At 47.7% G+C, this 72,089-nt stretch overlaps 1 long non-coding RNA gene across 1 annotated transcript; it reads left to right on the top strand.

The window, feature by feature from the left end:
- The first annotated feature begins 30,825 nt into the window (after positions 1 to 30,825).
- LOC104656017 lies at positions 30,826 to 34,354 on the top strand. Its single transcript, XR_747061.1, has 2 exons — positions 30,826 to 31,057; positions 34,146 to 34,354. It is a non-coding gene; the product is annotated as an uncharacterized LOC104656017 (long non-coding RNA).
- The last annotated feature ends 37,735 nt before the right edge of the window (positions 34,355 to 72,089 follow it).

The following is a 72,089-nucleotide window of genomic DNA, read 5'->3' as shown; positions in this document are numbered from 1 at the left end:
CTAGTCCCATGCATCTGCCTCGCTGAAAGGGGTTGAGAAGTGAGGAGGGAAGATGGAGTGTTTGGTGAGCACCAATGTCTCTTTTTCTGCCAGGGTCTTTTTTTCTCTGTTTTAAAATACTTTTTATTTTGAGATAATTGTGCATTCACATACAGCTAGTTATAGAAAATACAACAGAGAAATCCCGTACACACTCCACCCAGTACTTAAAGTAGAGTACTATATGATCCTATACTATGGTACAATATCAGAAAAATGCCACATCCAGGATACTGATTCTGATACAGACAAGACACGGGGAGTGTCCACCACCACATGGACCACTTTCTTTGGCCTTTTATAGCCACATCCACTTCCTTCCTATCATCACTCCTCCTTAGCCTCTGGCAACCACTCATCTGCTCTCAATTTCTGTAATTTTGTCACTTCAAGAATGTTCTATAGGCCAGGTGCCATGGCTCACACCTGTAATCCCAACACTTTGGGAGGCCAAGGTAGGCAGATCACTTGAGCCCAGGAGTTCGAGACCAGCCTGGGCTACATAGTGAGACCCCGTCTGTACAAAAAAATAAACAAAAACATTAGCCAGGCATGGTGGTGCATGTCTGTAGTCCTAGCTATTCGGGAGGCTGAGGTGGGAGGATCACTTGAGCCTGAGAGGTCGAGCCTGCAATGAGTTTTGATAGCATCACCTCACTCCAGCCTGGGCAACAAGACTAAGAATATTCTGTAAATGGAATCATAGAGTTTGCAGCCTTTGGAGATAGGCTTTCTTCTCCCAGCGCAATGCTCTGGAGAGCCATCCAGGCTGCTGCATGTGTCAATAGCCTGTTCCCCGTTGCTGGTGAGCAGTGTTCCATGGTGTGGATGTCCCAGAAGTTGCCCATTCACTCCCTGAAGGACATCTGGGTGTGTCCAGTGTTGGCGATTAGGAAAAAAGCTCTTCTAAGCATTCTTGTACAGGTTCTTGGGTAAACACAAGCTTTCACATCTCTGGACAAAATGCTCAGGAGTGTAACTGCAGGGCCGAATGGTGTTGCATGTTTAATTTTTCCAGAGTGTTTTTAGAGTGGCTGTGCCTTTCACCTTCTTACCAGCAATATGTGATCAGAGGCCTTTCTCAAATCTCAGGCAAGTCTGAGTATTTGTTTGCTAGCAAAGGCCAGCAACAGACAAATGACCCTTGATGGCAAACCCCAAAATGACAGACTGTGTCTGGTGGGATGGCCGAGTATGTGTGTTCATAATTTCATCTTGTACACAGATACTAGAGCATTTTCTCTTGGCAAAATTATCTGCATTGTACAGGGAGTTCCAGAAGCAACCCCAAGATTTCTGGACAGTCAACCATGAGAACCCATTTGAGACATCTCCCTGGGGAGGAAAGAGACGGATTAGGTGGAGGCCTATTTAAAATGAAACACAGCCCTCAAATTATTTTCTAAGTGGCCTTCCTAAATTATGGGCTTATTTCTCTAGGACAGGAAATTGAGATTTCTCCCATGGTCCTCCACCACAGTGAGGGAGTGACTTGTTCGTAATCTCATTTGAGAAACCCTAGGCACAGACCAGAAGTCACACAGTGGTGTCATTCATGTGCCCACTTAGATCAGCTGGTGGTTGCCAGTCATGGTATGCTGAGAAGTAGACTTGGCCAGAAACAGTGCCATAATTGATTAGTAATGTCTACATGGAGAGCGTAAGGGGAGAGTAGCTGCATACTTAGAAATTTATCTAGTCTAAGATACACATTTTCCGACTTTTTAACATCTCTGAAGTCAGGGTGCATTGTATAATCGATGGCTTCTTATAAATCATTACAGTGTATTTCTTGTGGTTCACAAAATAATAGTGCATTGGACAACTGGTGAAGTAGATAATGTGGTATATGACATTTTTTGATTGTTTAGAGGGCTATTGTTAGGAAAGAATGGGCTTGTCTTCAGGATGCCTTGGCCTGGGGAGGCTCAGTGTGCTTAGTGTCATCCATCTGTCTGCCCCTCTCTTTCTCTGTCTCTCTGTCTTCATTTTCTGTCTCTTTCTCTCCTCTCCTTCTCCCTCTCTCTCCCTTCCCCAAAGGGTCCCTGTGTGTCTGTGAGGTTTGACTCTTGCACTTTCCACACAACCCCACTGTTCTTTCTGCTCCGCCAGCCTGCCTCACAGGGCTGTTGGGAGGCACGGGCCTCAGCCCCCAGACCGTTCCATTACCACCTCCCAGGACCCTACACACCGCCTCTCTCCGCTCCAGCTCCACCCTCACTCATAGATTCTTTCCATGTTCTCAAGTCCAAACTCTCTGGACCTTGAGTGAATCAGATGACCTTTTGAGGTTAGAGATTGCTGCACAGACTGGGAATGTTTCTTGTCTGGGTTCACTGCTAATCCCTGATGTAGTCAGCTGTGACCAGGGTAAGGTGGTGAGTGAGTGGGTGGGAATATGGGCCCTGAGGCACAGCACACCCTCCTAGGAAGCAAAGTCACAGGCCATGCTAGAGATCATATATACATATATATTATCTATTACAATATAATATTATATTATATGTAATATGTTATATATACTTATATAATTATGAATAACATGAATACATAATTATGTAATAAATTAAATAGATTATTATATATTAAAAATATATAAATGTATAATAATCATATATGTATCATATAATCATATACGTATCATATGAATATATCGTTATATATTCATATATAACATATGTATAAATATATGACATATTTCACAGAATATATAATATAATATATTACATATATTATTACATATTAGAATATATAACATATTGCATAATTATATAATACAGATTTAATTATATATAATATATAATACATGTATATTTATATATGTATACGTCTATGGATGAATGTTATGGACTGAATGTTCGTGTCTCCCAAAATGTTCTTGAAATCCTAACCCCCAATGTGATGATGTTGGATGGTGGGATCTTTGGAAGGTGGTTAAGTCATGAGGCAGACCTCCTGAATGGGGTTATGCCTTTATAAGAAGAGACACGGAGAGACGATCTTTCTCTCTGCCATGTGAGGACACAGTGAGAAGGCAACCCTCTGTGAATAAGGATGAGAGTCTTCATCAAGAACCTGACCATGCTGGCACCCCAATCTTCGAATTCCCTCCAGGATTCTAAGAAATAAATGTTTATTGTTAAGCCACCCATTCCATCATATTTGTTATAGCAGCCTGAACTAAGACTGTGAGACCATCCACACTTGCACACACATGCACACACATCTATAGCTATATCTTCATGTGTGTCTTCCTTCCTTCCTCTTCTCCCTCCCTCCGTTTCTTTCTTTTCCCTGCCTCCTATACAGAGCTGTCTTGCCATGCTGTGCAAAGCCCCGTCTCGCTGGTGAGCTTGTTTATTCCTTTTACCTCCATCCCCCACTCCCTCTCTTCACTGACAATCATTCTAATATATTCAATGTAAACCTTTATATTTGTAGGGTTCAGCTAAAAGGCCTGGGGTCTGGGACACACATGAAGATATAGGTATAGATGTGAATCTCAGATCTGATATTGATTAGCTGTGGGACTTGGAGCCTCAGTTTATGTCACAACGAACCTTAGAGGGTGGCTGTGGTAAGATGCATGCAAAACATTTAGAACACTTCCCTGCACATAGTAAGCACTCAAGAAGTGTCCGTTACAGAGTGCATTCTTGCAAAAGATATATTTGGTTCTGCATACCTGAATATTTAGATTACATAAGGGGTATCCAGTTACGTATCTCATTCTAGTCCTTGTTTCATATTTGAATATATGAATGGTTATGAAAGTTTCTTGGCATTGACTATTCTTTTCTCTTTTTTTGAGACTGAATTTCACTCTTGTTGCCCAGGCTGGAATGCAATGGCACGATCTTGGCTCACTGCAGCATCTGTCTCCCAGGTTCAAGCCATTCTCCTGTCTCAGCCTCCCAAGTAGCTGGGATTACAGGCGCCCACCACCATGCCTGGCTAATGTTTGTCTTTTTAGTAGAGACGGGTTTCACCACGTTGGCCAGGCTGGTCTCGAACTCCTGACCTTAGGTGATCCACCCGCCTCAGCCTCCCAAAGTGCTGGGATTACAGGCATGAACTGCCGTGCCCAGCCGGCATTAAGTTCTCTTTACCGAAGTGTTTCTTAATTAGTGCATTCTTGCTTTTCATCAATTTCTCATTTATCAATTAATGATTATTATTCCATATTTTTTGAACATCTAAGTTGTTCCCAATGCTTCATTAGAAAAACAGTGATTCATTCATTACACACATTTGTGTGTAATCTCCGTTTTTTTCCCCTTAGATGATGTTACCAGATGTGAACTTACACACTGTAAGGCATCTGGCTATGTATCCCCACTTGCCCTCTGGGCAAGATGCACTAATTTAAACTCCTTAAAGCCAAATATAGGTTGTTTGTTTCCTCTTTCCTCTGTACTATGCCCAATCTATGTGCATTTTCATTTTAAACTATAAAATTGTTGTCTCTGAGGTTTGACTGCATCACAGTCCCATTGAAGGGAGTGTGAGTCTCATCCGGAAAAGCAAATGCTAACATCGGATAAGAAGAAAAGGTCTGGAGAAAGAGATTACTTTTCCTATAGCAGGAGGTAGGCAAATAACACAGTTAAGAAAAAGAGCTGTTAGGTTCCTGACATCACAGGGCACCTCTGCTCAGCACAGGCACAAGAGCTGGGGATGGAAAGGAGGCTTCTGGGGCAGGGTCGGGGATGAGGAGGGCTCTGCCTGATATTTCCTGGAAACAAGTGGCCTCCTGGTTACACATGAAGTTCATTTTGATTGTAAGTAGGGGTTTGCCTTGCCTAATGGTAGGGTTGGGTAGCTATGTGGTGATGGGAGTCATGCCTTACTTGGGAGGATCTGGGCTACAGATTCCGGATTCGAATGGAATGCTTGGCCGTTTCATCTTCATCTCCCATCATTCAGTTGTATTTATTGAGCTGAGAATGTGGGGAAACTAACTCTGATTTTTAAAATAATTTGAGAGTGTGGCTAGAGAACAGTGTCTATTACTCCCACTGGTAAGGATCCCTTGACCCTTGACAATATATTAGTTGGAATTTGCTGCAGGGTTTTGCAAGGGAGAGTCAAAATATACCGGGTGGCTTGCCTGAGATGAACTGGAAAGTTCAAAAACTTAGGAAGGGGCCATGTGATGAGGGGTCCTGAATGTCAGCTAAAGATTTAGATCTCCCTTTTGGACAGCCATCGAAGAGATTGGATATGTTTAAGATTGGTTTCTGGCTGAAATTGTGTATCAGTTAAGAATACTGTCAGCTGCAGTAACTCATTCATGGCTAACAGAGGGTAGACATGGGGAGCTGCTTTTCTCGTGGGACAAGAAGGCTGGATGTGGCAGTAGGCTAAGCCACATCAAGGCTCTGCCGTGGCATCTTGGTGATTTTCTTAACCTCCATCCCAAGATGTTGCAGCAGATCTAAATATCTCATTTTCACACCCCCTTTCTCCCCCCCAATCCCTTTATAGAAAAGACCATCTTGATTTATTAAAGAAATGCCGTCGTCCCTGTTGCAGATAATCTCAGGGTAGAGTCTGTGGGTTGAAGTTGAAGGTCACTGGGCTTGCTGTGAAGAGATGAGGTCTACTGTAGAGCTCATTCCTGCCTCACCTGCAGGTATCAGGAAGGCAAGGAGGTGGCTGAGCAGTTGGCCACTTGGCTCTGAGTCCATCTTCTAATTCTTCATCTTACCTCCTGCCACAGAATATTACTGGATAAGCAACCTGGAGTAGTAGACAGGCTCAGTCTCAGAGGCTCAGATCTGGGTTCAAATCTCAGACTCACCACCTTAGCTGCAGAAGTTGGGCAAGTCTGAGCATGCTTGCGAGCCTGTTTCCTTATCTATCAAATGACAGTGAGAATGCACAGCAAAGGATTATTGTGAGAATTAGAGAGAACGGATGAAATGTCCTCAGCACTGTTCCTGGCTCAGTGGGGCTCAATGAAAGGTCATCTCTTAATGTGATTACCACTAGAAGGGGAAGAGCAGATGAGCTGGTGATTCCTCGCTGAGGAAATGGATGAAAAAGAAAATGAAAAAGTGATGGAACTTGTCTTAGCCTTTGTTTCCACTTTGAATTATGATAAGAGGATTTCATACAGAAGAGTCTATGCTGTGAGTTTCTAGGACTGGTTTCCATGTGAAGACAGATGTTGAGGATTAAGCCACTGCAGCACCCACTATGCAGATGTAAAAGCCACATTATGGGCATTGCAGGCAATTGCACTCGTTGCAATCTTTAATCTGAAAAAAGGACTTTGCTTCTTATCTGCCATCTGCTTGATGATGAACAGATGTGTTGGAAAGCAGGCTAATAAAGATGCAGCCTCCTCTGATGATTACTGACAACCCACCACAAATTCTGCCTCCTTAATGTGGGAGAAGGGACTAGGGACTTGGCATTGTGGAGAAATCAGCAGATGCTGAAACTATCCTGAGCCTGGAAACCAGTGCACCCGGCATCTTGGAGTAGTCAAAGCAAGCAGCTCCAGCTGTCCTCCATGGGATGCTTTTATGGAATGAATTTCTGGGACAACTGCAGGGTCATCAGCAGTGGAGGGAGATAAATGGATACATGGGGGAAGGGCTAATTTTAAAAGCAAAACTACATTCAAACATCTGGGTTCCATTTGATGAATGATGGCAATGGAAGGGCTCCTACATTCCACCTCGTTCAAACTCACATATGACAGATGAGAAAACTGCAGCCCAGAAAGGGGAAATAAATTGCCTACGTATGCAGCAAGTTGGTGACAGTACCATTGAAATATTTCACCTATCCATCCATCTACCTGCACATCCATCCACCTATCCACCCATCCGTCTACCTATTCATCCCTCCATCCACCCATCCACCTATACATCCGTCCATCCACCTATCCACTCACCCACCCACCCACCCATCCACTCGCCCACCCACCCACCCACCCATCCACCCATCCACCTATACATCCGTCCATCCACCTATCCACTCATCCACCCACCCACCCATCCACTCGCCCACCCACCCACCCACCCATCCACCCATCCCTCCATCCACCCATCCACCTATACATCCGTCCATCCACCTATCCACTCATCCACCCACCCACCCACCCATCCACCCATCCACCCATCCACCTATACATCCGTCCATCCACCTATCCACTCACCCACCCACCCACCCACCCACACATCCACCCATCCACCCATCCACCTATACATCCGTCCATCCACCTATCCACTCATCCACCCACCCACCCATCCACTCGCCCACCCACCCACCCACCCACCCATCCACCTATACATCCGTCCATCCACCTATCCACTCACCCACCCACCCACCCATCCACTCACCCACCCACCCACCCACCCACCCATCCACCCATCCACCTATACATCCGTCCATCCACCTATCCACTCATCCACCCACCCACCCATCCACTCGCCCACCCACCCACCCACCCATCCACCTATACATCCGTCCATCCACCTATCCACTCATCCACCCACCCACCCATCCACTCGCCCACCCACCCACCCACCCATCCACACATCCACCCACCCACCCATCCACCTATACATCCGTCCATCCACCTATCCACCCATCCACCCACCCACCCATCCACTCGCCCACCCACCCACCCACCCACCCATCCACTCGCCCACCCACCCACCCACCCATCCACCCATCCACCTATACATCCGTCCATCCACCTATCCACTCATCCACCCACCCACCCATCCACTCGCCCACCCACCCACCCATCCACCTATACATCCGTCCATCCACCTATCCACCCATCCACCCACCCACCCATCCACTCGCCCACCCACCCACCCACCCATCCACCTATACATCCGTCCATCCACCTATCCACCCATCCACCCACCCACCCATCCACTCGCCCACCCACCCACCCACCCATCCACCCATCCCTCCATCCACCCATCCACCCATCCACCCATCCACCTATACATCCGTCCATCCACCTATCCACTCATCCACCCACCCACCCATCCACTCGCCCACCCACCCACCCACCCATCCACCCATCCACCTATACATCCGTCCATCCACCTATCCACTCATCCACCCACCCACCCATCCACTCGCCCACCCACCCACCCACCCATCCACCCGTCCATCCACCTATCCACCCATCCACCCACCCACCCATCCACCCATCCACCCACCCACCCATCCACCTATACATCCGTCCATCCACCTATCCACTCATCCACCCACCCACCCATCCACCCATCCACCCACCCACCCACCCATCCACCCATCCACCTATACATCCGTCCATCCACCTATCCCCTCACCCACCCACCCACCCATCCACTCGCCCACCCACCCACCCACCCACTCGCCCACCCACCCACCCACCCATCCACCCATCCATCCACCCATCCACCCATCCACCCATCCACTCGCCCACCCACCCACCCACCCATCCACCCACCCATCCACCCATCCACCCATCCACTCGCCCACCCACCCACCCACCCATCCACCCATCCACTCGCCCACCCACCCACCCACCCATCCACCCATCCACCCATCCATCCACCCATCCACCCATCCACCCATCCACCTATACATCCGTCCATCCACCTATCCACTCACCCACCCACCCACCCATCCACTCGCCCACCCACCCACCCACCCATCCACCCATCCACCCATCCACTCGCCCACCCACCCATCCACCCATCCACCCACCCAGCCACCCATCCACCCATCCACCTATACATCCGTCCATCCACCTATCCACTCATCCACCCACCCACCCATCCACCCATCCACCACCCACCCATCCACCTATACATCCGTCCATCCACCTATCCACTCACCCACCCACCCACCCATCCACTCGCCCACCCACCCACCCACCCATCCACCCATCCACCTATACATCCGTCCATCCACCTATCCACTCACCCACCCACCCACCCATCCACTCACCCACCCACCCACCCACCCACCCATCCACCCATCCACCCATCCACCTATACATCCGTCCATCCACCTATCCACTCATCCACCCACCCACCCATCCACTCGCCCACCCACCCACCCACCCATCCACCTATACATCCGTCCATCCACCTATCCACTCATCCACCCACCCACCCATCCACTCGCCCACCCACCCACCCACCCATCCACACATCCACCCACCCACCCATCCACCTATACATCCGTCCATCCACCTATCCACCCATCCACCCACCCACCCATCCACCCGCCCACCCACCCACCCACCCACCCATCCACTCGCCCACCCACCCACCCACCCATCCACCCATCCACCCATCCACCTATACATCCGTCCATCCACCTATCCACTCATCCACCCACCCACCCATCCACTCGCCCACCCACCCACCCATCCACCTATACATCCGTCCATCCACCTATCCACCCATCCACCCACCCACCCATCCACTCGCCCACCCACCCACCCACCCATCCACCTATACATCCGTCCATCCACCTATCCACCCATCCACCCACCCACCCATCCACCCGCCCACCCACCCACCCACCCATCCACCCATCCCTCCATCCCTCCATCCACCCATCCACCCATCCACCCATCCACCTATACATCCGTCCATCCACCTATCCACTCATCCACCCACCCACCCATCCACTCGCCCACCCACCCACCCACCCATCCACCCATCCACCTATACATCCGTCCATCCACCTATCCACTCATCCACCCACCCACCCATCCACTCGCCCACCCACCCACCCACCCATCCACCCACCCACCTATCCACCCGTCCATCCACCTATCCACCCATCCACCCACCCACCCATCCACCCATCCACCCACCCACCCATCCACCTATACATCCGTCCATCCACCTATCCACTCATCCACCCACCCACCCATCCACCCATCCACCCACCCACCCACCCATCCACCCATCCACCTATACATCCGTCCATCCACCTATCCCCTCACCCACCCACCCACCCATCCACTCGCCCACCCACCCACCCACCCACTCGCCCACCCACCCACCCACCCATCCACCCATCCATCCACCCATCCACCCATCCACCCATCCACTCGCCCACCCACCCACCCACCCATCCACCCACCCATCCACCCATCCACTCGCCCACCCACCCACCCACCCATCCACCCATCCACTCGCCCACCCACCCACCCACCCATCCACCCATCCACCCATCCATCCACCCATCCACCCATCCACCCATCCACCTATACATCCGTCCATCCACCTATCCACTCACCCACCCACCCACCCATCCACTCGCCCACCCACCCACCCACCCATCCACCCATCCACCCATCCACTCGCCCACCCACCCACCCACCCATCCACCCATCCACCCACCCATCCACCCATCCACCCATCCACCTATACATCCGTCCATCCACCTATCCACTCATCCACCCACCCACCCATCCACCCATCCACCCACCCACCCATCCACCTATACATCCGTCCATCCACCTATCCACTCACCCACCCACCCACCCATCCACTCGCCCGCCCACCCACCCACCCATCCACCCATCCACCTATACATCCGTCCATCCACCTATCCACTCATCCACCCACCCACCCATCCACTCGCCCACCCACCCACCCACCCATCCACCCATCCACCTATACATCCGTCCATCCACCTATCCACCCATCCACCCACCCACCCATCCACTCACCCACCCACCCACCCACCCACCCACCCACCCATCCACCCATCCACCCATCCACCTATACATCCGTCCATCCACCTATCCACTCATCCACCCACCCACCCATCCACTCACCCACCCACCCACCCACCCATCCACCCATCCACCTATACATCCGTCCATCCACCTATCCACTCATCCACCCACCCACCCATCCACTCGCCCACCCACCCACCCATCCACCTATACATCCGTCCATCCACCTATCCACTCATCCACCCACCCACCCATCCACTCACCCACCCACCCATCCACCCATCCATCCCAGATATGTGCATAACATCTCTGATGTGACAGGCACTGCAGTAGGTGCTGAGCATGGGGCTACAACATAAAGGTCTGATCCTTATCCTCAGAGACTTGTGTTCCAGTGGAGAAGATTATTACAGCAAATCACACACCTAATTTCAATTGAGATTACTGCTATGAGCAAAAATTCAGAATAGTAAGAGTCTGGAGGGTCTGGAAGGACCCTGAGGAGGTAAGCTTTAAACTGAGAACTGAAGGATGAGTAGAGCAAGCCAGACAAAGAAAAGAGTCTGTGTAAAGGGGAGTGTTTCAGGCTGACAGAAGACTCCACAAAGGTGCATGAAGCCTTGAGAAAACGAAGGAAGCCTAGAGATGCTGGGGAGGCAGACAGCATGAGAACCCAGGCTTGTAATCCCCAGGCTGGGCATTCTTGCCACTTTATTCCTTAGGTCCCATCCCGTGACTTTGTGGCTTATGGAATCAGTCTGTCTCATTTTCGTGTTTGAAAAGGATTGGTGATGAAAATACTTAACTTATTTGCTCAAGAAAATGTTCATTCTATACTGGACTAGGATTTTGGGGGGTGAGGGTAGGTAGAGGAGAAGACTATATGATTTATAAATAATAAAATACTAACTAATGTAGCACACACAGTAAAGACAATTTATTATTTTTCACAATGAGAAGTCTGAAGTTCAGCAGCCCATGATGGAATTAATTCATGTGATGTCAGGACCCTGGGAAGCATGTCTGCAGTTCTCCTGATCATTCCAGCATAGTTGCAAGGTGGCAGATGTTTCTTTGGCATCTTATCCTCCTATGACTACCTCTAAAGGCAGGTAGATAGAAAAGTGACCTCTGTCCTTTTACTAGGAAGAAAAATTCTCTTTCAGGAGACCTATAGCATGCTTTCCCTTATGGCTCATTGGCTCAAATTGGGTCACATGCTCACCACTGGCTGCAAGAGAGGTTGGGAAAGTGGTTATCTGGAAGGCAAGGAAGGAGGATTTGTAAATGGCTACTGGGCCACCAACCGACACTGTCTATGGCAAACCTCTAGCTGTCAAGGCAGTAAACCCATCAAAAGGAATGAGACCTGTTTCCATTCCCAACAATGTAGTCCTGGTGACTAGTCACACAGTTCGTGTTTGTCAGTATTTTAATGTGTGATGTGGCACAGAAAAAGCATTTGACAAAATACAACACTTGGTCATTAAGAACTAGAAGGAAATTTCCTCAACTTGGTAAAGAGCAACTGAATAGTCAAATAGAAAAAAAATGATATCTTATCCCTATCTCACACCATATACATAAATTAATTTAAAATTTATCAAAGAGCTAAATGTAAGAATTAAAACTGAAATTTCTAGAAGAAAAACATAAGGAATGTATTTCCACAAATTTGGGGCAGGCAAAGATTTCTTAGACCTGACAGAGCACCAAACAGAAAAAATTTTGATGAATTGATATTTATCAAAATTTAAAAGTTTTCTCTTTAAAAATATTATTAAAAGCTTTAAAAAGGCCGGGTGCTCTCATGCCTGTAATACTAGCACTTTGGGAGGCTGAGGTGGGCAGATCACGAGGTCAAGAGATCGAGACTATCCTGGCCAACATGGTGAAACTCCATCTTTACTAAAAATACAAAATTAGCTGGGCATGGTGGTGGGCACCTGTAGTTCCAGCTACTTGGGAGGCTGAGGCAGGAGAATCACTTGAACCTGGGAGGCAGAGTTTGCAGTGAGCTGAGATAGTGCCACTGCACTCCAGCCTGGCGACAGAGTAAGACTCCATCAAAAAAAAAAAAAAAAAAACTTTAAAAATACTACTAAAAGTTAAAGAGCAAGTCCCTCAGTCTGCAAGAAGTATTTACAAAACACATGTCTGGAGAGAGAATTGTATCCAAAATACATGAAGAACTGTTAAAACTCAATGTTAGGAAGATACGCAATCCAACTTTACAAATGGTCAATACTTCTGGACAGACCCTTCACAAAGAAGATACATCAACGTCTGTTAGGCATACAATAAGATGCCCAATATCACCTGTAATCCCAGAACTTTGGGAGGCTGAGGCAGGTGGATCACTTGAGATCAGGATTTGAGACCAGCCTGGCCAACATGGTGAAATCCTGTCTCTCCTAAAAATAAAAAAATTAGCCAGGCATGGTGGTGGGTGCCTGTAATCCCAGCTACTCAGAAGGCTGAGGCAGGAGAATTTCTTGAACCAGGAGGTGGAGGTTTCAGTATGTCAAGATCGCAGCATTGTACCTCAGCCTGGGTGACAGAGTGAGACCCTGTTTCAAAAAAAAAAAAAAGATGCTCGACGTCACTAGTCATCAGGAAATGCACATTAAAATGACAGTATAGTAACACTATTCACCTGCCAGATGGCTAAAATTTAAAAATAACTAAAACTACCAAGTGTTAGAGAGGATGAAGAGCAACTGCAACCCTCATACAGGGTCTGTGGGAGTGTAAAATGGCACAGCCCTTTTGAAAAGCAGTTTAGCAATTTCTTACAAAGTTAAATGTACAATTACTGAATGACCTAGCAATTTTGCTCTTAGGTATCTTTCCCAAGATAAATTAAAACATTTGTTCACAAAAAGATGTATATGCAAATGGTCAGAGCAGTTTCATTTACTGTAGCCAAAAGCAGCATACAACCCAAAGGCCCACCAGCAGGTTAATGGATACTCAAGTTGTGGTAGATCTATACCACGGGACACTACCCAGCAATAAAAAGGAGCACATTCCTGATATACGAAACACTGTCTATGACGTTTAAAACATTATTCTTTGTGAAGGAAGTCAGATACAAAAGGGTACATACTGCGTGATTCCATTTCTATGACGTTCTAGGACAGGTTGAGCTAATCTGTAGCTATAGAAATTGATCTGTGGTTGCTTGGAGAGGAAGATTGATTGGGAAGGGGCATAAAGGAATTTTCATGGTGATATAAATGAACTAAGTAAAAGACATCTTTGTTGGAGTTATGGTCACATGGCACATATATTTTTCAAAATTTAAGATGAGCACTTATCATTGTAAATCAATTTTACCTCAATAAGATTGATTTTTTAAAAATCTGTCCAATAGCAGAAAAGGGTGTACGTGTTACTTCTGGCTAATGCAAATGTCTGCTTCTACGTGTTACTTCTGGTTAATGCAAATGTCTGCTTCTACTGCTTAAAAAGGGGGCAGTATTTTCATCTTGTGGAAGGCATAGAGAGAGCTGAGATCTTTCCAGGGACAACTCCGGCCTCACAGTTGGGTGTCAGGCCAGAACTTTGAATTGGTTTTTTATTGGGAAAATGTCTGCATCATGCAATCAGGGTTTGCTGCAGCCTCAGGCTCACTCTGAACTTTACCAAGGCAAGATTTCTTCTGGCTACACACACATATTCACACTCACACCACAAACACACACACATATACAGCCACCCCACAGACATATTCACAACCTGCACACACATATATGTACATTCATTCCCAACACACACATACACACATTCACACCCACACCACAGACACACACCACACACACTACTCCCTGCATACACATATTCACACCCACACCCCTATTGAAAGATAAACTTGGGCACATCAATATTCTAATGAGTGTAAATGAGCAAACAGCGATTCATGGAACAGGCAACTCCAGCTCGCAGGCGGCTCAGGGCTCCACCGAGGGGTGAAGAGGAGGCTTTTATAAGGTGCTCCCCAAGCAGGACAAGGACAGACTGGATTCTTTTACTGGACAGTCCCTGAGAGAGGTGAGTTGGCAGTTTCTGATGAGGAAGCTTAAGTTGTTTCCCCTGGGCTAGTACCATTCACTTCGCATTGGTGTTCAGTTTGCCAGGAACACACATTCACACCGCATGCACACACATATGCGCACACATCACACTCACACCACATGTACCACACACACCCCACATGCATATATATACACATCACACATACAGTCACACACATACATATACACATCACACACACATTACACACACATCCACACAAACCATGCACTCACACACCACATGCATATATATATACACATCACACACGTACACACATCACACATTCACATGCATCACATACCACACACATATATATACATCACACACATGCATATATATATACACACACATCACACACGCATATATATACACTCACACATATATATACACACACACATATATATACATACAGACACCACACACATTCACACATATACCAGAAACACCCATACACAGAACATGGAGCCTCCAGAAATGCAGCATGGGCAGAGTCGGGCCTGGTGGGACAAAGAGCCACCTATTCTCCAGGCGCCTGCACTGGGGTGAGCATCAGGCACTACTGGGGTGTTGGCCTTGCTGAATAAGTCCCTGGGGTAGGCACTGGAGCACCTGCTGATGCTGCAGTACTGCCTAACCAGAACTGCCCCCTGCCTGAGACACAGAGCTGCTTTCCCATGGCAGTCAACAGGCTGAACCAGGGAGGTGAAGCCATTGTCCATGTACACAGGTGTAGGGTGAACCATGCCCTTGGTTCCAGCTCCCCACCCTCAGCCTGCTGCTGCTGAACTGAGAGCGCCCACGTGGGTGGGATGACAGGCTCCGCCCCTTCATGTGGCCTCAGCCACGTGGCTGGCTTTGGCCAATGGGATGTTAGCAACCACAGGGGGCGGGGCTCACGGTTTCTTTGCCGAGCCATGAGCATGTGCTGGACTAAGGCTGCAGCCAAAGACGGCCACCCAGGTCAGTGAGGCCAAGAGCAGTGGAGCTGCCCAGCAGACTCGAGCTCACCTTGGGCACATGCGCCCTCTGTGCATATTATTCTTCTGTTACCAAGGTGTTGTGCTGGTGATTATGCAGTACTGTTCCATCAAGCATAACCGGTAAACGCCTGACAAGTGTTTCGGTCACAGCCTGTGCCCACGTCGGACTCCAGCATCCTTGTGCCTCCCACTCAATTTGTACTGTAGTTCTCATAATTATTAGCATTCTCATTGAAGCCCAGGGTTTAAATTCTTGGAGAACGTAGAAGCGATTGTTGGGTAAGTGGGCTTTAGCTTTTGAACCTGGCAGGGTGAGTGGGAGGGATGTGATCTCAACAGTTTGTGGAAGTCGGAATACAGTCCATGCCATGTGGTGGAAGCCTGCCCACGCGCTCCTGGTCTGCTTCTCATCTTGTTAGATGGAGGCTCTCAGTCAGCCCCTTTCCTTCCTGCTCAACCATGGCCACGTGCCTGGCAAAAGCCCTCTCTCATTTTCCTCTACCCCGCTAGGAAATAATGCAGTTACGGATCCTAACACCAATACCAACAGCGAAGTACACAGAACACGCTCTCTGACAGTGGCCACTCTAAGTCTTACACGTATATATTGTCCCATTTAATCTTTCCTGCATACGGTGGGGTCTTACCATGCCCATTTTAGACACGGGAAAACTGAGGGCCGGTTCTTACAACCCCGACCGAAGTGACCTCACCATTGGTTTCTGGAAGAACTGCAGACTGGGGAAGTGCTGTTTCCACAACTAAGCATCTGAAAATGTTACTGCGAGGATTGCTGATAACATGGACATTCGTGGCATTTTTGTCACTCATTCAACAATCTGATTTGATGGTAATCATTATTCATGAGGCCATATGACAAAGTGTTTCAGCCTCAAAATGCATGAAACAAAAACTGGTAGAGCTAACAGGAGAAAGAGTAAAATCCGTAACTACAGTTGGAGATTCCAATACTCCTATCCCAATAATTGATGAAACAATATACAAAAATGATCATGACATGTAGAAAACTTGAACAACACTATAAACCAACCTGATCTAACTGACAGTTACAGAACACGCTGCCCAACAAAAAGAGAGTGCACATTCTTTTCACATGCACGTGGAATGCTGACCAAGGTGGACCGTGTTCTAGGCCACCACAGCCCATGGCCTGTTTTTTATTGTACAGACCATGACCTAAAAGTGATTTTTATATTTTTAAAGGGTTGCACAAAATACAGCAAAACTAAAGAAAGAAGAGCATGCAGCAGCGACACTGTGGCTGGCAAAGCCTAAAATATTTGCTCTCTGGCCCTTTCCAGAAAAAACTTCTCTGCCCCTGTTCTAGGTCAGAAAATGAGCCTCGATAAATTAAAAAAGAAATCTTTTAATGTTTCTAAAATTTAAAATTTAAATTTAAACTTGACCACATTTAAATTTAAATTTAAATCTGACCACAGTTAAATTAAACTAGAAACTATCAACATGAAGGTATATTGAAAACAAATCCCCAAATGTCTGGAAATAAACAGACCAATGAAATAGACCAGAGTCCATCAACAGGTGCTTTTTGGGGGATTTATTACACAGTGAAGAAGGCACTCCGATACATTGTGAAGAGTATCTAGCATTCAGTAGTGTTGGGACAATTGGAAAAAGTGTGAAAGTAAAAAAACTAAACTCTAAAAATGTTAGGAATAAATGTGGAAGAACACATTTGCAACTTTCAAGACAGAAAAACTTTCCTTATCAGATAAATGCAAAAGTAATAAAGGAAATAAATGACAAATTGAACTATGTAAAAACAATACAATAATTAACACCATAAACAAATGGAAAATTCAGGTAACCAATTGGGAAAAATATTTGCAAAATATGAAACAGAGAAAGGAATAATATCCAAGATAGTCAGAGCCCTCTTAAAAATCAGGTGTAAAAAGATATAGACACGCACATAGATGTATAAAGAGAAAAATGATCGAAGGATAAGCTTTGGGAGGCTGAGACAGGAGGATGGCTGAGGTAGGAGAATTGCTTGAAGCCAGGAGTTAGAGACTAGCATGGGCATCAAAGTGAGACCTCCATCTCTACCAAAAAAAAAAAAACAAACAAACAAAAATAGCTGGGCATGGTGGTGCACAGCTGTGGTTCCAGCTACTTGGGAGGCTGAGGTGAGAGGATCCCTTGAGCCCAGGAGGTTGAGGCTTCAGTGAGCTATGATGGCATTCCTGTATCCAGTCTCTGAGACAGAGCACGACCCAGTCTTTCAAACAAACGAACGAACAAACAAAACAACCCCAAGATATTGTTTTTCTTTTATCAGTAATAATAAAAGAATTGATCATAGCCAGCATTGGGGATAGGCTGGAGAGCAGGATGACTCTATTGGTGGCCCCAAAATTGGTATGTTATTTTTGGAATCAATTTGACAATACCTATTCTAATTGAAAACTCATAAACCCTTCAACACAGACATCCATTTTGGAAAAGAAATACCCACATGTGCGCAAAGAGGCAGATCTGAGATATTCACTGGAAACATGTTTATGATAGTATCATGAGTAACGCATGAACATGTGACCACTCCCTGCTGCTCATTTGGATCTCTAGGCGTCTTTGCAAACCCCACTGAGCTTGGGTGCTTAAATGCCAATTTGTGACAATTGGAAATACCGAAATGACTATCAATATAAAAATGGTGGCTGGGCACGGTGGCTCAAGCCTATAATCCCAGCACTTTGGAAGGCCAAGGTGGGCAGATCACGAGGTCAGGAGATCGAGACCATCTTGGCTAACATGGTGAAACCCCATCTCTAGTAAAAATACAAAAAAAACTAGCCGGGCGTGGTGGCGGGCGCCTGTAGTCCCAGCTACTCAGGAGGCTGAGGCAGGAGAATGGCGTGAACCCAGGAGGCAGCTTGTAGTAAGCCGAGGTCGGGGCCACTGCACTCCAGCCTGGGTGACAGAGCGAGACTCTGTCTCAAAAAAAAAAAAAAAAAAAAAAAAGGTAAAACAAACAATGATGTTTCTATACTGAATATTGTGCATTGGTTTAAAAAATGAGGTTGTGAAGTATTGTAGACATAGAAAGATCTCTAAGACATTGCTGGGAGAAAAAGTAAGCTTCCGAATAATGTGTTCAATATTATGCCATTTATGTGTAAGAATACAAGGTGGTAACTATTATATGTACACACATTTATGTGTGTGTGGATTCATAGAACGTCATCTTGAGGGGTACATAGCAAATTGGCCAGCAGTTTGCTCTTGGTGTAGAGCTATAGGTGGTTTTCATCATTTCTCTGAGCTCTTGTCTATTTTTCAAGATAGAGATTACTTTTGAAATTTAAAAAAAGTTAAAAATCAGCATGTGAGTGATAATGAGTTTTACAACATATTTATCTACTCTATAAGGGAAAGCAGTCTTCCTGCCGTTAAATCCAGGCGAGTTCAATATGCTTTTCAGTTTCCAAAGCTATGCCCATTTATAATTTTATTTTATCCTCGTAAATCCATCCTGAGCTGAGGGAGCTAATCGGCCTTCATGTGTGGGTGCCTGAAGATGTTTTAGGCATTTTTATTTTATTCTCAACTCTTATTCGAGGAGGGAAGAGTTGGCCTTTTCACCTAACATCTGATATGTCCCTCTCTCACTCCTTAATACTCTGTCTCCCAGGAGTGGCCTCGTGCCAGATCCTCTAGAATCCAAGGCCCCTTGGTGATGCATCCACCCAGGGCAAGAGAAGACCCTCACCAAGGTATAGGTAAGGGGGCCATGTCGCCAGGCCAGCACCCGCCCCCCCAAATTCTGATCTCTGAGAGTCTTTGCAAACCTCACCAAGCTTAGAAGCTTAAATCTCAATTTGTGACAAAGCTTACAGAAACCACACTAAATAGAAAGTCTTCATTTTTCTGAGCATATTGGAGATCTAAGAGGCCAAGGAGAGGAGCCTTGGAGGAATTTCTGAAGAGAAGGCAGAGGAAGAAGCAGCGGGCCAGGGAAGGGGGAACCAGGGTCTGGGATGTCACCTTCCTGATTCAAAGTCTGAGAGAGTGCCTAAGGGAAAAGTGCCTTCTAAGGGCAGCGTTGGAGGCAAATGCTGCTTTCTTTTCTCAGCACAGCCGCCCCAGAGCCCTCGGAGTCCTGGTTCCAGTGTCCTGCAGTAGGTTTCCCCAATGCTGGATCATGAAGCAGTGCTGAGTGGGGACGTCGATTTAGTCAGCTGCAGCCAAATTATGAAAAGTAAATACATTTAGAAAAACGAAATAGACCAGCACTCCCAAACTAATATGCATCACCTTGCTGCCATGGGAGCTTGTTAAAACACAGGTTGACACCGTGCAGGTCTCCAGTGGGGCCCTGGATTCTGCATTTCCAACTCAGACGACTCTGAGGCCACTGGCCCAGGGACCACACTTTGAGTACCAAAGGACAAGGTGTTAAGCTGGACCAGACTGGTACAAAATGTTTCAGCATGCGATGCACATCAGATCACGTCTAGTTTTTCGAGCATTTACTTCAAACGGGTGTGTGTACATGTGTGGGTACTGTGTTGACATGCATACTCTTGTAACAGAATGTGGTTCAAAACACTGAACTAGAACTAGAAGTAGGACTCGAGTCAAAGGAAGAACACTCAGGTGGCGTCTGACTATGCATCATTTTGACTAGATTTTAAACATGAAGACGTCACCATCAGGAACGTAGTTCTTATCTAGTCCCACGTTGCTTCCAATATGAACATTTGAACCTGTGCCATTTCCTGTGGCGAGGGCTTACACAGAGGGGTGAGAAGGGCATATCTATTTTGAATTCTCATTTCAAAACCTCCCAATATCATCGAAATCAACTGGCACAAACAGAGCGCCTGGGAGTTTCTTTCATAGAAATGGCCAAATGCGTCTATCAATGGAGCACACGCGAGCCCGGCGGAAGAGCCTGCCAATGGCCGCTCCATCAACTCTGGCAGATGTGTACATTACCCCTTTTGATCTCAGAGGATGCTGTATTTAGATGACATAATATGCTTTTGGTTATCTTTCTCGAAGGTAGAAGGGACGTAAGCAGATATCCACTTTTGCAAGATAAAATTAGCACCTCTTTGCTGGAAGATAAACATTTCGGCAGGAAAGCCCTGATTAAAGTACAAAGCAGCCGGGGGGTATTAGGCTGCACCCCTTTGAGCGAAATTCCTATTTATAATAAAAGGAAATAACATTGGTATGACATAGGGTAACAAAGAGAAGCCACCTACCACAGCCTCAAAGAAATAGCGTCGTTATTGCAGGCTTTCTGGAAAGTTCCACTATGATTTGGTTCCACAAAGGCCAACACTGGGGTTTAGGGGAGGAAAGGGGAGAGGGAGGCATTCCGTTGGTCTAGACCCTTTCTGCTCCCACGCTCCAGGGCTGCAGGAACAGTTGTGTGGTTTGCTGACTACGCAGGGCAGCATGGCAGTGGCAGGGAGTGGGGGCAGCTCTGAAGCTATTCAACCCAATGGAGAGCCTGGTCTGCCTGCAGAGGGGCACTGTTTTGATCATTCTGGGAAAGGCACCTGGTGGACTCTCCAAGGCAGTCGTTCTATTCCTCTAAAATAACTCTGCCCACTCCCATTTCTGTGCTGCGTCCACAGAGACCCATGTTCCCCAGAATGACGTTCCCTCTCAGTAGCTGCTCATGGAACAGTGGAAGGGAAAATCCCTGGTCCCAGTTGCAGACAGGAAGACGATCTAGCAGTGCACGTTGTTCCAGACTCTTCGTCTTTCTCCACTGGATGGCCGTCTTTCAAAATCAGAGCAGGCTAGCACCAGGAAGCTGCCTAAACTGTGTTTGCTGAAACTTGCAGAAATTCCCAGCAGCCTTGTAGCTCCTCACTTCTTCCTTTCTGCAGGAGGCATGTAGGGAAATCCACTTCATTCGACAGATATTTATGGCTGTTTGCTGCGTACCAGGCACGGCCAAAGCTGGAGGTCCGTGGTGGTGAGGCAGTGGGGAGCCCTGTCCTCACTGCCTAGCAGAGATGACAGACCAGGTGTGGAGAGGGCCATGGGAAGGGGATTTCACAACACAACAGCCCTTGAGACTCTGGGACTCGGCCTCTGCATGCATCCAAGGGATGAATCAGAGGCATCCAGATAATGAGGGGAGACGGACAGAGGCTCAGAGGCAGGCGGCTTGAGGGTAGACCTGCTTGGCTGGGTTCCACAGATGGGAGAAGGCTGGCATGGGAGCCAGGACACAGCATTTGGAGCCCTGTAAAACACATGGGTACCACACATCCCAGTTTGCCTGTTGCACATCCCACGTCTGTGACTACTGTTCCACTGTGATTATTGACAACATCCCCCTTGACTCTCAGAAGTGTCCAGGTTGGAGCAACGAACCATACAGACACTCTAGGAAGGATTTTAATAAGCAAGAAGATGACATGTTTGTGCTTGCTGGTGAAAGAGCACTCAGGCTGCCCTGCAAGAATGGCTCAGAGTCGGGGGACAGGTGGATGGGAAAAAAATGGCCACTGACCAGGGTAACTGCTTTGAGGAAAAATCAGCAATCAGAGCTTTGGGAGGTTCCTAGACACTGGCTGTGAACTGACACTAATTCTAGGAGACCTACAATGGCACTGGGTTCACCAATAGAAGCAGGGGCTTATGGAAGCTAACTGGTCCGTGGAGTTCTAGCTTAGATCTCTCCTAAAGTGGGCCCAGCGGGTCGCTGAACCTGTGCTGTGGTTATTCCCCCAGTGCTAGGGGGCATAATTGGAATAGACATACCCATTAGCTGGCAGATGGTGGGGAGAGAAAAGAGGCTTGTCGGGCAAATTCTGGTTACAGTTGATGACAGCGATTCTGATTCCAGGCTGCTGTTCATTTATGCACGGTCCTGGGTTACCTGAGAGGAAGGACTGTCCAGAAGGGGCTGCCTCCCACTTTCAGAATCCCCTTTGGGTCTGGGCTCACTGGTGAACCTGCACAGGCCTCATGTTAACCGCTTGTTTCTCCTCCTTGGGAGCTCCCCCAGCACCCAGCTAAATAGGGCTCCAAAATTATAAAGATGCATGGGTTATAAAGATGCATGGATTATAAAGATGTGTGGGTTATAAAGATGCGTGGCTTATAAAGATGTGTGGGTTATAAAGATGCATGGATTATAAAGATGCATGGGTTATAAAGATGCATGGATTATAAAGATGCACGGGTTATAAAGATGCGTGGATTATAAAGATGTGTGGATTATAAAGATGCATGGATTATAAAGATGCATGGGTTATAAAGATGCGTGGATTATAAAGATGTGTGGATTATAAAGATGCATGGATTATAAAGATGCATGGGTTATAAAGATGCGTGGGTTATAATGAAGCTTGAACTTGTTGACATCTTCCATAACAGTGAGGGTTGACATGGCCTAGAGCTCCTGCTGCTGTTTTATGGGTTGCACCTCTGAAGAGGGCAAGGACTTGGCCTGAGCCCACCCTTCCTGCTTTAGAGGGCCTTCCCCACCCTCCATTCAGGTCCCCAAAGCTCCTCATCAATCCTGGTTTTGCAGCCATTTATACCTTGATGTGCATTTCTGTTCTGGCATTTCCATTCCTCTTGGGGGAGGGTGTATTTTAGGGATCACATTTTGTGGTGAAACATTTCAGTGAGTCAGGCAGAGACAAGAGACGCTTTTGGGGTGTGCCTGTGATAACATGGATTTCCCTTGCTGTCCTTCTCTGAGCATCATTGAGCCCTTGGCTGTCAGTTCTCCAGGCTGCCCTGGGCCACGGTGGCTGCACCTGCTTCTCTAGGGAGGATCCCAAGGACTTACCTCCCTACATCTGACGTCCCCTCCTTGACCCTGAGTCTCTTTTGATGACAGACACGTTCAGTGAAACCAATTCCCTGTTCAGCCTTCCTATCATCACCTGTGTGGCTCTTCCAAATGCAGCCTCTGTTTAGCTCATCTGGAAAAACAGTCCCTCCACCCCCACCCCATGTTCCCTCTTCCAAATGAAAATATATATTTTTTTTCGTTTTTGAGAAATAGATTTGATATTTGATATATCAAAGAGAGGAGGAAAAGTTTCAATGGAATTTCTACTTTACAGTCAGGACAGATTTTATTTTTAATCACATCTTTGTGAGCTTTATTTAGGGGCTTGGCATAATCCATCTGGGGCTACTTCAAGGATTCTTTTTGCTTAAAACCTCCAAGATCTTCCCTCCTTAGGGGGAATATTCCCTGCAGGCTTGTAAGTGTCACCTGATCCACTTCAGCACTTAATCCAGCCCACAGCAGATTCAGACAAGCACTGAAAAGACAGTGGTGGGCCCCCATGCTCTGTGAAATTCAACAGAAACACAATACTAAACCTCCAAAAATGTAAGAAAAGCCAGCAAAGAGCAGAGGATCATGACTGCATTTTGCAGTCATCATATTTCATGTGTTGATTTGCTTTATTGGCTCATCTTCTGTTCCTTACCCCTTCCTTTGTTTTCTGTTTTTATGTCTTTTCAAAAAGCCACTTTCTTTGTAAGATAACAGTAGTCCCCCTTTATCCTCAGGGATATGTTCAAGACCCCCAGTGGATGCTTGCAACTGTGGATAGTATGGAACCCTGTGTATACTAGGGTTTTCCTGTACGTACCCACGATAAAGTTTAATTGATAACTGAGGCACAATACAAGAGTAAGAACAATGAGTAATAATAAAATAGAACAATAACAATATACCACCATAAAAGTTATGTGACTGAATCTCTCTCTCTCTCTCTCTCTCTCTCTCAATGTCTTATTGTACTGTGCTCACCTATTTTCAGACCCCATTGACTGAGGGTAACTGAAACCGCCTTGGAAAGCAAAACTGCAGATGGGGGGGACTACTGTAATTTATTTTTCTTGGCTTTTAATTTTTTTCTTGTTTAAATTAAAATGCAACTTACATGCAGGAATAGGGTACAGAGTACACAAACCTTAAATGTATAGCTTGAAGATGGTCACATATGTGGACACCCAGAGGGTCCCCCCCGCAAACCCTGTACAGAATACTATCCCAGAGATGGCCACACTTCCAATTTTGACTCTCAGTGTATTTGGAAAAACACCAGATTCCTAAATCGTGTTCTTGACATGGATGCCCTGACCTGCTGGTATTGGTTAACTCTGTCCTCTGGACAATCTGCCATGGTCTGAAGCCTTCCTGTGACCTTCTGGGATCCCAGACAGTGGGGCTCATTTGAAGGCACCCCATTTTCCAGCCTTCCCAGACTGGCTTCTGTCTTTTGGGATAAATTCAAAGTGTCACTTAGTCCTCCCAGTTTCTTCTTCAGCAACCTTGGCTCTCACGACTGCTAAGGCAGGACTTCAACGCCAGGCCCCTGCTTAACCGTTCTTGGCCAAACAGTACAATATGATTGATAGGGACCTCAATATGATAGGGACCTCAAGATAGGAACCTCTACCTGCCCACGTCAATCTTGAATTATAACTGGAGTCTGGCTGGGCAGGGTGGCTTAGACCTGTAATCCCAGCACTTTCAGAAGCCAAGGTGGGAGGATTGCTTGAGACCAGGAGGAAAAAGCCAGGTGTGGTGGGACATGCCTGTGGTCCCAGCTACTGGGGAGGCTGAGGTGGGAGGATTTCTTGAGCTCAGGAGTTCAAGGCTGCAATGAACTGTGATCATCATGTCACTGCTTGGAGAGTCTGGATGACAGAGTGAGACCCCGTCTGAAAAGGAAAAAAGAAAAAGCGAAAAAAGAGAAGTCTGAAGGTGAGAGTCTGAAGACGGACGTCCCAACTTCCTAACTCCGCTACAGTCGAGACTTTGGGTATGTCTCTTACTCCCTGCAAACTTCAGATCAGTGATGGCAGATTTGCAGTGTTTGCCACCGCCTTCCTCCTGGCAGACATCACCAGTCCCTCCTTTAGCTCCCTCCTGCCCAGGCTTGAAGAAGCATCTCAATCACCAGTTTTCAGCCTCAGCTGCACGTTGGGATCACATGGGAGCTTTGAGGAAATCCCAGTACTGGGGTCCTGCTCCCAAATATTCTGATTCAATTAGCTGGGGGTGCAACCTACGTAGGAGGTTTTTAAAAACCCACCCCTGGTAATTCTAAAGTATAGTAAAAGTTAAGATCTGTTGTTCCAAATCCTTCTCAAACAAGGCTTCAGGAAGCCACTAGCCTAAACAGACGAAATCCATGTCCTTTCTGTTCTAAACCCCGGCTACCCCGTGTGGTTCCGGGACCAGCGACTCTGGGCTCCCTAGTGCTAGTTAGTGATGAGACCCTCAGCCCCATCCAGACTTGCTGAATCTGAACCTGCCCTTTAGTCAGATCCCCAGGGGTTCCGGGCATGGCGCTGGGCTGGAGGAATTCCAAAGCCCCTCACAGCCTGTGATTTCAGCTCCATGAACCTCCCTCAACTGCGAATGCACAGGGGTTTTAAGAGCTGATGTTGCTCAGGGACTGACTGTTTTTATTTTAATATGGCCATTTGGCATTTCCCTTTATTTGTTTAAGGTTTGTTGTTAATTAATTAGCAGACATGTTTTCTCTGTATTATCTGTAAACAATTCTCTTAATTCTAATCTCATCCATAAAGCTATTCTCCCCAAAGAGCTTGTGACAATTAGAAAAATCTTCATGAACTCCACCTCCCAGTAAAAGTTCGTGCAGATTCAAGTGAGAGGCAAAGGCCCATCCGTAGGGTCATTTCCCCTGAACTTTGACCTGTAGGGTGTTGCCTGAGTGTAGGTTCTTCATGTACCCGAGGGGAGGCTCCTTAATAAGTGACACTGAGGTCTATCAAGGATCATCCGATGTGGATAGCCTTCGACTCTCATCATGACTGGGAATGTGTGCCAATGAAATAACTCAAAACATGGTAAAAAGCTCTACGGGTGAAATATTTCTGTAACAGAGATCAATTTAACAACGTGAATGCCCAAGAACAGGGAGGAAGACGGTTTTGTGTTAGAATATTGTTCACCACTTTAAAATGCTTACGTAAAGCTGCACCAAGGTTCCAACTACGTCTACATGGAAATTCACAGAAAAAGTTGAGGAAGAAAACACATGAGACATTAATAAAAGATGTATTACAGAAAAGAACTCAACCACAATCCTGCCACTCTGTTTTTCAAGTTTTTTATGTTTGTAAAACATTAGTATTTTCATTATGAATGTGTAGATACTTTAAATATAAGAATATATTTAGGCCGGGCGCGGTGGCTCACGCCTGTAATCCCAGCACTTTGGGAGGCCGAGACGGGCGGATCACGAGGTCAGGAGATCGAGACCATCCTGGCTAACACGGTGAAACCCGTCTCTACTAAAAATACAAAAAACTAGCCGGGCGAGGTGGCGGGCGCCTGTAGTCCCAGCTACTCGGGAGGCTGAGGCAGGAGAATGGCGTAAACCTGGGAGGCGGAGCTTGCAGTGAGCTGAGATCCGGCCACTGCACTCCAGCCTGGGCGACAGAGCGAGACTCCGTCTCAAAAAAATAAATAAATAAAAATTAAAAAAAAATAAAGAATATATTTAAAGTGCCATATATTTAAAGAATATATTCCCTGGTGCCACTGGGAACGGCATGTTTGTTGATAGTACAGTAATTTTTCAGTGATTGAAGATTTTATTTAGCAATTAAAGGAAGAAGGTAGGAAGAAAACCTATGCACAATACTGTTTCCTGATGGCAGAATTTCCTCCATACATCACCCTGCCGAATCACCGCGTCCTGTGATTTGTTTTTTTCTAGCTTTTCTTATTATGGGGTGGCCACCCCATTTTTAAGAGTTATTGCTCTCCACACAATCAAGTATTTTCTTTTTGTTGCCTGAGTTAAACAGGGATCTGATAATCCGTAATTTATTGAGAATTGCAAGCCAGCACTTTGCCCATGTCTGCTGTGCTTTTGCGGACAGGGAAACTAGATCCAGAGAGGGCAAGCTACTTGCCTGAGCAAACACAGCTCGCAGGGGGCAGACGCAGGATTTGAACCAGCTCTCAAGCCCCCACTTGTGTTGCCCAGCCCCCGTGGCAGAGCAGGCGTCCGGCTGTTGGGAGGGCCTCGAGGCCTTGAGTGGAGTGGCTTCAGGGCTGTTTATTGTTCCTGCGGCTCATGGTACAACCATCAACTTGATGTTTGAAGGGTGAGGGCGGAGGCACTTTGAAAAGAGCGGAGGAAAGCATCCAGGGGGTCTGCCTTTTAACAGACACAATAGAAACCAGAGGGCAGCCAGGGTGGCTGAAAGGCTGGTGGGTGGCCAGCAAGCCAGCCGGGTGTTCTGTGCCACTCTCAGATGACATTGTATATAGGACACAGACTTGGCGGCGAGGCTTGGAGCTGTCTGTGGGGCACTGCACATGGCCTCCCTGGGAGGGCTGGTGGACCTGGTAATGCATCCCCTTCCTGTGGGCATCTGCGGATCATCTTCTGCTGGCTGGGGACAGGTCAGCCGGCCTGAGTCCTGGCTGCTGGGGACCGCACGATACTGCCCTCAGCTACCTTGCCATCCGGGCATTTGAGAACATGGACAGAGTTCTCAGATGGATTCCTGGAGCAAACCCTGCAGTCATGACCTGATCAGTGAGGGGAATGAATTTTGGTCTGGTGGGCGACCAGACCAGACCACACGCACTGCACTTCATGTTTGCTGGGCATGTCCAATGGGACATGCACTTTTCAGGCCCTATTTTATGCAATCCCAATAAAAAAATCCTTGAGGTAGGGACCATTGCTCTCCCCAGTTTACAGAAGCGCAAACTAAGGCCCAGAATGGTTCATTCACCCAGGTGGCCGTCTAGGGTGTGACCCTGGGCAGTGTGACCTGGGCGCTCACTGCTGTTGTTTTTCTCCCGTTTTTCCAGCTCTTCCAGTGGACAGCCTGGCTTGGGCTCCTGACTCTAACACTTTGTCACTCTCCAGCAGCCTGGTCTTCAGCGATGGGCTGGCCGCTGTCTGCCTCAGTTTCCTCATCTACAAAATGAAACTAATAATAGTCCCACCTCCTGGGTTGTTGTGGGGGTCAAATGAGTCCTTCCACATATGATGATGTAACAGGAGTAGAAAACTCCTGGCATCTGGCAATAACTCAATAAAGGTGGTTATTAATACAATTATTATCATTTACTGTCGAGCCTCATCTGTTATGTTCTCCCCCTTATGAAACTGCATCTTCCTTTCCCTCCATCTCCTCTGATGTGAAATGTCGATAATGACAGTCAGCATCAGTGTCACTGAGTGGACGGGACACAGGACACAGAAAGCCATTGTTTCAAATCTAAGTCTCTGCAAAAACGTCTGGACCAGCGCATTTTTATTCTAAATATTCATTCTGTCTTTAGATGCACTTCCTGGCCCTTATCTGGAGCATGATTCTTTCTGACAATAATCATGTAGCCAACATATTTAAAATTCAACATATTAGACAGCCTGGCAGTTGACACAACGAGGGATCTTTTTGTAAGTGCTGGTATTTAGTGGTGACACTGGGGGAAAACACTAAGTGAAGCTTAGCGGTTCTCTTGTTATAAAAGAAAAGGAAATTGCCTTCCATTTAGGCTGAAGCAATTTTCAGACAGTGGGAAGGGGTCAGCTCAGTTGTGAGTTGTTTTTCAGATCGTATTGGCTTAGGAGCTGTTACATTCAAGTTGTGACTTCAGAACAAAAGAAATTGAACTTGCGTTTTGCTAAGTTTAAGTTGGTGACGCCTGGTTCCAACAGGTCCCAAGGAGAAGTGGTGTTTGCATTTGGCCCCCATGACCTCTGTGTTCCTCAATGGGGGCTGTGGTCCATGGTGGGAGACTCAGGGGCCAGGGCAGGAGCAGAGAGCATCCAGATGACCGTGCGCGCTGCCATCCAACTGGGCTTTCTCATTAACCCGTGGTCACACCGTCCAATTCATCAAAGAAAACTGAAGCAAGGGGCAGAACCGGCACATGCGTGGGTGCAGGTGAACCCCTGGCTTTGCTAATCGGGGTTCTCTTCCCATCTCAATCTGAGCAGAAAAACTAAGAGGGAAGCTGGGATTTTCCAGCCAAGCCCGCCTCGCAGGCCCACGCGTGGTCACTCCTAAGCGTCTGGTGTAAACAAGAGTCATTGTCTATTTGGTGGTGGGATTTCTCCTCTGAAAGCTTGCTGTGGTATCACCAGGGAAGCTGGAGGGGATTTGAGCCTCTCCGAAATCGAGTTGCAGATGCTGCCTTGAACTGAGCACTGCTGTTTCTTTGGGGGGAAAGGCGTTCTTCCTTGAGCGGCGGATCTATTCCTTCATCAGAATTATCAAGGTTCTGGTCAGCCAGTTCCTCTCCAAAACCACAGCCATTTTCAGGAGACAAAAACAGCCTGGGTTTGTAAGGGACCACTGAATGGCTTTATGGCATGCTTGGGAATTACGGAAGTCAAATCAAACAACATGAAATTGTGCCCTTCTTTTGTGTGCATTCATTAGAAGGACTTGGAAAATCAAATAATCAGGTATCGGTATTTGTCTTTTGTACAGAAACAATATTGTGAAAAGGCCCTTCGATGAATTCGTAAATTAAGGCAAGGAGATGCTTACTTAAAATGTCGAAAGCCCCCACAGATCTAATACTCCAAACCAAAAATTATATGCAGCACTGATAGTAGATTTTTTCGTCCTATCTAAATATGAAAAAGTATTATATGTTATATTGGCATTTAGGCGAAATCTTTCCCTTATAAGGTGTTTGACATAAATAGCTGTATTATGTAACTCTTCGATAGAAGGCATACACATATCTCTTAAAGGTTCCAGCTGCTATTGTTATCACTGGAGGCATAAAATTGGAATCCCAACTTCCAATATCAAATTTTAGCACAAACCCTATAAAATGTATCTTGTCAGAATGTGCCAGAACCGCTAAGCTCTTTTCGGCTGAACAAATTGCAGCTGGTGTCCTGAAAGGTCGAGAATCAACTTGCTGTATCCTCAGGGTTTAGGCAGCAAATTGGTCCCAGTTTTCACCCTGCTGCAGGGCCGGCTGGGGAGGGCAGGGGTTTAGATTAGCCGTGGCCTAGGCCGTTTGACGGGGTGACACGAGCCTGCGGGGCTGAGTCCAAGGCCTGGAGATAGGACCAACCGTCAGGAATGCGAGGAATGTTTTCCTTCGGACTCTATCGAGGCACACAGACAGACCATGGGGATTCTGTCTGCAGTGACAGCCTTAACATTTGCCAGAGCCCTGGACGGCTGCAGAAATGGCACTGCCCACCCTGCAAGTGAGAAGGTAACGTTTATTTTTGTATTTTTTTCTCTGTCTCCCATATACAGACTGTAGAAAGACCACCAAGTGTGGACCATTTTTTTTTTCCACCATGATGTACAATTCACATTTGTTAATAAAAAAAAAAGTGCCCGAGGTCATCCACCTAGACTTTTTTTTTTCTTAAACAGGAAACGGGTTTCAGATGTTTATATGTTGAAGAGTAAGGCTACTAATCTGTTTAGCCATTTAGCAGGCCCTGGCTAACTCTCTCGTACCTTTTAATGTTCAGACCCCATAGAATGACATTAATTTTTATCTCTCTTGTTATTTAGAATTAAAAAATAAAAACAAAAAACAAAAAAAGCACTTTCAAGAGTCACCTGCTTTTGGGGGACAGCTCCAGTGGAGGTTAAAATAATGATTCTGGTGGTTTCATTCAGTTGTGTTCTTAGCTGTTCTGTGCTGTGCGGTGGGTTTTGAGTATTCAACACTCCCACGATTCTTTAAAATAGAGCGTGGTCTCGTGTATTTTCATGTGTCTGTATCCACGAGTGGACATCTGTTGAAGCAACATATTTAGATGAACAGCTAAGGTTCATAAACGCACACACTTGTTCTGTCTATAGCAAGGGTGAGAATTGGTCTCCAATACTTTTCTTTCAATTTTCTTTGGGTTAGTGTGATGTTTTCCACGTTTCTTTTTAATGCTTGGCTGTGCCAGGTGACACAGAAAAAGCATTTCCCAGGGAGCCGATGATCGCTTCAAAGGGCTTCAACTTGATGCTTGGAAATAAAAAATTTTATTTTATTTCTGCCATTTTTTTATTCATCGCAGGGCCAGTAATTTTAAATAGTTGTTGCTGGTGCAAACGCTTCCCTGTTTAGTGTGGCAAATCAATGCTATTTTTACTCTCTTGGGGAGGTTTACATATTTATAGTCCAGGGAGAAAAGAGCACAAACGAGAAGTTTGGATGCTTTTTAAGTGAATTTGTTAGTATTCAAATCATTGGTGTAAAAGACTATTTTAAATGTAGAGTTCAAAGCAGAAGGAATAATATATTATTTGCTAAAACTGGATCAAATGGTTCCCCCTTTTTAACCCACCTGTGTTTGACCAAATGCTTTATGTTTACCCATCTTGCAAGGGTGCAAAAAAAAAAACTATTCTTGGAGAATTTCGTCAGGGAGAGAAAACCAGCTAAGATGAAATGAGCTCTTAAAATTTCAGCATCAGTATTTTCAGGATCAGTAAAAAAGTTACTTTCAGGATTAGCAAAATGTTATTTGCAAAAATTAAACATAGACAAAGAATCATCTTTTACTTCACTACAAGAATCCTCCCCTCACTCTCGTGTGTGTGTGTGCGTGTGTGTGTGTGTGTGTGTGTAGAAAGAGTTCTATGAGGCAAAAAATACATTTTCTTGTTTTTTCATCAGAGTACCAGAAGTGGCTGGAGAAAAGATTAGTACAAGTGTAAAAATGGATATGTTAATAAATGTCCAAACTCCTTTAAATGGAGATGAGATGGATATGATAAAACAAATTTTAAAATGTGTGTGTTTTTTTAATCAAACAAAAAGGCCATTTTTAGTGTCTTGGGGCATGTTTTAATTCGGCATTCAAATTATGCCAGGCATAGGTCTCAGGGACTCCCTGTGGAAACCCAGTGACAAAACAATACCACCATCACCTGCGCTGAAAAGTGGGCAAAAATAATAGAGTGGTTATCTCGAGAAAGCGGCTCCTGGAAAATGCATCCCTTAAAATGGAAGCACCCAGCAGAGGCTGATCTGTGGGGCTGGGGAGAAATGGAGCAATCGCCATCACTCCAGGCTCGTCTGAGAACCCCAAATTCCATTAAGAAAAGAATCTGCTGAGCAAGACCCTTCTGAAAGCCCCAGGGTGCTAAAGGAGCAGAAGGAAAGCCCGGCTTAGCATCCACATGGCCACCAAAGCCCGGAGGACAGGGGCTGCTGGGAGGAACTGATCTGATGAGAGGATCCATGAGAGAGCAGGGCAACTGCACTAAGTGGCCATTTCTCCAACATGGACAGGGCACCGGGGAGCTTGGCTAACATGGTCACTCAGCTTTCCTTTGTGGAATCACAGGAGAGGAGGCTGCTTTGGGCCAGCATTTACAAAAACTGTCTTTTTGGCCCCTGGACCCTGATGAATAGAAAAACTCTCCAGTCTGCAAACCCGCTGCAATCGCTGCATCAGCTCAGAGCCGAGATGCTTCCCAAATGAACACCTGGATGGTGTAAATCACCCTGACGGTAAACACTTCAGGCCAGGACGCAGGCTGCAGGCGGGGTGGGATGGCATCCTCCCACCCGGCCGGGGTCCATAAACCAGGCACTGGCCCTACGCTAATAAATGCTCCTTTCACAGCAAAAGACCCCTCCTCCCAGGCTGGGATCATAGTCCCTGTAGAGAGGGTGCACGGATAACCGACAGCATTTCTCCCACCCTCACCACCGTCTGACTTACCCTGGGCTGGTATCAGGGAGTGTTGTCAGGCATTTATGCCGTTATGAATGGCTTTACGATACCTCGAGAGGGGAACTAGGGTCACGGGCTTCATGGTGGCTATTTTCTGAAGGTGGCGTGAGAAGATAAAACCAAAATTCCAGGTCTGCTTTTTAAATAGCGTGCTAGTAAAATCAGAATAGTAATGACGGGAACCAAAAGATGGATCTGAAATGTTCCTAAGATTCGTGGGATCTACAGTGGCATTCCCTCTTGTAAAACACATTGAACTGAAATATTAAAATAACTCTCCCTCTTCTTGCTGCTGTCTTAAAATCCTTGACCGCTAATGGATGACCATTTGGTGTAAACAATTCTTATAAAAATCCCCGAATAGGGGAAAAGCAGAGGGTAGACAGTAGAATATATCTAGAAAAAGAACACCTCCTTGGGAATTTCTTTGCATTCGGATGCTCTACTTTAAAAAATAAAATCTCTCCGTATAATTATCCAGTTAGGAGGAGTCTTTTAAATGATATCTTTTGTCTTAAGCCAGACAGATGTGAGGACACACAATGTAAATGTTATACAGCAGCTTTGGGAGAGGCTTTTTATGGGTCTGTTTCTTTCCACTCACAGCACAGACTCGAGAAATGTAGGGAACTCGAGAGCAGCCACTCGGCCCCAGGATCAACCCAGAACCGAAGAAAAACAACCGAGAGAAATTATTCTTCAGCCTGAAATGAAACCGGGATCAAATGGTTGCTGATCAGAGCACATATTTAAATTGGAAAAGTCAAATTGAGCATTATTAAATAAAGCTTGTTTAATATGTCTGAAACAGAAAATGTCTTTGGAAGAGCATTTTAAACCTGATATTAAAATCTGGCCGAGCGCATGTCCCGAGGCTTCATTGGTGAGCACAGGCATTTGGGTCCTTTTGAGAAGTGCGGTCTTCTCCCTTCACGAGGTATTTTTTCCCCCAATGTCTAAAATGAAAGTAGAAAGGTTTTAGGTAGCTATTTAAAACTGTTCATGCAACATAATAAATATAAGACAACTGACCCGCGTTTTAATGTTTATTCATAAGACGAAGTGCAGCCCGGCTGTTGCAGTGACGCGGGCGGCTTGCTGGAGCCGAGAACACCCACGTGTGGGGGCGATGTTTTCCCACCGCCGTGCAGTGGGTTAGCAACTGACCCGTGCTCCCACCAAACCTAAAACCACTCTCTAATGGGCTTTACAGTATTTACATTTTGAATTTTATTTATAGGACACCAGATGTCTATGTTCAAAAGAAAAAAAAAATCATTTGGAATATAAAATCCCCCCCCTTCCCCACATTCGTTAGCTGAGGAGATATTTGCCTTCCCCCCTGCAATGCGTCAATGCCTTGCAAGCCAGTTCTGAGCTGCGGTTTATGGTCTTCTTGGAGGTTAGGGAGGCGGGAGACTGAGCATTTATTCCTATTTTCTGTGTGACCACGGGCGTGCCTTTATTTCTGGGACATGTTTTCTCCTGAGACTCTTTGCATCTCTCAGCGACCAGCCTCTTACTCATTAAACTCTTCTGACACAGAGGAATGGAGCTGGGCAGAAGCTCAAAGCCGGACCTTAAGAAAACTGCTTAAGATCTTACCCGAGCTGCAGTGTCCGGCTGTGAGAGCTGGGGCAAGCAGATAACTGTATCTTTCTTCCTTCATCCCTGAAAGTGGTCTTAGAATAAAAGTGCTTCAAAAACACAACTGGATATTTTTATTCACTTCTTGATTGTTTTCTTTGTCAAATAACTTCAGAACATGCAAACCCAACAAGGCACACGGCCCAACAGCCCTCCCCTGACTGATCTGCCTGAAACTGCCAGTCACTTCTCATCTCCAAATCACACAGCAGATTCTACAGATTCATTCCTAACACTGAACCTCTCCCAGGGCCCTCCAGGAAATTGCCCCCCCTCCCCACAACACAGATAGAAGAGCAGTTAATTTTTCAGTCCAGACCCACTCCAGAGGTTCGGCCTGACTCCTTCCTGTAAGTCCTACCGGCCAGGGGTGAGGGCAGCACATGAGATCACCCTGCAGACGGACTTTGAAGCGCCGCAGAGAACGGTGGATAGGGGCTGAGGCCACCGTGGAGCGCTCGCTAGGGCCAGGTGTATTCCAGGTGCATTCTGCATATCACCTCTGCTCTGTTCACCTCCAGAGGTGTCACAGCCCCGCTGCTTAGTGAGGCTCCTGACCACTGTGCATACTGCCCGGAGGGACAGTGGCCCTGAAGAAAGACACTGAAAGCCTAGGGGTTGAGCAGCCACGCCTGGCACCTGGCGGCTCCAAGGGCTCTGGAGAGAATCGCCAGTCCCCAGGCTAAGTTCTGGTTCCCCCAACTTCGAGCTGAATTTCCAAATCCACATCCAAAGAAAACAGCCTCAGGATTCCTTCCGTGATTTACTTTGAATGCCCTTATGAGGCCAGAGGGGAAGGTGTAGTGGCAAGTGAGTGAGGACAGAAGCTATGACAATCTGAAGCCAGGGTGGGTGGACGTGTGTTTAATGCCCCTCCCAGGGCCTGGAGGCCAGAGCTGGAGGCCAGGCTTGAGAAGGGCCTGAGTGCTGCCTCAGTGAATCAACAAGAGTCCAGAGAAGCCTGTTTGTTCTTTACACCTCTTGAGCATCAAAAGAGAGGAGCTGAGATCCAGAAGGTCATAGCTGCAGGACTCAGTATGTTGCTGGCCTGGGACACCAGGAAGGGAAACCAGAAAGAGGGAGATGAAGGAGGTGAAGATGGGATTCCAGGCAGGCACATAAGAAAGAGGTGGAGTTGAAAACGCTTTGGGGCTAGAGACCAAGGGAGAGGGGAGAAGTCCTGGTGCTGTTAACAGCCAGGCAGAGCTGAGAAGATTGAGGCAGGGTCAGGGGAGTGGGAGGCAGGCAGTGCTCTCTGGAAAGTGCAGGGATGAGGAGAGGCTGGGTGGGTGGCTGAGGGAGGTGGCAGGGATCTGCCCCATTCTCCTGTCACTGGCGCTCACTTCTGCTGCAGAGACCTTTGTCTCCTGCTGTCCCCAGCCCAAGGCTCCCATCCTAGGCCCAGCAGTTCTCATTCCCTAGAGAGTTTTATGGCACAGATGCCCCCCAGGGACTCAGAAGACCCTGAGGGCGTGTGACTGCTTTATTTATTTATTTTTATTTATTTTTACCAGCTCCCAGGTAATTCTGTGCGCAGCCAGGGATTGAGAACCGCCCCAAGCCTAAACTTCTAGATTCAAACTTAGGAAATAGGCTTCCATTTAATGAACTGGAGACTTTTGAGGTTTTGTTTCTTTGTCTTTAATTCCTGCTCCCTAAGGATGCCCTGCCAGGGTGGGGCTCACCTTGGTCTAAGGGCCACAGCAGCCTGCGAGGAAAGCACCACTGCAGCCCACTTGACACCCGGGAGGTGGCGCGAGCTGGGTGGGGGCGCTTTGGACTGGTTCTTTGTGAAGCAGAAACGCTCTCAGCTTTAGGAGAGGTTTCCAGGATGCCCACATCTGTTCTGTCGCTTTGTTTGTGTGTTGGGTCTGAAGGAAAGTGACCCGGCCCCTGGTTATCTTGTGCTGCTCCCTACCCTAGCCCGAGGGCCTCGCTGTCCAAACCGAGAGCATGCACAGGACTGGCCCAAAAGCGACCTCAGGAACGCTCCCCATCATCAGCATGGGGATCTCCCTTTCTTAGTAAATACAGTAAGACAAAACCCAAGAGAAAACTTAAAAGCCTTCTGGGAAAAATTCAAATCTTGTTGAATTAAGATGAATTCCAGTTATTTGTTACAAGTATTTACAATGCTACATTGGCTCACTTGCTTTTCTGTAAATCACAAACCTCGTTAATGACAGCTAACATATACATATATGTAGAGGGAGAGAGAGAGAGAGAGAGAGAGGGAGAGAGAAGGGAAGAGAGGAAGAGAGGGAGAGAGAGGAGGAGAGAGGGAGAGGAGGGAGGGAGAGTGTGAGGGAGAGGAGGAGGAGGAGGAGAAGGATAGAGAGGATAGAGGGAGGGAGGAGGGAGAGATGGCTAGGGTCGTCCTCGGACGGAGCTAGACAGTATCGATAGAGAGGGAGAGAGAGAAAGAGAGAGAGAATATCTAGTGAGTCAGGCACCATTTCAGGAGCCTCACGTCGGTTAATCTATTTCACTGTGTCCACTACCCTATGGGGCAGGTATTTTCTGTGCCCATTTTACAGATGGGGTAAGTGAAGCCCAGAAGACTTGCCCCCAGGCATACAGCTAGTAAGTACCAGAGCTCAGATTCGGCCCCTGACCTCTGCAGGGCAGTGGTGCTGAGAAGAGAGGAGGGTATTATTATTAAATTGGAAAACATGATGATTATTTAAGAGAGTTTCTTAAGTGGTGTCCTCAGAGCCACAACCCAGCCAGTTCTGCTGCTCTGGGAGTCACTTTTCCTTTCTGAGGCCTGAGTTTCCTCTTCCATAGCTGGGATTAGCAGCGCCTGCCGTGGGGTGGCCTCGTGATGTGGCGCCCACTGCATCTCTCTCCCTTGTGCACCCGCCCAGGCCTCCAACACCGATTTCCTCCTCTATTCTTTCTGGTTCCTGAGCCCTGAGGGTTTGAATTGTGTGGAGCTAGGTTCTGTTTGTTCTCAGGGAAGAGAAGAAACCTTTCTGGAAATATCAAACCAATTTTTGCTGGGACAACACATGAGGCTTGAGACAAAAACACGGCAGCAAAACAAAAATTGGAGCAGGCTTAGAAAAGATGTAGGCCCTCTGTCTTTTGGATTCTGGGAATGAGGTGGACTTTCAGCTCCAGCTTCTCCCTAAGATGGCGGGAGGACACACAGGCCCCTAGCTCTGCAAAGCTTTGGGGAGTCTCTGAATCCCAGACACCCCAGAGGACACAGTGCCTCAGTGCTTTTCCTTGGGGGAGATGATGGTTTGCACGGAGCCTGGCCCCAAAGCCAGCATCCCTGCAGCCTGTGTGGCCAGGGCAGGGTCCTGCCTCTCCAGGGATGGGCAGGACTGGGATGTAGCAACCCCTGTCCAGGAGGTGTCCTTCAGCCCCCTCCCTCCCGCCAGCAACCTCCAGGTCCCACAGACCCACCGCTCAACCTGAGCTCTAGGTGCCGCCGTCTCCTTAACTGTGAAGTGGGCCTCAACCTGCCTCTGAAGTGTGGCTGTGGGGATTACCTGAGATAATGTTCGAGGCTTATAAAAGGTCAGTACAGAGCCTTCCAGAACCCTCCACAAAGTCATAACAATAAAAAACAGCACAAGTGGGGTCCTTGCTCATAAACATCTCCTCCTCATACCAACCAAAGGAGGTGGTCACCACCACAAACCCATTTGTCAGATGTCAGCCCCGAGGCCCAGGGCAGTGCTGTCGTTAGACCAGGGCCACAGGTGGAGCTGAGATCTGAACCCAGGTGGTCTGGCTCCAGGGCTGTTTGTTAACCATCAGCCTCTCCAGGCACTTGACAGATGGGAGTCATTGTTATTAGTTTGGTTTTGGTCAAAGATTTTTTTTTTTAATTAAAAAAAAAGTTTTATGTTGAGATAATGGTAGATTCCTAGGCAGGTGTGAGGAGTAACACAGAGAGATCTCTGTAGTCTTCATCCAGTTTCCCCCGCTGGTAACAGTGCAGTGTCACCACCAGGATGCTGGCCTTGATGCAACCCACTCGTGGATTTAACATGTGTAGAGCATATTCAGGAGAAATGTTGAAAAAGGACCGAGAGCTAGGTGAGGCGTGGACGATGCTGTTCGGACCCGCCCCTTCCACCCTATACCTCGTATTTGCAGGTATTTTCGGCACCATCTGACCCCACTCTGAATCTCTGATATATGCCCTCCCCCAGGAAAATGCAGGTCCCATTAGGCGGCTAGTTTTTGCCTGTTAGGGTCTGTTAATGGTGGAGAGTCCGTATCCAGACAGGTCTGCAGCAACCTCAATTCTTGCCTCCTCAGAAGGAAGAATTCGACGGAGAGGCATAAAGCACAAGGAGAGACCAAGGCCAGTTTTAAAGCAGGAGTAAAAGTGTATTAGAAAGCTTTAGAGCAAGAATGAAAGGAAGGAAAGAAAGTACCCTTGGAAGAGGGGCAAGTGGGTGACTTGAGAGATCAAGTGCACAGCTTGACTTTTTGACCTGGGGCTTTCGATGTCGGTGTACTTCCGGGTCTATGTTGGCGTACTTCCGGGTCTTGCGTTACTTCTTTTTTTTTTTTTTTTTCTTTTTGAGACAGAGTCTTGCTCTGTCCCCCAGGCTGGAGTGCAGTGGTGCAATCTCAGCTCACTGCAAGCTCCACCTCCCAGGTTCACACCATTCCCCTGCCTCAGTCTCCCGAGTAGCTGGGACCACAGGTGCCTGCCATCATGCCCAGCTAATTTTTTTGTATTTTCAGTAGAGATGGGGTTTCACTGTGTTAGCCAGAGATGGTCTCAATCTCCTGACCACATGATCCACCCGCCTCAGCCTCCCAAAGTGCTGGGATTACAGATATGAGCCACCGCGCCTGGTCAGTCTTATGTTACTTCTAACTCCTGAGATCTTACTGGGAAGTTGCTGATCACCAGTTTCAGGTGTTTTCTATCTGCTAGGAGAGGGCCCGTTCCCTGGCACCAGCTGTGACCAATTATTACTTTAGCACGACAGTAACACCCACCTGACCATCAGCTGATGGTTGTCTGACACTCCTGATGTGTGTGGGGGAGCCCTCTCCTGCCCCGCTCATACCTGACTACCCATTGTAATAGCTTCACTGTCCTATCTCCAGTGCCCAGAACCATGGCTGACATAGGAGACTTTCGTAAATATTTTTAAATGGATGAATGAATGAGTTTTCTTAGAGAATGACTCCACCTTTCTGAGCTCCACTGAAAAATCTGTACAACAGGCTTAACACTCCCCATGGGCAGGGCGGTGGTGAGGACGAGGCCATGTGAGGTGTCCAGTGTCCAGCACACAGCCTCTGGCGGCGGCTGCACAGTGAGCTGCACATTCACCCCGAGTGCCCAGGAAAACCCCGTCGGTGTCTCCAGTCCTCTGTCGCGGCTCTCAGGGGCCTCTGTGCTTTCTCAAACCTCTTAATGGCCTGTAATCTTTCAACAGTTAAGAGTATTGCTAATAAGAGATTTGAGAACAATTTGCATCTCTTGAAAGAGGCTGGATTTCTAGAGGGTGGCATAGGTTTAAGTACCATGCACGAAGTCTTCCTTCGCTAATTCTGCTGACTTGAAATAATAAACAGCTTAACACCCTCCATTGTTCTGGGGCCTAATGAAAACCAAGTAGGCCTTCAGCCTGGGAAGCCTGCTGGGATTCAGGAGAACAGCTGGGAGCCGAGGCCTCAAAGCTGATGGCACTTCCTTGCTCGTCTCCACAAGGTACAGGACAGGGAGTCAATACATCTCTTCAGAAGCGAGTACATCATTTCTCCCAGTCTTTCCAGCTTTCTGATTACATCAAGGACAAAGTGTTCCTTCAATGCTGTTCTATCTTACACCTTTCTAGCAGGGGCTGCCTTTTCCTTTTAAGAAAAAGCAGGCCAGCTGTGGTGGTTCACACCTGCAATCCCAGTACTTTAGGAGGCTGAGGTAGGAGGACTAAGAGGATCACTTGAGCCCAGGAGTTCAAGACAAGCCTGGGCAACAGAGCGAGACCCACATCTCTCTAAAACAAAACAAAACATAAAAGCCAAGGCCTTTGGAGTGGAAATTCATCAGTCTACAATATCACTAGAATTCAATAATGTTACTTTGTTTTCACTGAATATAATTTGTATGGTTATGTTGGTGGGTGTTCCTTTCCCATATACGATTGCCATGGAAAGTTTCCTTTTAAAAAGAAATACATGGGGTACTCATGAACAGAAAGACAGCAACAATAGAAGCTGCGTACTAGGGAAAGAGGCGGCCAAGGGCTGAGAAACTAACTCTTGAGTATAATGCTCAGTACCTGGTGAAAGGACCATTCAAACCTCAAACCTCAGCATCGTGCAATATTCCCAGGAAACAAACTTGCACATATACCTGCTGCGTCTAAAATAAAAGTTGAAAACAAAAAGATATTTATTAAATGAAATTTTTTTAAAAAGCAAATGATGCTGGGTGCGATGGCTCACACTTGTAATCCCAACACTTTGAGAAACTGAGATGGGAGGATTGCTTGAGCCCACGAGTTCAAGACCAATCTGGGCAACATAGAAAGACCTCGTCTCTACAAAAAAGTCAAAAAATTAGCCAAGCATGGTGGCATGCACCTGTAGTCCTAGTTACTCAGGAGGTTGAGGGAGGAGGATTGCTTGAGCCTGGGAGGTGGAGGCTACAGTGAGCCATGATCACACCTCTGCACTCCAGACTAGGCAGCAGAGCAAGACCCTGCCTCAAAAACAAAAAACAAAAAACAAAGGATAATAGGTATCACCTATGTTTATAAATAAATTAAAAAATTAAAAATTAAAGTGAATTTACTTAAAGAAAATTAAGTAGATAAGCACAGGATAGCAAAGAGATGCAGCAAAAATGTTGACAGTTTAGCAGAACTTGAATGATGAGGTTTCAGAAACACTGACCTAGAGATCTTCTCACTTTACAGCGGGAAAAACCAAGGCCCAGAGAGAGGGCAAGTGACTTGGTGGAGGCGGCCAGGAGGTCAGTGCCAGAGCGCTCATCAGGCACTCACTCAGCTGAAGGTGGCCACAAGCTGGCCCAGGCACGGCTGTCATTGGCCAGGTGAGGGAAGGGTGGTACCCAGAGCCCAGGGCTCTCCTCCTTCCAGGTGGACCAACCAGCGAACCTGTGCCACCCAGGATGGCAGGGGCTGCTGTCCATTCTCTGCTGTGCCCAAGTGCATGGCTCCTCCCCGGAGCTTGGGCAATACCCACAGCCATTACCCCGGTGACATCACAGCCTCAAGGGAGACATTTCATCCCCATTTCCCAGGTGAGACCTGAAGCAGTTCTAGTAAAACCAAGGCTGCTTGGCCCCTAGAACCTGGTCTCCTGACCCACAAAATGAGACCAAGACCATTTTCCACAGCCCGCTCATGCCTCCTGGAATGATGCATCTCCACATGCGATGTTTCAACCTGGAAAGTGCGAGGTGCGATTATCTAAGGCGTACCGGTCCTTCCTGCATTTTCCTTTATAACTGTTTTAGTTTACAAGGGGCAGAGGTTTAAAAACAAACATGTTTCTTTCAATTGTAAAGGTATCATGTTCCTTATAAAACAAAATATTCATTATAGAAAGTTTTTTAAAAATAAAAATGTTTAAGGAGTAATTTATTAATCTAACCCTGCCATCCTGGGATTAACTGCTTTATGCATTTTGCTATATTTTGTTTCTCTCTGTCTCTTTCTCCCTATGTACATTTTAAACACAGTTTGAATTATTTTATATATAATTTTAGAACCTTTTTTATGCAATATTTCCTTTTCTTTATTATTTAAGAAATACATATATATATAATATATATATATATATATATATGAGGCCCCTAGCAGTTCCAGAAATACCAAGGCCACTTAGCCCCTAGAACCTGGGGATATATTTCTGTTGTAAAAAATGAGGAAGATAAAGTCCAGAGAAGGAAGGTGATTCTGCCCATGAGCTGAAAAGCCAGGACAAAAGCACAGTGAGGACATCAGTTTGGTGTCTCCCTAGCAGCTCATGTCATGCTTATTTCAGCCATCTCCTATTGTCGGGCACTTAGATTGTTGCCAAATATTCACCTTTATAACAAATGATGCAAATGTAAATTCTTACACACAAATCTGTGTGAACCTGCCTGTCGATTTCTTTCTATAAGTTGCAGATACAGGCGTTCACATGAAAGGAGTGACACATGGAAGTTTCACATCAAGGTTCCAAGCTCCTGGCAGGACCTTCCACATCATCCTTAGAGAGGCTGTAAGGTCATTCCACAGAAGCAAGGCAGGCAGCCACTCATCTCTCTAGGCCTTTGGCAACGCCAAGGATTATGACTTTAACAACGCTTTGTGTGCAGGGGTGGGGTGGGGGGGTTTAAAAAGTAGGGTTTTCCAGTCACCCAGCTTCACTTTTTAACACCTTCGTCTTGAACCCGGTCCACGAAGGGAGCCCCAAATTCATTAACAAGGCAGTGGGAGAGAAACTACGGGGTTTTATAAAAGCCCAGGAGAAACTGGTGATCTTTCTATAAAAGCATGTAATTCCCTCTGGAGAGTTCAGGCATGGGGGCTGGGACCACCTCTCTGGACAGTTATCAGTCTTTGCTGCCTGCTGAGAATTTTCTGCAGGGGGCACTGGGAGGCAGGAGAAGAGGCATGAGAGATGCCCTCTGCTGAGACTTGCAGGTGGGGAAATGGCTTACAAACTCTTCTGATGTGGTTGAAAGAAACTTAGCATAAGGAGAGCTCCGCTCTGTTGCAGCGGAGAACCTTCTGGGGCCTGGGGAGTTGTCTGCAGAGCCCACGTGGTCTCAGGAGGGGCTGAGGAGCTCTGGGCTTCAGTGGGTTGGATGTTTGTGAAGTTGGTGGTTTTGCCCAAAATCAGAGGCTCAGTGCCCGCCCACTGCGCTGATTTGTCTAAAGTGTCCCTGGCCACATTGGGAGGAAGAGACAAAGGTCGTACTCTGTGAAAAAATGAAGACAACACAAGAATGGCCGGTAGGTGGTGCTGAACCCTCCTGCCCCATATCACACAGACAATCTGCAGTCTCAGGGTCAGGGACTTAACCCACGGCCTCGGGCCTCTGGCTTTCTGCAGCTCCAGGCTCATTTCTAGTATTTTATTTATTGAGGTGAAATTAACATTACCATAACATCAACCATTTTAAAGCGAACAGTTCAGTGGCATTTAGTACATTCACACTGTGTGCAATCACCACCTCTGTCGAGTTCCAAGACATTTCCATTACCCCAGAAGGAAGCCCCGGGCTCATGAGATGCCATCCCTCGTTCTCCCACCTCTCCCCAGCCCCCAGCTCTCCTACTTTCTGTCTCCGCAGATTCGTCTATTCCGGACATTTCGTATGAATGGAATCATAAAATATGGAATGTTTTTGTGTCTGGCTTCTTTTACTTCACATAATCGCTTCAAGGTTCGTTCATGTTATAGCAGTATCAGAATTACTTCCCTTTTATTGCTGAATAATATTCCATCTTGTTTAATAACAGACCACATTTTGTTTATCCATTCACTACTGATGGACACTTGAGTTATTTCTGCTTTTTGGCTGTCATGGCTAGGCTGCTAAGAAGATTTGTGTACAGTTGGGCATGAGTACCTGTTTTCAATGGTCGTTCTAGGCTTCACTTTTTGAGGATCAGCCAGGTGTTTTCCACAGCGGCTGCACCATCTTGCATTCCCCCCAGCAGTGTGGGAGGGTTCCAGTTACTCCAGCCTAGGCTTATTTTAATAGCATCTCTCGAGAGGTGGAGCCCTGACGATCGACGTGAAAATCAATGTGTGGCCCCGCAGGAAACGGTAGTGCCTCCTACTAATTATGTAATCAGCAGCCTACACAGGGTCGCGGAACTACAGTCCCCCTCCAAGTTCTGATGCCGCCGTTCCTGGGGGTCTCTCTGCCTCTCCTCACCTCAGTTTCTAAATGGGGCTACTAAATCCTAGTTGAAGGGCTTTCCTTAGCACAGAGCTAGGAACATAGCGGGCACTCTGCAAAGAATGGCTTTCAGGTCTCACCCAGAAAGTGCAAGGATGTAAGGGGGCTGTGAGTGGTTCCCTGATTTGGGAGCTTACAGACCTCCATGGTGGTGTTCTCTTTAGCACACCATGCTGCTGTAACTAAGTCGAAATGTGCCAATGAAGTTATATCTAACGAAGACTGAAAAGAATAACAAAATGAGCTTCTAATGCTTCAGGAAATGCCAAAAGGTGGGGGATTTGAGCCAGGTTGGCTCTGACGTTGCCTCTGGTGGAAAGTGTAGTGAGTCCAGGGACAGCCTCACCCAGAATCAACAGCCGTCCAGGAGTAAGTGGCTGCAGCCACCTCCTCAGCCAGGCGTAGTCTGTATACAACCCTTCAAGGACTAAATAAACGCAGTAATTTACTGAAGAAAGGCCTTTCAGGGCCACCTCTGGCACTGAGGTCTTAGGACTCATGGGACAAAACCAGCATCCATCTTCTGATGTGACACGTTCCTGTCAACAGTTGCCCTAATGGAAACAGCACTCAGCCAAAGTGGCATGGCGGCCTCTTCACTTCCGTGGAGCCCTGCTCTTCCTGGGCAGTGAAGAGGAGCAGAGGACTCAGGACAAGGGGCCTGCACGGTGAGGGGCTTGGAGGGATGGGGGACCACAGGGCAGTGGGAGGTGGGGGAGGGAAGGCTCAGGGCAGGAGGGCTGTGGGGTAGGGAAGGCAGTCTGCTTCCGCTTCCCTAGTTGTCCTACAGCTCCCTCAGGCTTATGGGATCACAGCCAGGTGTCCCCCTAGAAGTCCAGATACTCAGAGGATGCAAAAGCTAGGTGTGCCTTAAGGCCTTGGCAGCCCCAGTTTTAAAATGTAAGGAGCCCTGGAGAGGAGTCCAGGCAGATGGACTCTCGAGGATGACAGTGAAACCACCTACAGAGGCCAGGTTCTAGACTATACAGTTCCCAACAAGCTGTGGCCTGGGGCCCGTCTCCCATCTCTCCAAGAAAATGGTGAGGAGATGTTAACTGTGCAGGATTGTTGTGAGATAAAAAAGAAACAGAAGTTAACTTTTTAAATATTTTAAGCAAATATATCCAAAATGTATCACCTGAACCTATAATGAACATACAAATTATTGATATATTTAAATTCTTTTTAAAATTGTGATTTGATAATTGTTCAAAATTGGTTAGGTATTTTACATTTACAGCACATCTCACAGTTCAAATCAGGCACATCTCAAGCCCTCTGCAGCCACGTGGGGAGAGGAGCTGCCATATTGGACAGCATAGGCCCACAGGGAAAGGCCCACCTCTAAGGGTGGGACTTCCTGGGGTGGAACTTCCTGGGGTGGGACTTCCTATTTTGTTTGGCAGCCACTACGTTTTTCCTGGGCTGGGCAAGGAGGGTTTGGGTTCAGCCTGAAGTCTTGGGTATGGTTTCTGCATAGTACGGCTCCTTAGCTGGCCCCAGACAGTGACTTCCTGAGATGAGACAGTGTGCAAAGGTGGATATTAGTTAGGTCCTTGATGTTATCTTTGCTATTTCCATATCTTTAAAATGTTACACATTTGGGGGAGGGATTAACTTAAGAATCTATCTGTGTATAGTTAAGATGTGTGACAGGTTTCAGCAATAAGAATATTCATTGCTTTTATTTAGAAGAGCAGACAAATATATAGCTGAGTAAATGTCCCGTGATAATGGCCTGGACAGAGGTATGAGCTATTGGGTGACTGAGAAATCAGCTTTGTGCCAGGCACTTTTATAGCATGTAACTAACACACATGTGAACTACGCTTACACTCTTAGTGAATGATGGTACCAGGTTTTCAGCCCAGATAGTGCAGCCCTAGATCATTTGATCCTACTTTTCTACCAGGTAGGCCACAGTCTCCTTTCTCCACACTATATAGACCACACCTCCTTCTTCTACACCACCATATAGACCATAGCTCCTTCCTCCACACCACATAGATCATGGCGCCTTCTCCCACACCACACAGACCATGGCCCCTTCCCCTACACCACACAGACCATGGCTCCTTCCTCCACACCAAACAGACCATGGCCCCTTCCTCACACCACACAGACCATGGCTCATTCCCCAACACCACACAGACCATGGTCCCTTTCTCCATACCACAGAGACTGTGGCCCCTTCCCCCACACCACACAGACCGTGGCCCCTTCCCTTACACCACACAGACTGTAACTCCTTCCTCCACACTACGCAGACTGTGGCTACTTCCTCAACACCACACAGACTGTGGCCCCTTCCTCACATCACACAGACCGTGGCTCCTTCACCTACACCACACAGACCATGGTTTCTTCCTCCACACCACACTGACCGTGGTTTCCTTCCTCCACACCACACAGACCGTGGCCCCTCCCCCACCACACAGACCGTGGCCCCTCCCCCCACCACACAGACTGTGGCCCCTTCACCTACACCACACAGACCATGGCTCCTTCCTCTACACCACACAGACCGTGGCCCCTCCCCCTACACCACACAGACCGTGGCCCCTCCCCCTACACCACACAGACTGTGGCTCCTTCCTCCACACCACACAGACTGTGGCCCCTTCACCTACACCACACAGACCATGGCTCCTTCCTCCACACCACACAGACCATGGCTCCTTCCTCTACACCACATTGCTGCCTCCTTGCAGAGTGAACTTCATACACACCTTTTACTTTTTTGTGCCTCTCCATGGCTCCCAGCATGGTGGACACTCAGGAAATATCCCCTAGGATGCTCAGTGTTGGACAGCCTCTCCATTTCACTCACTGACCTACCGCAGGAAGACCAGGTGTGTGTCTTCAGTGCTATGCTTTGAGCTCTGTACAAAATCAGACAAGCCTTTAGGATCAGAGTGGAAGGGACCGTAAAAGGAGAAGTGTGAACGGCAAAGAAAATAAACACATATGTGTGCTGGGGCTGTGGGAGTGAGTGTGTATTTGCGTGAGGGTGGGGCTCAGGAGAGGGGGTTGTTTAATTTAGGGAAAGGCTCAAGCTGATTCCTGCTGTTAGGGAGATGCCCAAATGGGGAGCCAGGAAGGAGCCCAGGGATGCATCCTGCCTCAGATGGCTACCCTTCATTCATGAATCCATTCATTCATTGCTTCTTGAACCCGGGCCTCATTCATTCACAAGCAGTTGCAGATTCTTATGGAGTGCCAGGGCCGTGTTAGCAGGGAAGTGCCCAGTTAATACCCAGTGGCTAGAACAGCTGACACTGACAGGCTTGCCACGAGCCAGGTGTCCTTTGAAGAATTTCACTTAGATTAACTCCTTACTCCTCCCAATGGCCCTATTAGCTCCCTGCCTTGTTCTCCCCATTTCATAGGCAAGGACCAGAGGCACAGAGGCGCATGGCCTGAGCTCCACTGCAAGCATGCGTGGTGCGGCCTGCAAATGCTTCCTGGACGTGCCAGCTCAGCTGGCTCCTTGCTAAGGAGAGGCGGCTCTCTGCGGGACTGAATGCTTCCACGTGGAGGAAAAGACCTGGACTTGTTGGCCTGGAATGGCGATTCTTCCCAGGGTGCGGGTCAGAATCACCTGGGTAGCTTTAAAACGTGCATGTCTGCTCCCCACCCCAGACACTCTGGCGACATGGGTCTGGCAGGGTCCCGGCCATCAGAGCTGCTGTTTTGCTTGTTCTTTTGTATTATCCCTGGGGATTCCACAGAGCAGCCTGGGTGGAAAAGCTGTGCCCTAACCTGTTGCCCTGGAAGTAAGGTCCCCACACCAGCTGCACAGGTGTGCCCTGGGAGCCCGTGGGAAATGCAGCGTCTCAGGCCCCGCCCCAGACCTGCTGAGTCAGAAGCTGCACTTTGACAAGTGCTCTGGGGAGCTCAGTGTGCCCGGCAGTTGGAGGACCCCGGCCCAAGGTTTCTGGCTGTGTCATCTTGGGCAAGTCTTTTAATCAATCTGTGTGTGACGTCAGTTTCCTCATCTGTAAAATGGGATAATGAGGAAGCCGATGTGCAGTTCACGTAAAGTTCTTAAGGATTGTGCTGGCCAGAGCAGGTGTCCTGTAGTCGTCATCTATTATTCCTATTTTGTTTGTGACGCTAGCACACCCCTCCACGCCTCTCCCAGTTGTCCGCTGCAGGGAGGGGTTGTGGAGAAGAGCCAGCCATGGTCTTCCTGAAGCTCTGCCTGCTCCAGGGCCGGCCCCAGGCCCTGACCCCACTGGAGACAGATAGCCTGGTCCTAATTACACTCTGCCGTGTGGAGATCTCAGCGAACTTCCTCACTTCTAATTTGGGAACAGAATTTGGACCTTTCCAAGTTTCAGTTCTGTCCGGAGCTGGCAGGATTGGCTTCCTGGTTCAAAGGAAAAATAGCTCATTAGGCGTTTTGGGTTTCAGATGACTCGCACTGAAGAACATTTCGATGAACTGTGTGTAAATGAGTCAGGAACAGACAGATTGGATTTCCTTTCCACGTGGGTTTGAAAAGCAAGGAAAGCCATGGTGGGCCTGGCATGTTGGGGTGCTTTGCTCAGTGGGTCCTGTCTGATCCCCTGAAACCGAAGGAGCTTGGTAAAGTGGAAAGAGCATAGACTTGGGAGCCACATGGTCCTGGATTCGAATTGCTCCCTTGCCTCTCACGGCTGGGTGGCCTCAGGCAGGCTGCGTGGCCTCAAAAGGCTGTTTGCTCAGCTGCACACGCTGATTATAGCACCCGTGTCGTGGGGCAGTTGGGGTAATGGAGTGAGATAATGTCTGTAAGGCCCTGTGCGGCCTGGCCCTGGTAGGTGACCGATAATCAGCAGTTAATTATGGTTAAGCAAGATCGGGAAACCTTTTTCCACTTTATGAGTTCATGAGTTTCCTAGGCTGCCATGGCAAATGACCACAAGCTTAGTGCCTTAAAACAACACAAACTTACTCTCTTACAGCTCTGGAGGTCCGAAGTCTGACATGCGCCTCACTCGGCTAAAATCAAGGTGTTGGAGGGCTAGTTCCTTCTGGAGGTTCCAGAGGAGAATCTGTTCCTTGCCTTTTCCGGCTTCCAAAGGCCACCCACATTCCTCAGCTCTTGGGCGCCTCCTCCATCTTCAGAGCTGGTGTCTCTGAACAGCTTCCGTTGCCACACCTCCCTCTGCCCCCAGTAAGCACCCTGAGATTACCATGGACACACCCAGATCATCTGGGATACTCTCCCCTCTCCCCTCTCAAAGTCCTTAACTGAATCCCATCCGCAAAGTCCCCTTGGCCACATCAGGCAACATATTCACGGGTTCTGTGGATCAGAACATGGATGTCTGGCAGAAGGGGTATCATTCAGCCAGCTGCGAGGAGGTTGCTGAATGGACAGGAGCATTTGAGTAAAGGCCCCATTTCACCTTCCATATGTCTCAACCTCTCAATAAGAAGGACCAGTGGGTACCCCAGGCGTGGTTCTGAATGCCCGAAATGCAGTGGCACTCACAACATCCCTGGTGGGGCCATATCCCCATTTTGCACCTGGGGAACTCGAGGCTCAGGGAAAGTAGAGAGCTCACTGCAGACCAGCACCCCATGATCGGCAAGTGGCGGAGCTGGGATTTGAACCCAGGCAGTCCAGCTCCCACCAGCATGTGCTTGCTTACCTGCTATGCTCAGCTTCCTCCCACAGAGAGGGGACGCTCAGACCCCAGTCACTGGCTCTGCTAAGCACATGTGGTGGCTGGGATGCAGGATGGAAGCTCTCAGAGACTCTGGCTGGAAAACAGAGTGCAGGCCAAGGGTGAGGAGTCTGCCCTGGGGTGTGTGTGCTGGGTTCCGACCCTACAGCCTGCTGGGGCAGGGAGGAGCCTCAGAGCAGGGCTGGCAGGAGGGCTAAGCCCCGGCTTGCAGGATCGAAGGACACCCAGGGGTCCCTGTGGCTACAGCAGAGGGACTGGCCACCACCAGCCCGTCTCATCTGAGGATCTCCCGCTGCCCATTCTCCCCTTCCTGAAGTGTGCCGAGAGCTGGATGTGCACTCGCTCATTTTCACCTGGGGATCCGAAGTCAGCGTGCAGCGAGAGCTGGATGTGCACTCGCTCATTTTCACCTGGGGATCCGAAGTCAGCGTGCAGCGAGAGCTGGATGTGCACTCGCTCATTTTCACCTGGGGATCCGAAGTCAGCGTGCAGCGAGAGCTGGATGTGCACTCGCTCATTTTCACCTGGGGATCCGAAGTCAGCGTGCAGCGAGAGCTGGATGTGCACTCGCTCATTTTCACCTGGGGATCCGAAGTCAGCGTGCAGCGAGAGCTGGATGTGCACTCGCTCATTTTCACCTGCAGCGAGAGCTGGATGTGCACTCGCTCATTTTCACCTGGGGATCCGAAGTCAGCGTGCAGCGAGAGCTGGATGTGCACTCGCTCATTTTCACCTGCAGCGAGAGCTGGATGTGCACTCGCTCATTTTCACCTGGGGATCCGAAGTCAGCGTGCAGCGAGAGCTGGATGTGCACTCGCTCATTTTCACCTGCAGCGAGAGCTGGATGTGCACTCGCTCATTTTCACCTGGGGATCCGAAGTCAGCGTGCAGCGAGAGCTGGATGTGCACTCGCTCATTTCACCTGCAGCGAGAGCTGGATGTGCACTCGCTCATTTCACCTGCAGCGAGAGCTGGATGTGCACTCGCTCATTTCACCTGCAGCGAGAGCTGGATGTGCACTCGCTCATTTCACCTGCAGCGAGAGCTGGATGTGCACTCGCTCATTTCACCTGCAGCGAGAGCTGGATGTGCACTCGCTCATTTCACCTGCAGCGAGAGCTGGATGTGCACTCGCTCATTTCACCTGCAGCGAGAGCTGGATGTGCACTCGCTCATTTCACCTGCAGCGAGAGCAGAGGCTTCCCCGGCAGAGACACATTCACCATCTTGTTTCTGCCAACCCCATAATCCTCATCAAAAACGAATGTCATTTGACTGAGACCCCCCCATGTCGCCTGGACTCAGTGGCCCCATCTGTGTGGCCTGGGTCTGCCTGCCTCACTGTAACCTGGGAATGAGTCTAGCTCCACAGACACGTGGCCTACACGGGCACTCAGGGGCCCGCACTCAGAAAGGCCTGTGCTGGGTTTAATGCCCCGTGGACACCATCCTAAAATGGGTAACTGCTGAGCAAAGCGCCTTGCATTTTCAGCTAGCCCTGGACCCCCAGATTATGTCGTGGGTCCTGCCTGGGAAAGCTCTGCCTCCCGTAGGCCCAGGCTGCTGACTCTGATATCTGAAGCTGACAGAGGCTTTCTGCATGTTGCAGACTGCAGATTGCTGCCAGTAGCCACTCAGGTTATATAACACGAGGTAATCAATCTAAAGGAGCAAATACTGGGCAGAGAATCAAAACCGGCCCCAGTGGGAAACCAAGCAGGTGGCGACACACCTCTCAGGGAATGAGAGTCGAGGGACGAGGCTGGCCTCTGCCGGAGCCCAGGTGTGTCATCTCGGGCTGTAGTCATAATCGTCGTCATCACCATTTTCCTGGGACTGACTGTGCCAGTGCTGCCTTCTGGGTCCCCTAGTGCCTCTCTTTGCCCCCCAGACCCATACCCTAGGCTCTCCTGCCCTGTCAGGCTCTGGACCACCTGGAACCATCTGTGGGGGATTGAAAGGTGCTCCTGCAAAAGATACATCCATGGCGCAGCCTGGGACCTGTGAATGTGACTTGGTTTGGGGAAAAGGGCCTGCGTGGATGTAATTAAAGATCTGCGATGTGATCGTCCTGGATTAGCGTGGGCCCTAAATCCAATGACAAGTGCCCTCAAGGGAGACAGAAGAGGAGAAAACACAGACACAGAGAGACACAGGGAAGGCAGCTGTGTGGAGACAGAGGCAGAGGTTGGAGGGATGAAGCCACAAGCCAGGGAACACCTGGAACCTTGGGAAGCTGGAAGAGGCAGGAAGGATTCTCCCCTGAAGCCCCACAGGGAGCACAGCCCTGCCCACACCTTGATTTCAGATTCCTGCCTCCAGACCTGTGGGAGAATACATTTCTGTTTCCTAAGTGACCTGCTGGGTTGCCCCTTCAGCCCCGCCCGCCCTGCCTACCCCTAGGGCTTCCTCCTCTGCATAGCTACCCCTCCTGGCATTCCATCAACCTGGGCACACCTTTGGGAAGACTGCCTTATCATGCCATCTTCAGTTTAAAGCCCAGTCTGAACCGCCATTTACTTCCAGTTGAGCAGGCCCCTGACTGACACGAAGTAGCTAATAATGGCCATTATTGATCTCCCACTGTCCCCGACACGAGATGTGAGGTGGTTCCCCACGCTTGCCATCTTGTTGGAGTCTACCTTGGAAGTTCCCCACCAGAATGTGGGCCCCAGGATGGCAGAGGTTTTGATGTATTTATTTGTTGTTTTAATTGAAATTTGTATTGAGGTCATTGTAGAGTCCCAGGTGGTTCTAAGACATAATAATACGAGAGATACAATGCAGCCTTTATTTAGTTTCCCCCAATTGCGACATTTTGTAGAACTATACAATGGTACAACCAAGATAATGACATTGACTAAATCCACCCGTTTTACTCAGTTTCTCGTTTTTTACCTGCAGGAGTGTGTGCGTGTGTGTGTGTTTCTATGCAATTTATTACATGTGTAGGCTCCTGTATCCTCCACAATCACGGTACAGAACAATTCCATCACCACAAGGATTTTTAGAAATCTGATTTCTTTAGGAATTTAACAATTCTGTTTCTTCACCCCTTTATTCCCAGTGCCTAAAACTATGCCTGGCACCCACTGGGTGAATTCATCCTTTCCGCATGTGAGGAAGCCAGGGCTCCGGGGCCTCCCACCTTGTGCTGCCCAGGGGACGCGACGCGCAGGTATGGATTCCTTCCCGGTTCTGCCTGACTTCAGTCCGGGCATTCTCTGCTCTTTTCATGGGTTGGAATTTTTGGAATCTAAATGGAGGAGGGTTGTTCATCCCTGTGAAATTTTCTCCTGTGCCCCCCATTTATCAGCCACAGCTTGAGCATCTTTTCTTTTCAGACTCTGTAGTCCAGCACGTCTGTTCCCCACAGCTGTGCTCAGCGAGTGTCCTCTGGGCTCCTCCAAAGTCCAAACGGCTGATAAAAGCATTGAGCAGGACGCGAAGGAGCCTGGAGCCTGGACAGCCTGATAACTGGCTTCACTTTGATGTTCTCCAAGTTCAGAGCCAGCCAGGCCTTCTCTGCTGGCGTTACACACTTGTTTATTTTTGTCACTGTGTAGGTTTTTGTGATTTCTCCTTCCCAAGGGGGACAGCTATCATGATTGCTGTCATTACCCTATTGGAAATGTTGCTAAATGTGCTCTCCTGCTCCATCTGATCCCTCCTTCTAAAGGGCCCCAGGAAGACCACCCACGACGGGCAAACCTTTCCTCCATTTAATTTTAGTCTCAGGATGTAAGTTTGCAATTTCATCACAATAAAAAAAAAATGAGGCTGGCCTTTTCTACCCCAGGCCTCTGTGCCCTCCCTCCCTGATGAGGTGGATTAACGAGTTGCCCAAATGTCTCCAAGAACTGCACGACTTCCTATGGGAGGACGATGGAACAGTTTCGCAAGAAGATGCGCAGGACTGTCCTTCTAAGTTACGTTCCAAATGGGTTAGATCAGAAGAGACGCAACTAAGCCATGTTCTTTTCATAAATACCAGTAAATTCCTCGGAGGGCACCAGAAGAACCACATGATTTCTTCAGAGACGAGAACACAGATACAGACTGATGTGGTGTTCTGGGGGCACACCTGCAAAGACCTCAAATTCTTCTAAGACACCCTTTTGTTGTCCCCTTCATATGTGACCTCTATGTATGGAATGTTTAAGTGTTGTATTTTTTCTTCCTTTTCTTTCTTACTTACTCTTTTTTCTCTAAATTTTGTAGTCCAAGTCTAAGATACACACACACATACACACTCATACACACACAAACACGCTCACACACTCAGGCACATGCTGTCAGTACTTTCCTTTCCCTGGCTTCCAGAGTTTTCCCCTTCTTGGTCTTTTGGGAAATGTTGCAACAGGGTTTGACCATAATGAGATTCAAGTGCACAGTGTGGCCCTGGAATCTCTTCTGGTTTCCATGACCCAACTTCAGTTTTGTCTTCTTTCTTCACGCTCTCACTCTCTCCTTTTTTAGCTTGCTTGCTTTCATCCTTCAGAGTGGTAGTACATTTCTTCCTAGAGAAGATAATTTTCCAACCTACCTTCAGTTAGAACATCGGGAGAGAGGAATAAACCTGCTTGTCTAGCCCTTAAACCCGCAATTTGTAAGAAAATGGTCTAGTCGAAGGAACAGCAGTTGAAATGAATTCAGACATACAAAAAGATATGGCTGGGAGCGGTGGCACACGCCTGTAATCCCAGCACTTTGGGAGGCCGAGGCAGGTGGATCAGAAGGTCAGGAGATCGAGATCATCCTGGCTAACACAGTGAAACCCCGTCTCTACTGAAAATACAAAAAAATTAGCTGGGTGTGGTGGCAGGCGCCTGTAGTCCCAGCTACCTGGGAGGCTGAGGCAGGAGAATGGCATGAACCTGGGAGGCGGAGCTTGCAGCCAGCCGAGATGGTGCCACTGCACTCCAACCTGGGCGACAGAGTGAGACACTGTCTCAAAAAAAAAAAAAAAAAAAAAAAGAAAGATGCTCTGTCCCATTTATGGAAGAAAACTTGAATCCCAACCACAATGAGACAGTTTCCTCAATACCTCAGAGCTGACTGCACACTTTGCCCACTGCATCACCCCAGGAGGGCTGGCTGCCTGTGCTGGTACTGGACTAACCGACGTCAATATGTGTGCTGGAGTGGGCGGTGGGATTGGTGCTCTCACCCACTGCTAGCTGCAGTGGGATCCAGCACAACCCCTTTGGAAAGACATTTGGCGATACTATCAAAACGAAAAATGCATTTACTCTTGGACTCAGCCACTCCACTTCTGGGAATTCATCTCATATTACAGTGTGCACGCACGCTCAGAAGCATGCATGAGCTTATTTATTCATTGCAGCATTGTTTTCGGTAGCAAAAGTTTGGAGATAAACTAGATGCTTGTGCATAGGAGATGAGTCAAATAAGTGACGGTGTAACCATCCAACGCAAAGTGATACGCCATTAGAAGTAAAGAAGTGGACGCAAAATTTGCACCTGGAACAGTCAGAGTGACACATGGCAAAATGGAGACCTTTGCATTGTGGAAGGGCGTGTGGACCATCAACTTACCATGGATGAGTTGAGTGAAGCTGGGGAAGTGATTTAACTGTTCTCTCTGGGCCTCACTTTACTCCTTTGTAAAATGGGGTAGTAACAGCCTCCATGCCATAGGGCTGTTGGAGAGATTTCATAAATCAATGTATGTTAAACAGTTAGGACAGTGCTTGGCATGTAGCAGGTGCTGCGTAATCATTAGTTATCATTATCATCATTGAAATTAAATCATCTATGTGTTGAAACAGGCATAGGATATCCCTGGAATGATACACCAGAGCCACAGGCGCTAGGGATTGCCATTGTTAGGGAACCCGAAAGACTGACAGACGGGATGAAGTGGAGGAAGACTTACATTTAACTTGTGTCTTTGGAATTTCTATCAAGTGTCTGCATTCTGAATTTTTGAACATGTTAGTGAAAATTAGCAACATGAAGAAATTAGCAACATGAAGAATTGTACAGTGAGCATCGACGTACCTATCATCTAGTTTCTGTAATTGCCATGTTGCTCTACTTGGTTTATCACACACCTATCCCTCCATCCATCCATATGTCCATCAATACCTTTTGATGCCTTTCAAAGTAAGCTGCAGATCTCAGAGCCCATCCTCCCAAGCACTTCTGTATGTGGATCATTAGCTAGAGTTTAGTGTTTGTTTATGGGCTTTCCTTCTTGGGTAAAATGTATATCGAGTCAAATGCAGGTATGTAGTATACTGTTTGATGGTTTTGACAATGAATTGTCTATTCAAAAATTAGATTATCAACAAATGACATGTGGATACCTTTACATGAGAGAGAGAGGGAGAGGGAGAGAGAGAGAGGAAGAAACTGAGACAAACCAAAATAGTGTTTTGAACTCACTGAGAATGAAAAAAAACATCATGAGCCAATGCGATAACTTATCAGGTGGAGAAGGATTTACAAGTGATAAAGATTTTTGCAGACAGGTCGCAGTCATGCGCTGTTTCTATTCCTGGAGCGCAGTCTCCTTCTGGAACCTTCGCAGCTAGCTTCTCAGGTGGGAGGCATGGCGGCTAAAGTCGGGGCTGCTGGCCTCCCCCTGCAGGGATTTGAATCCCAGTTCCTCCTCTCACAAGCTCTGTCAGCTTGGACAAGTTACTTAACTTTTCTTCGCTTTCCTTCGCTTCTTCATCCAGGAGGGTTGCTGCTTCCTGCTTCTCAGCTTTGTGGGGAGGATTCTGTGAGCTAAAATACATAGCATGTTTAGAACACCTGGCACCTTGTGGTCCTTAAATTCTGTCTCTTGCCATTAATCACATACCTCCCTATCTTTGCTTTAAAAAAAATTGAATAGAAGAAGCCAAACATGCAAGGTTAAGAGCTTTTCATCCTTAAGGAAAAAACTTCATCTCTCCCTGCAGCTTCTCTGTCCTCCCCACCCTGCAAAAATCCAGGGAAATGAATCAGCCTCCAGCCTCTTGCTTTTTCTGATTCTTTGATTACTGCATGATTGCAGCATCCACTCAGTCTGGGGCTAAAAAATCGAAAGAAAACAAAAATTCTTGAGCCATTTCCAGATACCGAATCTGACACCATTGTTCCTCTCTCAGTTTTGGCAAAACCTACAAAATGAGTGACCAAGAAGGATAAACAAGTTTAGGTAAACACTCTATAGACTGATTCATGATTTAAATACATCAGTTAGCATTTAGCTTCATTTACCATCGTGTTTTAATGTCATTAAGAATGTAACTTCTTAGAAAAACTAAGAGAGTCTGTTTTTAGCCCAGACATGCAATTAAGGGAATTAGTAACGTGATACATCATCCTCAGGAACTCCGATATAGTAAGAAATCTCGTGCAACCCTTTATAAAGACGTTCTTACAACTGACGCCAGAGTTCATGGAACTTCAATCTGAGGGCAGCAGGGAGCAGGAAAAAAAAAAAAAAAAGAAAGAAAAAGAAGGAAATTGCTGTCTTGCGCCGAACAGCAGTAAGAAAGGGTCTGGAATCATGTGCAGATATTAAATAGTATAAAATCAGAGAATTTTACTATTTTACTGGAGAATTTGACTATTTTACTATTTTACTGGAGAATTAAGTCTCTTTTCTGTCTGGAACACAATCGTGCTCAAGCCTCCCTGGCTCCATCTTTGCAGAGGTTCATGTGTGTGAGACTGGGCTGGAGTTGGGAAAGCAGAGAAAAGAATTTTTTTCTTTCCTTTTAGGGATTTTGACAGATAATTTGTTTTCTGACAAGCGTTGGGTGTTTAGTTACAATTTCTGGGAGCTTGGGATCCTCTAGGCCAGGGCTTCTCACCTGGGCACTGCTGATGGAGAATCTAGGGCTGTCCTGTGCGTTGTGGGATGTTGGGCAGCACCCCTGGCCTCCACTTACCAGGGGCCAGTAGCGCCCACCTCGTGGTGATGACACCACTGAATGTCCCTGGGGGCAAAATCACCCTTTAGTGAGAACCACAGCTCTTCATGAATCTGTTTGTTTCGCAGATGAGGAAACTGAGGTTCAGAGAGGGTGAAGCTAGAGTGAGACCCAGGAGTAAGGTACAGGGGAGGAGGTGGCACGGAGCAGTGGCAAATTAGGGTGTTGGGACCAAAGCCCAGACCCTCCACTCTGTTCCTGGGAAATCAGGGTTGTGATTCTCAGTCTCCCTGAGGAGCCTGTCCTTTTGGACCCAACCGGGAGGGTCACAGGCCCTGCCCTGGGGGAAGGAAAAGGATTGAATGACTTTCTGCATGTGGTACACCTTCAGGATACCCTGCACATTGCACATTGTGGGCACACAACAAACGTGACCCATTTCTAGAGATGGCTCTGAACAGAAAGTCATGGGGAGGGGCTGTCAAAGGCACTGATTTCGGAGTCCAATGTCTGTGTTCAAGGCCTTTCTCAAGTCTAGCCAGGAGCTACTGGACAAGCTTTTCAAGAGTTCTAGTCCTCAGTTCCTCATCTCCAAAATGGGGGTGTCTGTCACAGCAGTGCCTCTTTCATGGTTCTCCTTCAGGAGAGTCAAACAAAATAATGCACTTAAAACTCTCAGCTTAGTGTTCTATACATGGTCAGCGTCAAATCTATTTAACTATTATGAGTGTTATTGTTGCTGTTGCCATTAGTGTTGCTGTTGGTGGTGATGGTGTTAGTGTGTTAGTGTTGTTGGTATTGGTGTGTTGGTAGTGACAGTGATGGTGTTGGTTTTGCTGTTGGTGTTGGTGTTGGTATTGTAGTGATAGTGTTGTTGGTGTGTTGGTGTTGGTGATGGTGATGTTGGTATTGATGTTGGCATTATTGTTGTTGCTGGTAATGATAGTGTTGTTATGTTGTTGCTGTTGGTGATGATAATGTTGTTATTGGTGTTGATAATGGCAGTGTTGGTGCTGGTGATGTTATTGATAATGATGGTGTTGTTGGTGTTGAGGGTGATATGTTGTTATTGGTGTTGGTGATGGAGTCGTATTGGTGTTGATGATGGTGTTGTATTGGTGTTGATGATGGCAATGTTGGTGATGGTGATGTTGTTGGTATTATTGATGTTGATATTATTGTTGTTAGTAGTGATAATGTTGTTGGTGTTGGTGGTGATGGTGTTGTTATTGGTGTTGTTGATGATGATGATGTTGTTGTTATTGTTGTTGTTGGTGGTGGTGGTAATGGTGGTAAGGATAAGGGGGAGGGGAGGGGAATGCAGAACTGATGCTAGGGCCAATTGCATTTGAAGGTGGCTTAGCCTCTGGTCTGACCAAGGGTCACTCCCTTTCATCCTCTCTGACCTTTAGAGCTTACAGCACCCCACCTCATTCCCACTATCTGCCTCTCTCTCTCTCCTTCAACCTTCCCTGGACTTTCCAGCCCTCACCTTCCTTCAGCCTTTGAATCCCTGACTGGTAAGAGCCCCTCACACAATTACACATCACCTCTTTTTTCTCTTACTCTATTCTTGTCAGCAGTGGGACCTCAGAGTGCCAGCCAGAGCAGACACAGGGGCTTTGAGGCAGCTGATGCAGTGGCCTTAACTCAGTTTCTTAACTTTTTTGCATCTCGGTTTCCTTACCTGTGCAGAAAGGTGATAAGAAGACGTTCTCCATGGGGTTGAGAGCCAAGAATCCCTTCTTGGAGCAAAGTCTGTCATCTTCATTGTCTGTAACCCCAACTCCCAGGACTCAGCACCATATGGAGCACAAGGTAAGGGCCCAATAAATGTTGGACATAAAGAATATAAGAGAATGAGAGGCTGGGTCTGTATCTCTGGGTGATCTTTTCTTTTCAGAGAGAGAGAGAGAAAGAGAGAGAGATTGTTGTGTGGATTTTATGTGAACACAGCAAAGATTACTTTCTATGAGGAGGTGAAGGTCATCCACCCACCCACCACCACACGTGCACCCATTTATTCTTCCGCCTATCCACCCATTTGTCCATCCATCCATCCATCCATCCATCCATCCATCCATCCATCATCCATCTATCCATCCAGCCACCTGTTCGCTGAAATCATATTCCCATCAGGTGCCAGGCACTGGCTGGTCTGGCTTTGAGGATTCAGCAGTATTTCAGCACCTGCTATCTCAGAACCAAGGTTGGTCCAGAGGAGACCCTGTGGAATGTTTGTTGCATGAATGGATAATTCTTCTTCCGGAGCCAAAATGGAATGCTTTTATGTTCTGAATGAGTAATTCTTTGAATAAATTAATGGATTGGTGAAACAATAAGTGGTGCTGGGATAGACTCGTTCCAGGAATCCAACTCCATTATCATCTGAGGCCCCTGATATCTTGGCCCTTTGACTCTGTCTGTGATTCCTTGGCAGCTTCAGCACTTGTCAGTCTCTCCCAGGGGGAGGGCAAGCCCCAGGGCTGGTGTGTTGAGAGGTGTCTTCCCAGGGCATGTGGTGTTGGTCAGTGACTGGGGACTGTGCTCTTTCTACACCTTGTGGGCCCTTCTCCAAAGGACCCACCCCCAAGGGGACCCTTGTCCACGAGTTGCTTCCTCTGCTCCAACCGAACTAGTTGGTTTCCAGCCCACCTCCGGCCATCAGTGCAGAGCAGGGAGCTGGGGCGCCCACCCTCAGTATTCCACTCTCTTCTCCATGAGGTAAATCTCCAGTCATCAGAAGAAACGATAAGATGAAAAGCTGACCACATTGTAATGCTCATTAGCACAAAAACCCACAGCTGCTCTTGATGTCGGGAACGGGGAGGAAGGGAGGGAAGGGGTCCTGTGGATTGCCCACCTGTGGCCTGTGAGCTCACCAAGTGCATTGAAAGGGGGGCCTCATTTGCTAAGTAGATGATAATCAATGCCACATCTGATGCCCGATTGGAATGGGACAGGCCTGGAAAGGGCCTGATTGGGATGAGCAGTGTCTAGGGTTCCTTCTCCACCTGCACCTGCAATGGGGGAGGCATGGAAAGGGGTGGGCACACTCTAGGCATTTTTGGCTCTATCTGTGGTGGGTGACCCAGCCTTCCTGTCATGCCACCCTTTCTCTCCACTCCCGTAGGAGCCCAGACTCCCTGCTTTCCAATCTCAGCTCCTTTACTGCTTAGCTGCAGGCAAGTAAGGCCCAGATCTGGGGAGAGGGATTAGACCCAAGCTGTGTGCTGTGTCCACCTGATAATTATGGGAACATATTTTGAGCACTCGCTTTGGTCCAGTGGCAGGTAAAGCACTTTGAATGGTTGGCTTCCCAAAACCCTGCGGGGTGGGCATCATTGCCATTGTCATTTTGTACATTGAGCTCCTAAGGCTCAGCGAGATCCAAGCAACTTGACCTCTCACACGGCAGGGCCAGGACTCCACCCTGGTCTGACCCTGAGCATCTCTGAGCATCTCTGAGCATCGGGGAGTGGCTGGTGCTGTGAGGCTGAAGTTGATGAGCTCGTGAAATGCTGCAGCCCCCCTGGGCCTGGGGTGGCTGGCCCAGCCACCGGTCCTGCAGATGGAGAGCTGGGGCGTGCTTGTGGGCAGGGGGACCTCAGACAGATGCCCTACGTGCTGTGTCCTAGTGGGCTGCTGCTGCTGCATGGATAAACTATTTTCCAGCGACCGACCCAGAGGCTGACTGAGAAAATATTCCTCCAACAGGCAAGAGGAGGGCAAGGAAGGTGGCTCATGGGAGCCTGAAATCCGGTTCTGCTGTCTTACGGGAACTCTACACTGTGTACCAGGCATTCTGAATTGGGATCCCCACTTGGGTGTGCCTTAGCCATTGGCCCTTTGAGAGCACATCCCAGCATCTGTGCCGCAGAGCGTAGACCTTCCCTGGCAGGCAGGAAGCCCATCCTGACTCTGTGGGAGGAAGCCTGGTTCCCCGTGTCGGAAGGTGGAGTGAGGCAGAAGGACTTCAGTCCAATATACTCTTCTCTCTTTTCTTCTGCTTTTGTTTTTTCTCTTCATTTCCCCAAGATCAACCCCAGAATGGAAGATCACTTCGAATCTCATTTTGTTGCATGGACGTTTTTTCTTGTTGTTTCTTAGCAGAGACCAATTTGGGATGAATAACTTGTGGCCACAGAAACATGACACCAAAGCAGCATCGCTGGGTGGCAAATTTCTCCGTTACCACAAATATCCTTTCTCCTCGAGGACCAGATTGGAAGCATTTGGGGTTGTTTGTGCGTCCCGTCCTCAATCAGCCAGAGGAGGGGCCTTGGCAGCGGCCGCATGCCCGTCCCGCCCCCGCGCCCTCCTCCCGCCACCAGATGTGTGTGTTTCTCTTTGCAGGGCTTTTGCCGAATCTTGACAGGTTCTTTGGTCCTGGGGTGTGAGATTCTTCTCCTTCTGTGGCCCAGGGGGTGCCGAGCGCAAAGCTCGTGTCTGTAACAGGCTGTGATGCCCTGAGTGGCACTGACTGTGGCTTGTCAGGAGGGAAGGATGATTTACACGCCCAGCGTCTGTTCTTTAGCCCTGTTTCCTCAGCATTCAGAGACTTGGATGCTGGCCCTGTCAAGATTTGGATCCACTTGGGAAGAAAAAAGGATCCCGGTGTCAGGGGCCACATCGTACACTCTAGAGATGCCGTGTCCTGCTGTTGTGTGCTGGTGATGAAGCTTTCGTGATTAGCGAGTAGTGCTTTTCCTCCTCCGGGAAGGATGCGCCCACACACAAAGGAATAAGGAAACTTGGTTTGGGTGAGACTTGAATACTGCCCTTAGCCTCTGATACCTTTTTATCTTCCCAACATTGTATTATAAAATATTTGAAACATACAGAAAAATTATTCAAAAAGTACACATGTATCCACACCAAGATTCTGCAACTGTCACAGTCCTGTGATTCTTGTATAATTCCTTCCTTCCTTCCTTCCTTCCTTCCTTCCTTCCTTCCTTCCTTCCTTCCTTCCTTCCTTCCTTCCTTCTTTCCTCCCTTCCTTCCTTCCTTCCCTCCCTCTCTCCCTCTCTCCCTCCCATATTAGTTCATTCTCACATTGCTATAAAGAGGCTGAGGAGGCCTCAGGAAACTGACAAGCACGGCGGAAGGGGAAGCAAGCGTGTCTTACATGCTGGCAGGTGAGAGAGAGGAAGTGAAGGAAGAACTGTCAAACAATTATAAAACCATCAGGTCTCATGAGAACTCATTCACTATCGTGAGAACAGCATGGGGGAAACTGCCCCCATGATCCAATCACCTCCCACCATATCCCTCCCTCCACACGTGGAAGTGAAGGGGATTACAATTTGAGATGAGATTTGGGTGGAGACACAGAGCCATACTGTATCACTTCCTCTCTCTATCCATCTTTCCTGCCAACTTATTCTTTTTAACAGATTTTACTTTTTAAAAACACACTTAGATTTAGAGAAAAATTGAGAAAATAGTACAGAGAGTCCCCATATCCCTCATACCCAGTTTCTCTGGTTATTACGAACTTCTTACGTTAGTCTAGTACATTTAACAAACCAATTATATTGACTACAATTAATGAACCCATATTGATATGTTATTATTTCATTATTAAAGTTCATACTATTTTCAGATTTCCTCTCTTTTTACATAACGCCCTCTTTCTGCCCCAGGATCCTGTCCGGGAGCCCACATGGCATTAGCCGTCAGGTTTCCTTCATCTCCTTTGTGCTGGGAGCCTGTCGGCCTCACCTCGTTTCTGATGACCTTGACAGTGTGAAGGAGGCCACTCAGGTGTTTTCAGAGTATTCCTCAGCTGGTATTGGGCTGCTGTGTGCTCGTGGTTAGACAGGGCTCTGTCTTATTTTCTGATGAACTTCCTAGTCACCCTATGCACCCTTTTTGTCCAGGAGAAAATGGAGAAAATGAGACCATACCCACGCCACAGAGGGGTTGTGACACAGTGGGGGGGGGCATGGGTTCTGGGTCACCTGCCTGGACTTGAATCCCAGCTCCATCATTCACTAGTGGTGACTGTGGTCAACACACTTGGTTTCCTTATGCCTCAGTTTCCTCCTTTGCAAAATGGTCATAAAACTGTTTTATCAGAAGGTGCTGCGGGGATTAGTGCAGCTCTGTGGATAGCGGGCCCTCAACAAAGACTGCCTGTGGCTCTTGATGTTGGGAACGCCAAGCACAGACAGTCTTCACTACGAAGGCTCGGGAGGGCTTTTGTGCTCTTTGATGGTGGGAAGCTTGGAGTAGATGTGACCTTTGGTTTGAAACAGCACACCCCCCGATGGTGGGGCTCAAAGCACAGGTGTTAGTGGAGTAACACTGACACCCCGTGATGATGGCGTGCGGCCTGGCTCTGACACGTGGAGCAATGCCCTCAAACGCGGGCCTGTGGATGGGCAGCCTCCCCGGGCTTCCTTCTCCCTCCTTCTCAGCCACATGTCTCCTGCTGGGAGCTGCCTAATCCCAGGCCACTGCCCCCTCAGGCAAACAGTTTTTCTAATAATGAAAAGAGCAGCATATTTAATCTGGGGACCTATTTCATTATTGCTGCAAACATTTCTGTTGTATTGGCATGCCAGGAGATAAGCCAGGACCATGGAAGAACCACGGCTGCCACCGGGAACTGCATCCTCCCAGCCCCTTGGAGACTCCAGGCATGTGCCACAGCGTCTCCCAACCGCATGAAGGCGACTCTGGCCAAGGCCCCAGGCAGTCTTCTGGATCACAGTTGATTACTAATAAAACCAGAGTCACGCAGCCCAACACCACGAAGGGCTATCCAGTGGTTTCTGGGCTGGAGCAGATGTCCTTCTGGAAACTTCTTTGCACACAAAAGGCCCAAGACGCCATCGCTGGACACATGTGACATCTCATTTGCAAGCTAACTTTGGTTTCCAGAGAGTCCAAGTGCCAAAACCACGTCTCTCTGAGGAAATCTGACCTTGACACGAAGGACACACGCAGACTCGTGTTACTCAATTCTAATTTCAGGGTGGAATTTTTCATACATAATAGATCCTGGAACGTCAGGGCTGGAAGGAGGCTTGGAGGCCACCTCAGAACAGCTGCTGATGTTTCCAGCATGCTTACTGTGTGACAGGCTCTGTGCCAAGGGCTGGCCATGCCTTACCTCTACAAAGCTCCCCTCCACTTCCTGGACCTTATTCTCCCCATTCTACAGATGAGGAAACTGAGGCCTGAACATCAAACTGCTTGCCCAAGAAAGACCCCATGATTAGAAAGTGTCGAGCCAGGACTCAGCCCCAGGGCTGTCAGGCTCTAGAACCCGCTCCTTAAGGTGAGCACCCAAAGCCACCCCCTCCAGAGCCCCTTCACCTGGGATCTGATTGGGCATCCCTTGGGGTGAACTTTAGGGAGACCTGTGAGCCCCCACCGAGAATGTGCACGCAAAATGTCATGCATGTGTGTATTTTTCTGGGCAGGAATACAGAGTGTTTCAAAGGAGTTCACATTCTCACAAAAGGGGAACCTTCTGTGGCCCTCATTTGGTGGAGGGGGAAGCACAGAGGCCGATGTGTTGCTATGGTTACCCAGCAGGCTAGATGCAGATCTGACCTCGCACCCACAGATCCAATGCGCCCCTTTCGCTACTCTTGTCCAGTGCATGAATATATTTTCAGATCATTTTCATTAAATCATTTTGTTCTGTGTAAAGCACAGACAGAAAATGGCTCTCATCCAAAGTGTGCAGCTCAGTGCATGACTACAAAGCGAGCACTCCTAGGTAACTCTCCACCCACACCCAGAAGGAAAATGGTACCAGCACCCTCGAAGCCCTCTCCCTATCCCAATCCCACTTCCCCAAGAGCGATTACTTTCCTGGCTCCTGAGAGCCTGGTTGGCCTGTGATGTGCTGGGATCAGGCAGGGCATCTCTGGAGGTCCCCAGCATGGGAGAGCTGTGCATTTTTGGCATTGGGTCATCTTTGCTGCTTTATAGTATTCTGCTGCGTCAACAAACTGATCCGCATATGTCTGTCCTCTTGCTGGGGCGGTTGGAAGGCCCGGCTGGGGGCTGCGTGACAAAGGCATGCTTACACAATCTTGGTGCACACGTGCTGGCCTTCCTGTTGTGTGTGTCCCTAGGAGCGGAATTGCTGGGTCATCCAGCAGGCATGATGTCCGGCATGAGAAGATGCCACCAAATCTTTTTCCAAAAGGGGGATTCACACTCCCACGAGTGGCTGCTCACATCCTTGCCAGCGTTTAATTTTAGCTGTGCTGGTGGGCGAAGGCATTATGCATGTTTTCAAAAATTAAACAACTTTCCAGCTCTTGCGTGTTCTCCTTCCTTGAAGGCATTCTTCTCAGTCACTCTCATGCTGCAGCCCCATGACACACACACGCAGGCGGGGGGTTGCTGAACGGGGCTCTGGGGAGGGGCTGACCCGGGAACCGTGGTCCTCATGGGAGGAGGGACTGGGTGAACTGAGAAGGCGTCCAGGAATCTTCCCCCCTCCCACTCCCTTCTTCTGAGGCTATGCTGGGTGGGCCTTGAGGGGTGATCCTGTGCCGATTTGGATCCCATAAACTTGTGTGGGAGGCCATTGGTTTAACTGAGTCTGCCAGGCCTCCTTGGCAATTTGATTTCATTGAGGCCCTGGCTGGTGATCCGTAACGGTTCTAAGGCAACTTACGGGGTTTAGCTTTTACACCGTGTACTTCCCGGCTGTAATAAGTGAGTTATCAGGGTCGAGTGAGTCCCATGTTGCTGGACACAGGCTGCCTTCGCCCCAGAGCTCCCAGGAGCCAGTGGAAGCATAATGGAGACCCTGGTGGTCCATACCTGTCCCGGCCTGGGAATTTGATCATAACTCGACCTTACAAATGATCCCTGCCAGCTTTGTGTCCATTAAGAACAGAAAAATGGCTCACACAGGAGAAGCAGCCCTCTCCCTGGGTGGCCTGGTGTGCAGATCCCCCCCGCCCCCGCCCCCAGGCCACCCACATCTGGGGGGAGGTGGGGCAAGAGGGAAGCGGCAGGCCCAGCCGCCTGAGGATTGGGTACCTGGCCACAGCCGGTCTGAGACAGCGGGAGGGCCCCAGCCCTTGAGCTCCAGCCCCCCGCCGCTCCCTGTTGGCTCCCAGGCATTGGGACTGTCTCCTCCCCAACCCCAACCAGATGATAGAAAAAATGTTCCTGGTTTGAACCAGAGGGTCTCTGTCACGCCCAACCCCTAAACAAGACCCTCATTCCGCACTTTAGGACCTAATACAGTTACTGTTCCTCTCTGTTGCCCCTACCTGGAGCTTAACTCCAAGAATACACTGCTCTTCCTTATTCAGAGGTGCATATGGAATCAAAAACTGTGTGTGGACCCGAGGAGCTGTCTAAGAAGTGGGACTCACGGAAGCAGAGAGTAGAACGGCAGTTGCCAGAGGCTGGGGATGGGGAATGGGAGGATGTTACAGTTTCGGTTATGCAAGATGAATAATTTCTGGAGAACTAATGTACAACAATGTGACTCTGGTTAATAATACTGTAGTGTATCCTTGCAATTTGCTAAGAGGACAGATCTCAAGTGTTTTCACCACAAAGAAAAGAAAATGGTAACTGTGTGAGGTGATGGGTATGTGATTAGCGTGGTTGTGGTAATTATTTCCCCAGGCACATGTATATCAAAACATCAAGTGTACACCTTAAATAGGTACGTTTTATTTGTCAGTCATTCCTCAGTAAAGCTGGGAGAAAAAAAAATAATGGTTCTCACCTTCCTTCTTTATCTTTCATTTGGGACTTGCTAAGCAACTGTCCTCAGAAGTCCTGCCCCGAAGTCAGGTGCAGAGGGAGACTTTCTGTCCTCTTCACTGCAAATTGAACACTTTGACTTGTTTAAAGCTCTGACAGGTTTGGGCTTCTCTGTCATTACGGCTCCTCCCCTTTTCTTTCTCTCTGCTCCCTGGTTTGTCTACGCTGCTCCACCTTGGTACCCCATATCTCCTGAGGACCCCCTACAAACACACACACATACATGCACACACAATCTATTTGCAGGAAGTTCCAGGCAACACCAGATGCAAACCATGCAATCCCTGCGAGAGCCCAGGCACGTTGTGCTCACTGCAATCGGGGGCTGGGCAGGGTTTTGTGTCCCAGGGCTTAGCAGTCCAAACAAATCCACACATGGATGTAGCACAGATTGCTTTCCTCATGTTAACGGGAGAATGTATATTGATGCATTTATTTATATGTAAGGTCACCATTTAATTTATCATCTAAGTCCTCACACATTTGAGAGTGAAAAAGTGCCTCTAATACTGGTGCCAGGACCAAGATGTGACTGGGACTGTCCCATCCTATTTGTATATGGCAGGCAGTGGTGTGTGGGGGGCACAGCCTCGCCCCACTTCACCTGTTTGGGGCCCCGGAGCAAGCACCCCTCATCTCTTGAACAAAGCCACACGGAGAGCTGCCCCTTCTCACTGCTCCTGGGAGAGAGGACTAATGAGTTCATGAATGAAGACCTTAAAAACTAAGTATTTCTTGACAAAAATGCAGACAGATTTCGGATTGCATCTATGACACCTGAAGTCTAGATTTAAGGCATAAAAAATAAGCCATCTGCAAGATACATTTTCTGCCTTAGGTGGATTTTAAAAATCCTACCATTGAGATAACCGAAAGGTCCAGTGAATTTCCCCCTTTCCATTGAAAGTGCCGGCCTTCCCGGACGTGGAGGGGAGCTGTGTTTCCCCTGTGAAAGCAGCCGAGGCACTAGGCAGAGAGGCACTAGGCAGCACTAGGCAGAGAGGAATCCAGCTCTTTCTTCCCTTCTCTCGGGAAGGTGCTGGAAGGAGATTTTCCTTTCCAGCGGTTAAGCGGATGCGGCTTGGGAAGGTTAATCCGTCCCCAGGCCTGGGGACAGCCGTCCTCGCTGGAAGACAGCCTGCTGTAATCTATTCTGGGGATCGTTTGAAATGTTTGCTGTTGTTGGAGAGTGAACGTGTCTTTGTGATCAGTTAATGCCCCTCTCACATTTTGTCAACGTGAAGGGAACTGCATATTTTGTAGTTTTAATTTAATGAACCAATTACTTCATTGCCCAAATAAAGGATGTTTTATTCCTAAGACCCTGAATGAGAATCTGTAAACCCTATTAAAATTACTTATTAGAGTTTAGCTATTATAAAAATTCTTTTAACTTAGTTTGGTTTGTATTGTGTCTAAGTTTGAGCTCCTATGAAAACTATTTTAACACAGTTTAATTTGTGTTCTGTCTGAATTCATAGTAAACCTAGTAATGCATATTACTGCCAGTGTGATCTGCAAAAACTTGGTACCTAAGATGACTTTGTCCATTTTATATGCATAAATATATAAATAGATATTTCTTGAGTGACATTTGCATGAAAATAATTGAAATAATTGAAAGCAAAATTCATGCAGAAGGAATATTTAAAGGAGGTTTGAAAGAAACAAGATGGGCTTTTCTATGTGATTCCTAGGCACCTTTAGAATTTGCAACAAAGTAGACAAAGAGAATAAACTATTTTATGCAACGTTAGAATGCTTGCTTGTGATACACACACACACACACACACCCAAATGCCTGCTGGAGAGAAATTGATGATTGCATACTATTCATGTCAAAAAGACACCTTTGATTTCTTTCTAAATCTTTTAAGAGAAATTGAACAGAGGCAAAAATATTTGTTTTAAAATTTACATTCTTTATGGCATGCTTTTATAAGACGTATGTGCCATTCTGTATAAATACAAACATTTGCTTCTTACCTTGGCAAGTACGTTTTAATTGTGTCTAAGTATGAGGACTATGAATTCTTTGGAAACTTTATGTCAGTGACTTTTATTTTCCCCTGAAGCTTTTAAAAAAAAATCTCACTTTAGCTATTTCATCTGTGAGTGTGTGTGTGACACACAGAAAGAGTGACAGAGGTTTAAAAATTTATAATTAAAGATTGAAAAAATGTACCAGATGCATCGTCCCGAATCTTTGTAGCTTCTATGTCCTTGAAAATGCCCCAGGGAATGTTTTCTTCCTTTTTGTAGGATGTAGGCTTCTCTTCAGCTTCTCCACCAATCCTGAAATTCCTTTGTTTAAAACAAAACGAAACAAAACAAAACTTGTGGCTTTTCTCAAAATGACAAACTAAACATGCAGAATCTAAAAATCCCCAAACAGAACCCAGACTATAAACCTTTCTGACTCAACAAGCAGATTTTATGGAGACCCCAGTAAAACCCCAAGGATGGCAATAAATAAATCGCCAACCGGTTCTCCCATACAGCTGCCTCTTGTGGACCTCAAGCCTCTGAAGGCGGAGGGAAGATCCCATGCGTCTTGGTTTTGGGGACTTACAGATGAGCCATCCAAATGGCCGAGCTGCCCAGATTTCTTCCAAATAGTCCCGATGGAAGGTAGCTGAGAGGTGGGGGTGAACATTCATCACAAAGCATTTTCCCAAATTTCCACCTCAAACAAAGATGCAAATATTTGGAATAAACAAGGGCAGAACTAATACAATGAAGCAACAAATAAAAGCGGCAAGAAAGGACAGTGGCCACACGGAAGGATCTGAAGAGGGCTAAGAAGCAGAAGGAGGTAATTATTTTCCAGAGTTGCATGACCCACTGGTGTGCACCCCATACTTTTAATAGGAAATTCGGTCTCATTCCCATTGCTGTGCCTCAGGGGAGATCCTAGGTAGAGTAACAAACCCCTGGGATCTTACCCAACTCCGTCATTTCCAGTCACTGTGGCACTGGACAAGTCATTTTAAATTCTGCAGCAAAATATGAGGATAATTTCTCCCCTCTAGCCCACTCCCTGGGTATCATTGTGAGGATGAGAAGAGAAAAAAATAGGAAAGATAAAAGACATTTATGATATTTAAGGAGTTGTATGATCTCTCTGAATGTAAAAGGAGAACTGATACTGTCCTCATCACAGGTCGCCAGCGGCACAGCCCTATTTTTCTCGTGGAGCGACTGGGAACTGCTGTGCTCCGGGAGCCAGAGTGAGGCACAGAATTGTATTTCTGCAGCCAGATCCCCTCCCAGCTCCGGGGCTGGTTTCTTCCCTCTGACAGGAAGGAGCTTCCTTCTGGAAGTGTCCTGACATTGTTCTTGGTATTCCAGAAATTCCCTGGCTAACTGATGGCATGTCCAGAAGGGAGCAGTCCCAGGGCACAGGAGTGCGTTGAGCAAATCTGTATTTAACATCTTTTATCTCACACACACACACTTGTGCACACTCACCCACACTTTCACACAAGTGCACGCTCTTGCGCATACACTTAGACACCCTCACACAGTCTCACACTCACCCATGCTGACACCTACACTTACACACACACACAAACACCCTCACAGGCTCTCACACCCATGCTCTGACACACACACATTTAGACACACATCCCCTCATGCTCACACTCACCCACACTCT

Source organism: Rhinopithecus roxellana, chromosome 20 (assembly GCF_007565055.1).
Source record: "Rhinopithecus roxellana isolate Shanxi Qingling chromosome 20, ASM756505v1, whole genome shotgun sequence".
Taxonomy (NCBI): Eukaryota; Metazoa; Chordata; class Mammalia; order Primates; family Cercopithecidae; genus Rhinopithecus; species Rhinopithecus roxellana.
The sequence above is the reverse complement of the archived record's forward strand: the minus strand, read 5'-3'. Positions and strand labels throughout refer to the sequence as shown.